The 72,089-nt window shown below is 37.1% G+C and overlaps 6 protein-coding genes across 6 annotated transcripts in view; 3 read left to right on the plus strand and 3 right to left on the minus strand.

The window, feature by feature from the left end:
- Positions 1–3,186: 3,186 nt before the first annotated feature.
- LOC115927188 lies at positions 3,187–4,314 on the plus strand. The gene is made up of 2 exons (XM_030992681.1): positions 3,187–3,587; positions 4,079–4,314. The coding sequence occupies exons 1-2, from the start codon at positions 3,210–3,212 to the stop codon at positions 4,277–4,279; spliced, it is 579 nt and encodes a 192-aa protein (XP_030848541.1). The 5' UTR covers positions 3,187–3,209; the 3' UTR covers positions 4,280–4,314.
- Positions 4,315–5,850: 1,536 nt separating this feature from the next.
- LOC115927186 lies at positions 5,851–7,042 on the minus strand. The gene is made up of 2 exons (XM_030992680.1): positions 6,541–7,042; positions 5,851–6,184 (listed from the first exon to the last, which is right to left on the minus strand). The coding sequence occupies exons 1-2, from the start codon at positions 6,949–6,951 to the stop codon at positions 5,912–5,914; spliced, it is 684 nt and encodes a 227-aa protein (XP_030848540.1). The 5' UTR covers positions 6,952–7,042; the 3' UTR covers positions 5,851–5,911.
- Positions 7,043–12,364: 5,322 nt separating this feature from the next.
- Positions 12,365–18,674, minus strand: LOC105446967 (calcium-binding protein P-like). The gene is made up of 3 exons (XM_030993601.1): positions 18,665–18,674; positions 13,085–13,746; positions 12,365–12,373 (listed from the first exon to the last, which is right to left on the minus strand). The coding sequence occupies exons 1-3, from the start codon at positions 18,672–18,674 to the stop codon at positions 12,365–12,367; spliced, it is 681 nt and encodes a 226-aa protein (XP_030849461.1).
- A 35,172-nt stretch (positions 18,675–53,846) lies between these two features.
- Positions 53,847–57,126, plus strand: LOC115927557. Its single transcript, XM_030993602.1, has 2 exons — positions 53,847–54,148; positions 55,952–57,126. Exon 2 carries the CDS (start codon positions 56,161–56,163, stop codon positions 57,124–57,126), a length of 966 nt encoding a protein of 321 aa, XP_030849462.1. The 5' UTR covers positions 53,847–54,148; positions 55,952–56,160.
- Positions 57,127–57,806: 680 nt separating this feature from the next.
- Positions 57,807–59,359, plus strand: LOC105439664. The gene is made up of 2 exons (XM_011668894.2): positions 57,807–58,923; positions 59,315–59,359. The coding sequence occupies exon 1, from the start codon at positions 58,024–58,026 to the stop codon at positions 58,912–58,914; it is 891 nt and encodes a 296-aa protein (XP_011667196.2). The 5' UTR covers positions 57,807–58,023; the 3' UTR covers positions 58,915–58,923; positions 59,315–59,359.
- A 2,694-nt stretch (positions 59,360–62,053) lies between these two features.
- LOC105442617 overlaps positions 62,054–72,089 on the minus strand; it is a 14,103-nt gene continuing 4,067 nt past the window's right edge. Inside the window, exons 3-4 of the mRNA XM_030993603.1 lie at positions 64,805–65,005; positions 62,054–62,125 (exon numbers count right to left, since the gene is read on the minus strand). Of these exons, the coding sequence (XP_030849463.1) occupies positions 62,054–62,125; positions 64,805–65,005 (273 nt within the window). The remainder of the gene's footprint in view (positions 62,126–64,804; positions 65,006–72,089) is intronic.

Here is a 72,089-nt window from a genome sequence, read left to right on the forward strand (position 1 = left end):
TCCACTCACACTAAACGATGCAATGTGACTATGCGATAGAGATGATTTAAACTTTGTTTGATATACGTCGCACTTGAAACCCGTCTATCTACTTTTGATTCTCGAATAGGGATCTTATTCAGAAGTGTCAATTTGTATACAGTGTACTTGTAATTTATTCCCTTTTCTATATTTCCAGCTTTGTCTTGTAATGTATATCTTATTAAGTAAGCCTGATGACCTTCACAATCAAAACTCTTAAGTGTCATGCCAACAATAATTCCTTGAATGGTTTGGAATTGTATCTTCTTTCAAGTACTTACTCTTAATAGAATGAAGAATATCCTGTTTCCATTTTACAATTGTGAGCTTCATTCAGGATGTGACTTCTGTCTATTACTTTGCTCTATGTTTATAAAATGCACTCATCGCGATCGACTGCTATCAGTCCATTGCCTTGATGTTACTTTTTAGCTTCACTCTTGTGCTTGCGACCCATGGGATCGCTGATCTCCGAAATAGCGAAGGCCCAACCACCTGCGTGTTCCCAAAATCTCCGGTTGGTATCAAAAGAAAAAGGTCTATCCGTATTAACTTTACACGCACGGACTTATGCTGAAAGGATGGGGGGGGGGGTGCTGAAAAGGCTCGTATAACAACAGAAAAAGGTCTACCCATATTGAATTATGAAATACTAGAATTTAACATTGCTCATGCAGAAAGCTTGTGGTTAAAATTGTCTAAGAATAATATTGAAAACTTTGTGATAGTTGTGATTTATAGGAATCCAAATACGAACATTGATGAGTTTCTAAATGGCTTACTTGGTGTATTAGAAAATATAAATATTGGTAGAGCAAATGTAGTTTTAATAGGAGATTACAATATTGATCTTTCACTAACGGGTAAGCCAAAGATATCTGATTTTTTGAGCGCAATAGAATCTACAGGAATGCAGCAGATAATTTCGTCGCCAACCAGGATGACAAATTTGACTTCGTCTCTCATTGATCATGTGTATACTAATGTTCATAATTACGCTATTCATTCAGGCGTTATTGAAACTGATGGTTCGGATCATTTTCCCATTTTTGTAATTTGTAAAGGTCGAAATGGTTCAGGAAAGAGCTCTTTTGTGAGGAAGGTTACTCGATCATATAGAAAGAACAACGTCTGTCTATTTCAAGAAGATCTGTCAAAACTGAATTGGCAGCATATATATAGATATGAAAATGTGAATGTAGCTTATGAGAATGTGTATGATATGTTTGTAATTGTGTGTGATAAACATGCACCTAATTGACTTTTAGCAGTTCAAAGAAAAGATCTACACAAAAAAAAGCCTTGGATATCAACAGGTATTGTAAAATCTATCAGGAAGAAGCATAATCTGTATAACAAATATAGGTCATCAAATTATAATGAAGAGTATAGAAATGAATATAAGAAATATAGAAAAATGTTAGTAACTATCATAAAGAATGCTAAAAGAATGTATTATAGCGAATCCTTTAGCAAAAATAGAAATAATATGAGGAAGACCTGGGGAATTATCAAAGAGTTAATTAGTAGAAATTATACAAATAAGAATACAAAGATTGAACAGTTAGTTATTTGTGATGAGGGAACAAATACAGTTGTGTCTTCAGATGAGGGCATAGCTAATGAACTTAATAATTATTTTGTTTCTATTGGATCAACACTCAGGCGCGGATCCACGGGGGGGGGGGGGGTCCCTGGCTTTTTTTGTTTTTTTAATAAAAGAAAAAGAAAAAAAAAGTTTTCGGGGTCAAATACAAAAAATAAATTATGCATACTACCCCCCCCCCCCCCTCCCCACTGAGCGAAATATTGGTAGGCTCGATTTTTACATTTTCGGGGTCATATACTCCAAAAAAAATGATGCTCACTACACCCCCCCCCCCCCCCCCCCCCCCACCCAGCGAGATATTGGTCGGCACGATTTTCACATTTTCGAGGTCAAATACGAGGGAAAAAAATATGATCACTACCCCGCGTTTTGTTTCGTTCTTCAAATAAAATGTTTATTCAATTTTTCTCAGAGCAAAACAAATATTTAGCAAATGAACAAAATGATGGATACATACATTTGACAAAGAAAGGCACAATGACAAAAAATATTCTAGTATTTAGAAAAGTTAGACCTACCTCCATCTATCAAGAAGTAAACCTATTTCGTTGTGCATAGATTGTTTGTTCAACTTCATAGTGATATTTAAATTTCTTTTAAAACATGAAAATGATAAAGATCCCTTCAAATGTCTAGTTGAAAATAAATAATATTTTACATACAAAATAACTAAATTAAAAACAGAATAATTTTCACATTGGGTGCCAAAAATGAAGTCATTACATGTTAACTTAATTTAATTTTGTAGGATATGTTTTTTTTAATCTTCTAAGAATGGACGAGTTACGGGGCATTTCAAAATAACTGCTTTATAGATTCAATGTCTTCTGAACAAAAAGTACATAAATCAGAATGGGGTGAACTAAAAGTCTTTAAATACTTATTGACACCAAGAATACTATGAGTTATTTTCAACTGAAAATACCTTAAAGTTATCGAAAAGGAACAATTAAACGGAATGATGGACATTTTATTTCAAATTAACAACTGATTTGGAAAGAATACCTTTCCCTTTCCTTTGGGAAACTGGAACTTCAAAAGTTTGTCAACACACATTTTATGAATTAGTTTACATACTTTAGTTAATATTCTCATGCTGCAAATAATTTCTTCTTGGTAATCAATATTTGTCTTAGGTGGGTATTTGCAAATATGCTTCTATTTTAAAGGCAAAGCCAAAATAATTTAATAATAGTCTAGGACATTACAATGAGTGATTTCAAGTTGGGTGTTTAAGGCTGGTGTTAGTGTTTAATAAACACTAACACCAGCCTTAACACCGAAATGGAAATCAGCTGGTGTTAAGACTTTGACCTCTGAATATCGTCAACTTCCGGTAGCTGGTGTTATCGATTTTGCCAAATTGTCGTCTGCTGAACCGACCTTTGTGGCTGGTGTTAGTATTTCACGTACAAATGTCCTATTCACTAACACTAACCCCTAGGGATTAAGCAAATGTTGATTTCCAGTTCGGTGTTAGTGTTAGTGTTGCTAAATTAGAGTAGCCTAGCATATATTCATGCTGATCACATGCAATAACATCATCTTGTGTAGCTTTGCGTTTTCGAACTGTGAAATCATGTTGAATGCTCAAGTTCGGCGTCAGCCGAACAAAATTAGGAAGCCGTGTTCCACCGAAGAATCCACGAAAAGCTATCTGCGCCTTAACGAAGGGCAGATTGAAGAGCTGGGAAGCGAATTCAATGCGTGGAGGGGGGCGGGGCCCCGCGGAATCGTGAAATCGGAGCAAATGGTAATGACATTATTGGATTATCTAGCAGGAGGTGGGTACTACCGGCAAGTTGGGAGAAGTGCCGGATTGTCAACATCAGCAGCATTCCGGCACACCCATCTTGTAGCCGATTTCCTTTTCGACATTGCACGGCACCATATACAGCTACCACAACATGACGAAATGCAACGTTTGTCGTCAGAACTTCGATATCCCGATGGCGAAGTGAGTTTATTCTATGCAAATATTCTACTTCATTATGACGTCTATAAGCCTATTATATAGTTTTGGTGATATCGTCAAGTAAAAGAGAAAGATAGATGGAGAAATGAGGGAGAGAGAGAGAGAGAGAGAGAAAGAGATTGCGTTTGTGTGTGTGTGTTTGTGAATTGGGATAAATCAAATGAATGTACTAGTCTATATTGTTACTTTTTAAAAATATATTTCCATATAAGTCTAGCGCCTATTTACCTTTATGATATAAATCAGCACATTGCGGGAAAAAGAGCACCCTACCATATTTTGATACCGGCTTTATAATTTGGATCGGTTCTTTTCTAAATAATAATATCACCTCTTTCTGCGTGTCTATTATCATAACCATTACCTCCCTCTCCCCCTTTTCCCTTCCTTCTCACCCCTTCTCCTTATCAAGCATATACATTTTTTGTATAGATTTGTTGTATTCTAATATCATTTTCAATTGATTGTTTTAGGTAAAGAATGTTATCCTCTACATTGACGGATACATCGCGCGGATCCAGCGGCCTGACCATGCGGGAAACGCATATTTTTGCGGCAGGCATGGGAAGTCTTGCGACTCTCTCAATACCCAGTATGTAACCGACCAATTCGGCAAAGTTCGTCACATCATTACAGGTAAGTTATGCTTTCAGTACATCCATGACAAATTGTAAACTACTAAACCTAACTCAATTATAAGTTTTGTTATACGTTTGTGAAGTTTCCTGTTAATACTCAAATTTAGGTGGAGAATGTTATTCAACCATGTATTTCTAATCTGAAACATGTCAGTCCATAATTGATTGTAATAAAATAATATAGAGATTAAGCAAAGCCAAAGTAGAAATCAACATCCCATAATTTTGAACACAAATTAAACATAACTCAAACCACGTAAATTATTTTAAACTGCTTCTATATATTCACCACCTAATCTCCATTTGTTTTACTTTTTTAAGGACTCCCCAGGTCAACCCATGATAAGACCGCCACTGAATGGAGCAGGACCTTCATGGACTTTCTGGACAACCTCCCGGATGGATACATAACGATAGGGGACCCTGCCTACAGGAATCTCCACCGCAACGTTGGTCATCGGTTCGTGGGACACGGCCTCACTGATGAGCAGCAACAGTTCAACGATGATATAACAAGACTTCGACAAGTGATAGAGCGCACCATCGGGGCGACACAGCTCAAGTGGCGGATGGCTCAGATGAAAGAGAACAGGCTCGCAGCTAAAGGAGGGATTATCTTTGCGTCAAAACTCATCGTGTCCATGGCAGTTCTACACAACCGATATACAAATTACTTATAAGCTATCATTCTCGTAGTTAAGAAACCGTACAAAAATTTGCAAATGAAAATGTACCTTTTCTTTGTCAGTTCATCTCAATGAATGCCGTCACTTCTTCGCTCTCTCTCTCGCTCCCTCTCTCTCTCTCTCTACTTCTTATGCTCAGTGGCGGTTTCAGGATTTTCCTTTTTTCAAACTTTTTCGGCTAGGGGGGGGGGGGCGTCGGTTCCCATGCCTGCTTACGCTCGCCCCCTCCTCTTAGTTCTTATTCGTCTCCCCTCTCTCTCTCTCTCTCTCTCTCTATCTCTCTCTCCCTCTCTATGTATTTAAATTATGTAAATTATATACATACATAACATCCATTCCGTGGGGGGGGGGAGGGGGAAGGGGGGTGGGTCTATAATATGCATTGCATTTCAGGTATGTGCCGCAGGAGACCACAATATTATTATTGTGAAACCTGTATTTTCGTTCAGGTGTATAATAATACATATCATTCTGTATATCTAGTAATATCTAATAAATTCAAAAGACAATATTCAACTTGCTCTGTTATACTATTAGAATCATTTCAGCCTTCTTCTGTTAAGTGCAAAGGACATGTTTAGTTCTGGGAGTGTTCGAAATCCACGATTCACAAAGATACACAAATCGATGTTATTTTTTGAAAGTTTGGATTAACTGATGAGCAAACAAAAACATAATGTAAAGGTTATGTTATCAGGTTGTCGTTGAACCATAATTCTCCCTCGCGCAGTTTAAGAAAGAACTGTTTTTGAATAGGTAATTTGTCATTGTATCATCAAATATCTCTATGAGATTGTGGCACTTCCTGACCCTCCCAAAACCCACCTTCTCCTTTATGTATAAGTCGCTCTGTTCTGACATAATCAACAACAACTTGTATATAGATCCACACAACACTAAGCATAACTATCGAAATTCAAATAATGTTTCCAAATAATATTTAATGCAAAACGATTTGACGCCCTATGTACATCGTGGATAGTTATTGTTCCTTGTCCTCGGTTTCACCTAGCTGGACGTCGATCCCCAGAGCGGAACCAACCATCATCCGAAGTGCCGTCATCTCGTCCACAAGCCTTCCCAAAAGGACAATTACTTCGTCGTCACGCTTTCTCTTCTGTCTCCGATTTGTTGGGGGAGAAGCGGACGATGTGGATGGGGCTCCCGTCGCCTCCTCATCACCTTCACCTGGGATGACTATCACTTCCCCTGGGATGACCACGCCTCCTTCTGTAATCACTGCTTGAGGTTTGATCTATATAAAAACAAATAGGCGAAATTTGTAATGATTTCCATTTTCCAGTTAGTGAATGCATAATAAAGTTCCCATTGGTTTGCAATCTTAACTTTAAGATCCCAGTTTGCCAATGCAATTTTCCCATTCATGCATGTTTCTAATGCATTATTACTAACCTATGATAAGTAGGCCCAATATATTTATATATTTCTGATAAAGATGTACAAAGCCTTTTCCAAAGATATCTCCCTTGTTGATAAAATACATCATCATTATTTTACACTCTTTTACCAGCATGTAATATATGGTTTGACAAATTAAAAAAAATGAAATAATGAAATAATAATGATAACAAATAATGACAATAGGCATACCTGTCCTCCAGCTGGGAAATACAGCTGCTGGTACTCTTCAAAGAGCAAGTACAGCTCCGTTGATCCCCGGAGTACCGGATCTCGGGTGTCTGTACCAGATACCATAGTGTGCTGCAGTATATCCCGGTACTCCCTGCCCAAGTTCTTCAGGAGGTTCTCGGTTGCGTTCTCCTGGTAGCTGAGCTTGTCAGCTACCGTTTTGTGGAAACCTTTAGTTGTACCATTCCGTTTCATTTGTTTGTACACGTCGTGGCAGCTGAGGTACTCCTGCATTACTGCCATGATGCCCTGAAGATTCCACGCCTTTCTTCTGTTTGCCATTGTTCTATGATGGGAAAAAAAATCATAAATTAAAGCATGGGCGTACAAACAGTCTTGTATAGTTTGAGATTCATGGGTTAGCAAAGTCATCAATGAGTTAATTAGTGTAACAATATATTTTCATTTGACTGCAACGGGTAGTTTGCGTTCTGGTGAGGGGAGAAAGAGAGAGAGAGAGTCGGAGAGAGAAGGAGGAGGGGGAGAAGAGCGGGCGTGTAGAGCAGGCACGTAGTCACGGACGGGGTGGGGGGGGAACACGTGCCCCCCCCCCCCAATTTCCAAATATCAGTTGATCTTGTTTAGGCCCCTCCCCAGGATGTCGATCAATTACATGTTTGTGCTCCCCCCCCCCCCCCCTAACATCAAACTCTGGCTACGGCCCTGATGTGGAGGAATGAGCCATATAGGGGCGTACATGTTGAAACAATTGAGATTGACTTCCGGGGGGGGGGGGGGGGGGTAAGGAGGAATTGATGAAAGGAGGAACCATCATCGTTAGATACAACCAAGCCTAGGCCTACATGTCTGTACACCCCCCCCCCCTCATACTCCTTTCTCTGAAGAACAGCAACAATACAAACACAGTTCGATATAAGTAATCGTGAACATTTTTGACAAAAAACGAGTTAGGCCTCAGTCTATATTGCCGTCCAATACAATTCATATGACTATCATCTTAATGAGAATAGTCTAGCTAATATTGCTTATAAGTCGGACGTGATGGGTAGGCATAATTATGTGCCCTATATGCCTAAGAAACACAGATAACTCAGATTCACCGAATTGTCACTTGCTTCCCAATCTGGGGGGGGGGGGGGGTATGCCTAATCACATATTATGACATACTTTTTCACACAAAAATTTCTAAACGATGGGCCTAGACCTAGTGGTTTCGGCTTGAGCGGCACACCCCCGTCCAAACCAAATCTGAGGATCCCCCTCCCTCCCTCTCCCCCGAATGTCAGATATTAAAGAGGTTGAAAACCACGCCCACTTAGTAAAATTAACGGGATTAGCAGCTTGTTTTGGGAGCTCGGAGAAGAAGAGTAGATCTAGACTATGTCAAAGGAAAGTAAAGTCAGATAGACTCAGAGTTCTAGTCTAGTATATGCCTACAGAGTACAGAGAATCTAATAAAACAAATTAATTCAACATAATAATGTAACACCGATTCACCAAATAATCCAAAAATAGCCTTTGTTTTTCAGCGCCCCTATATAATTATCCTTCCCTTTTTACAATTCACACACTAAAAAAAGCTTGCCCGATGCACTGGTTCGGCACGCGCATTAGAACAGCGCATCTGATCTGACGGGCCCGCCTGGCCTGGCAGGCCGGCGCGAGTGTGAGCTAGAACCTGCTAAATAGCGTTCATGGGAGTGAACACTACTAGTGTGTGTGTGGTCGAGCTTACTACATTTTACACACACAATTAAGATTGTACGTTGCATTCTTCTAGTCTCGTAATGCGCGTAGCGAGCTAACTGTCTACAATTAGAAGTTTTCTAGGAACCATCATCCATCATTTCAATTATTATTTAACATTTTAGCCAAAGAAATAATGCTGACTTACCACTGATTTTTCCGTCGACTATATTTAGACAGCTCCAAGAAGAATAACAAGGTAGGGTCTAAATTTATTGCAAAATATTGTTTGTATATTCGCGCCTTTGCAGTGTTCGTCTGTCTAGCGAAGCACTCAGCAAATCTGCTGCGCCTGCTTCGGGCGCGGCGTCAAGGCTCTGACCGATCGCCTCGTCCCTTCGGATTTCCTTATATTAAAATGGGTCATTCATGTGCTTGTTTGTAAGTAAGCTCACCTAGAAACGAACGGGGATTTCGTTTCAAAGTAGACCTAGAAGGTAAAGCATAAGCCTACCTTTTCTTTGCCTTTCTAGTAGAGTCTATTTATTAGGTTTTAACAACATTTTCAACTTTCATTTTACAATCTAGCCTTCTAATTCTAGGCTAATTAGGTCTAAGATCTAGATCTAGTTATAATACTAGTTCTATGAGCTAGCAGTGAATAACATTTTTTTATTGGTACTACACTACATGAAAAACATTCTCAGAACGAGCATTACTAGTTTAATCTAAGCCCTAGACTAAATCCACATCATGACATGAATCATTTCATATACCTAAAGCCAAGGCTGGGGTCTTTCTTTCAAAATTTCATTTTATGAATGCCGCGCCCCCTCCGATCCACCAAGCTACACACACACGTACCCTAACAACAGTCAACTCACGTACGACGCTAATTTATTGGCTGACGAATTAATAGAATATGTGAAACAACATGTCATTTACTATGTGATCCATACATTTATTGTGTGTAAAATAAGTTATTTCATAACCCCAGAGAAATAAGTGTAAATTTATTCTGTGCTTTTCATGAAATCTTTAGTTTTTATGTAGTATTTTTAAATCATCGTCGTGAAATCAAGTGAAATCAATTGCAGTGCAGTGGTGTTTACTTTTGTTTTGTAATAGTTTACGGTGGTGTTAAGCTATCGATATTGATATCGGTATCGGGCTCTTAATTTCATCAGCACATTTTTAGCTCGATTTAAGAGCTCTTGACTGCTCTAAACACTAACACTAACACTAACACCCAACTTGAAATCACTCAATGAATATTGTATTTTTACAAATACAGAATAATTATGTGAGAACTAGAAATTGTCATCGCGTTGCAGAAAATTATAAAGTATATAGTACTGTCATCTCATTTATATTAAAGTACTTTCTTCCGATTGAAAAAGTGATTAAATGTTAAGTATCGTATTGTAACACGTATTAGTAAGAAGATACTCTCTGACCCACTCTTTCTTTCTCTTTCTTTCTCCCGATTGCAAAATACCTGAAGATAAAAAGGGGTCCGTTGGCGGAGTTTCTAACTCTATATAAGTCAGGGATGTGGTCGTGAAATCAACTGACTGAGATCTAACAATTGGGTTCTAAACTACGCTGCCCTTCTTTCTATCTTATCATGGTCCCCTCTCCTCCTTCTTTTCCTCTTCATGTTTCTATTATCTTACACTATAGATTCTAAACTACGCTGCTCTTCTTCCCGTCTAATCATGGTCCCCTCTCCTCCTTCTTTTCCTCTTCATGTTTCTATTATCTTACACTATAGATTCTAAACTACGCTGCCCTTCTTCCCGTCTAATCATGGTCCCCTCTCCTCCTTTTTTTCCTCTTCATGTTTCTAATAGGATCCAGAGGATGACAAAACGCGAACAAGTACAGAAACAACCACTGAAATACAGCCAAACGAAAATCCGATTTTGCACCAACGTTTCGCTTCAAGAGATGCTTTAGCGGCGCCACGGTAGTCCCCCACTGCTGAACGGTTTTTTACCTTCAGATAAAGCAAGAAAATACAACACTCATGTCACATCATGTAAACGAAAAATAGCAGAAGATTAGTGATGATCAGTACCCAATATAACAAAGAGATTGAATGACCACCCCGATTTTGTTCATGTTTTATTTTTAAACATCAACCCCAACAAACACCACCACCACCAAACCAACACTAACAAGAGCAACAAAAAACAACAAACAGTTTGTATCATTACTATGTGATGTATTTTTCCCATAGGCAATTACAAACCAAAGGAATCATCGGAGAACTGTCCCGTGAAAATTATCCTTTTTAATATATACTCCTGATAGCATACTAAGTCGATCTGAGTGAACATATTCGCGGTCGCATAATTTACCTGACATCACTACTTAGCAATTCACACTGTGGTAAACTGGGGATTTTACCAGGAAGTTGTGTAATATATTATATACCACTACGTGTAAGCTTGCTATTTTTAGCAGGTTTGCGCAACACAAAAAACACCAACATGTAATGGGAATTGTTATGGATTTATCAAAAGCTTTTGATACGCTGAGTTAAAGTATTTTGCTTTAAAAGCTTCAAGTTCATGGAATTCAAGGAGTTGCTCTCACGTGGTTTTGAGATTATTCATCATGCCGGCATCAGTATGCGGTGCAAGTTTTCATCGGAATATCTAACAATTAAATGTGGATTCCCACAAGGATCATTATTAGGTCCCCTTATTTTCTTATTCTATATTAATGATAGAAATAATGCATCATTACATTTATCATGTATACTACATGCGAATTTAGATGCCCTTGTGCATATACTTAATGTATATATAATAACCCGAAGTAGCATACTGGACTAAACATAATAAACTATCCCTTGATATTAATAAAACGAGCTTTATACACTTTAAACATACAACTGCGCTTCACATTTTCGTTATATAAGGAAAATATATTGTAATTGATGATAAACCATCTGAACGTATATAAAAGGAATTTAAATGATGAAAATGTTGGCTTGAATGAACACAAACGGCACACAATTACATGCATTTATAAGAATATTGGTATACTTTATAAAATCAAAATCTAGCTACTTGAAATGCCCCCCCCCCCCTCCCGACCCCGACAACGAACATTTATGATAACAATACATCTTCATAGTTTCATATGGACTTCATATATAAAAATGTTGTTTTCCGGGGGTACTGTCTGATAGGGGAATTGACAGACGTCGCAGGGTTCGTTAAGTCTAGTTTAATAGAAAGTCAATCATACCTCAATTGATTTGATGAGAGCTACAATCCCAAATGGCAAACAGCAGCAGAATGTGACAAAAAGAGCTGAACCAAAGTAGTCTCTCGGCATCGTCTCCATGTTTGCATGAACTATGTTCTGTTGGATCGGTACCTGTTTGAATTCACAATTATAAGGTAAATCATTAGCATAGGATTATAATGCTGTTCTACCGAGATAGGCATCTTTACGTAATAGGTATTTATATGTTTCATACCGGTACAGCTACCAAGTTGTATGTACACTTATCAAACAATGGTAAACGTGGTAATTAAGACAAAATACTTGTCAGAGGTATGTCAGCCATAGCACCATCACATGTATTTAACAAAGATTCCATCTCCTGGCATACAGATTTATTTCTTAAAAGTTGTGGTTTTAGAAGGAAAATAATTAGTATCATTATAATGGGTAGAGTTAATTTGTGTTTTTATAATCATCGTCAAATGCTGTTGAATTCAAACTTTCTCTCTCTCTCTCTCTCTCTCTCTCTCTCTCACTCTTTCTCTCCCGTCTCCTTCCCCCTCAATAACAGAGTGTGAGGGTTTCATTTATAAATACCGTCGTGTAGTATTGTCCCAAGACCGAGATTATTATAAAATACCCTCATATTTATGTCCAGACAGGATGCCCAGTTTGAGATGCACTTAAAAGCGAAGTTCATATCTTTTAATATAATCCTTCCACATAAAAACACCGAGCGCTTTCATAATCCACTTCTCAGGGAAGACCACCTCTACGTTTAAGCCCCTTACATTCTGGCTGGCCCATTTATGCCTTTGTTTTGGCGGCCCTCATTCATGTCAAAATGTTATCTATCCTCATATTACGTGTATCCTTCTGTATAAATATTACATGTTCAGGCTTTCTGGAGGAGGAATTGAATTTTTATCACCATTAGATCAAGACCCCCTTTCTAGCTGGCTCTCTTTCCATCTTGTGTTAATGATGTGACTGATTTAATTATCCAAAGTTTGGAGATGATAAATACTCTCATATGACTCCGGAATAGCAAGTCTCTTCTTGCTGCTTCATTTTATATACCTCTCCTACTGCCAATATCTCATACACCGACCCCAAATACAAAATACATGTACAATTGTAGGGGGCCTTAGTGCTGAAAACTTCGATATTATGGTAGCGTAACGTACAGTGACCCGGTGAATTTTCGCATACCATATTCTATTGAAGGCTGCATGATATTAAAATATTGAAACATAATTGATAACCTATTCGTGTAAAGAAATGGGAAATGTGCACCTCCCCCCTCCCCCCCCCCCCCCCTTCCCCAGCAACGTATTTTTTTTGTTGGGGGGATTTATTATAGCCCATTGTTTGTAACTTTTTTGTCTTTCCCTTTCTTTCTTATATCTTCCTGTCTCCCCTCAGACGATCTATATCTCTCTTACTACTCTTTTCTACTCTTTTCCTCTCTTTCCCTTTCTTGTCATCTTTCCAAGTGTCCCTTCTCTCTATCTCTCCTTCTCTCTCTCTCTCTCTCTATTTTTCTTCTCCTCCTCTCTTTCCCTTTCTCTCTTATCCCTCCCAGCCTCCCTTCTCTCTTCTGCATGTGTTTTACCTGAATCACCTGCTGCTGAGGGACATAGGTGCCTGGCTGCTGCTGAGGGTCATAGGGGCCTGGCTGCTGCTGAGGGTCATAGGTGCCTGGCTGCTGCTGAGGGTCATAGGTGCCTGGCTGCTGCTGAGGGTCATAGGTGCCTGGTTGCTGCTGAGGGTCATAGGTGCCTGGCTGCTGCTGAGGGTCATAGGTGCCTGGCTGCTGCTGAGGGACATAGGTGCCTGGCTGCTGCTGAGGGTCATAGGTGCCTGGCTGCTGCTGAGGGTCATAGGTGCCTGGTTGCTGCTGAGGGTCATAGGTGCCTGGTTGCTGCTGAGGGTCATACGTGTCTGGCTGCTGCTGAGGGACATAGGTGCCTGGCTGCTGCTGAGGGTCATAGGTGCCTGGTTGCTGCTGAGGGTCATAGGTGCCTGGTTGCTGCTGAGGGTCATACGTGTCTGGCTGCTGCTGAGGGACATAGGTGCCTGGCTGCTGCTGAGGGTACTGTGAAGCCTGCTGAAATTGAGAAGGCTGTTGCATAGGATACTCAGAAGAGTTCGGAGGTGGGTAAGGGTTCTGAGGTGGAGCTGAGCCTGAAATCGCATTACTCTCATCGTAGCTAGGAAGGTTATCATAACCACCGCCCTCTACGTCACAACCTTCCTTGGTGAATTGCTTGTGTTCTGTAATGAATATGATAAAGTGTTCAAGAATATTGTTTAGAAATGACGTCAAAAAACAGGCGAGAAAATAGAAGCAGTGTAAGGCAGATTGGAAGCACATGGTCGATTTACATACTCTGTTTGCATGCAAAAGCACGAACTGCTTTTGTGAAGTTTTAAGTTTGTGGAACAATGAAAACACTGGAAACACCAATCTAAAATCAAAGCCCCAAATAGAAGGTATTTGTATTCATATACATTTGAATATACAATATCTATCACACAGTTTTATCACTGTGTAAAGTCACTTTAACCACGATTATAATTATTGTGAAGGCTACCCACCTAGCGTGACCACAATGATAAACTAGGACTACACTTTGACCCCGCGGGCATATGACGTTTTACTTAAGATAGTTATGTTAATGTGGATAAGAGCAATAGCAATAAAATAATATGAATAATTAAACAAATAATAAAGAAAATTATTACGATAATACCTTTTTTTTTTATTAACAACACCGATACAAATTATGACAATAATTATAATGATACTGCTGCTATCACTTCTACTACTACTACTACTACTACTACTACTTCTACTACTATAGTATACTACTACTATAGTATACTACTACTACTACTACTACTATAGTATTTTTTGCAAAATGGAGGCATGACATGGCCATGTAGCCTTTGCAAACTTGCACTTTCTGTCTCCATTCTGCATTTTACTTTAGGTTAATTTTAGGATTTTATTGGATTTACTTTGGAACCATGTAACTGGTGAGTTGTCATTTATATTTAGGTTGCTTTGTATTTACTAGTTTTCGGTAGATATTGAATTACTTTATGAGCTGTGACTTGTGAATTGTATGCATTCAAGATTGCAGTCCCATCTATTAGAGTTAGCGTCATGATACCTATCCTTGCAACCGCCTGCCTTTTGGCAACAGTTATTAAGTTCTCACTACCCCAGTTGCCAGGTGCAGAATGGAATTCTCTGAATACCAGACTCGCGGATCGTCTACGCCTATTGCATAATGACCTAGCAACAGACACGCTCACGCCAGCTGAAGCGGGTTCTAACTTCGAATCTATTCTTCAAGATTTCTTCGCTGAAATACCTGACTTTGTCAACAATCAGAATGAACAGAGATCGTTCGCCCGACGTGAACCAAAGCTTCTGGATGAGGCACGGAAGATAAAGAATCGTCTTCGCCGTCGTGCATTCAGGCAGTCCAGCTCGAAAGAAGATAGAGACATGTTTCATGCAGCTCTCGCAACCTACACTCACCTTAAGAAAAGACGCGATGAGCAAACCTGTGAGCGAAATGCGCAACATGAAGAACGGTGTTTCAGAAGAAACTTTTGGGACTACAGCAAAAAGATCGTGAAAGACTCTCTATACTCTCGTAGTGCCACGCCCACTTGCAGTGCAGATACTGCCAATGACTACTTCAAATCACGTTACGAGTCCCCGTCGAGTGTTGACCCTTCTAGTCTATCTTGGATTCCTCCGCTCAAGAACCCAATTTCGGACTTTAATACAGATCCCATTAGACCAAAGGACGTTAAAAATGTTCTCCAAAGGAAAAGTTCCCATTCTTCCCCAGGTCCTGATGGTATTTATTACGGTATGCTTAAAAAACTGCCATGTACCCATCATTTTCTTGCAACACTTTACAGTAAACTATTAAGCAACCCAGTTCCCCCGCAATCTTGGTCTCGGAGTAGAGTATCGTTAATTCATAAAAAGGGTGATACAAGCCAACCTGAGAATTTTCGAATGATAGCATTGTCAAGTACGACTGGCAAGATATTTCACCAAATACTTGCTAATAGAATTGAAACTTTTGTCACTGATAATGATTTTGTAGATCGCACTGTCCAGAAGGGATTCTTGCATGGTATTTCTGGTTGTCTTGACCACAATACAGTGGTTCATGAAATTATTAAACACACGAAAAAGTCCCGTAGAACGGTACACTTTACTTGGTTTGATCTTGAAGATGCTTTCGGATCAGTACCGCATGATCTAATTGAATACAGTCTTAATCGTAATAATATTCCTAGACCGATTGTTGATTATGTCATGAACCTGTACTCTTCCCTTAATGGTTTTGTTTCGACTAAAGAATGGAACTCACAACAGTTTCGTTTTAAAAAGGGCATATTCCAAGGGGATCCGTTATCGCCGATAATTTTTCTCCTTTGCTTCAATCCAATAATTGAAGTTCTGTCGGAAAACAGCCGATTTGGATACGAGCTAGATGGCCAAAAGCTCATCACTGCACCATTTGCAGATGATTTTTGTTTAATAACAGGCAATAAGAGAACCCATCAACGACTCATGAATACAATCTCTAGTCGAACTTCATCGCTTGGCTTAAAATTGAAACAGAGAAAGTGTAGAACCCTTTCAATATCTGGAGGTTCACCAACTGACTTGAAATTTCACTTAGATAATATCGAACTTAAAACCCTCAAAACGGAAGAGTTCAAATTTCTAGGTTCACTTGTATCGTATGACAACTCATCAGATGATAAATATCAGTATGTAAAATCAATGATTGAAGTCGGGGTTACAAATATTGATAAAGCTCTGGTACGTAATGAATTCAAACTGAAAGTATTTGCTGACTATTTTCTGCCATCACTGAGATTCCACCTCACAGTCAATGAGCTCACTGATACTCATCTAAAACTACTTGATGCTTTATGCAATAGATACTTGAAAAAATGGTCTGGCCTTGCCAGACCGGCCACGTTGGCCTTCCTTCATATGCCAGAATGTCTTAACATACTCAACATTTATGATCTATACTATGAAGCTCACACAATAAACTACACAAGAGTAAGAGCAACTGGTGATGCTAAGGTTAATCATTGCTTAGATGTTGCCCTTCAAAGAGAATCTCAGTGGACCAGAAAAAAATCAACGGTGGTGAATAGTCATAATGTTTTTCAATCGCTTCAAGACCCTAATGCCACTCTTCCAAAATTGAAGAAACAGGTTAAAGACTCTCTAGTACAAAAAAGATCACAGGACTGGCTGAATCATATCCAGTCACTTTCAGTCCAAGGCAAGTTTTTTGAACTTGCAAACTTGGAATCAAAATCAGTAGAATGGAAAAGCCTGATATACAACCTACCCAACAAAGTTGCAAAATTTCTCATGAATTCGCTTTCAGATACACTTAATACGAATGCAAACCTTACTAGATGGGGTAAAAGGGCATCAGCAAACTGTAAAAAATGTGAAAATAGAGAAACAGTACACCATGTATTGAACGCATGCCCTGTGTCACTTGACGAGGGACGCTATACTTGGCGCCATGACAACATACTTTTGTATCTTGCCGAAATTATTCAAGAAGGCATCGCCTCTCTTAGCGACACTATTATGTACACAGACCTGAAAGTAGAGCGATGGACAAAAGAAGGCATCTCCACAATTCCACTAGAGTGTACCCAAACCAACCTCATCCCAGACATTTGTGTTTTTTGGAAGAACTTAAAGAAAATCCTCATACTCGAATTGTCAGTTCCCTTTGAAATGAATGTAGTTAAGGCACATGAATATAAATCGAACAAATATGCCCCGTTAGTTGCCGATATACAGGCTAATGGATATTCTGTGGTGTATCTTCCTTTGGAAATCGGCTCTAGAGGTCATATTTCGCCGGACAATGTGACGAGGCTAAAGCAGCTGTTGAAAGAAATTGGAAAACCTGTCAATGCGAAACAAGTTCGACAGACTCTATCCAAACTATCTATTGTTTCTTCGTTTGTTATCTACTACTCAAAGAATGCCAATAAATGGGAAACCAAAATTCCCCTTCGCATTTCAAGTATGTAATTACTCACACACACAAATTGGTTAATACACCTTGTAACCAGTCTTATATTTTTTTTTTTTCTACTGCTCGTCTCTTTTCATTGCCTGGCACTGATAGAATCCTCTTTGTATTAAACATTAACTCAAATCAAACTTTTATAATACTCATTATGTATGCTTCGTATTTATTAAGTTGATATATCAAATGAAATTTCAATATTTAGCTCCTCTTATTTATAGCTAGGAATATCCATCACTCCTCAGCTTTCACTATGTTGTAAAATTAGTTAATTTTTGTTGATGTTATATAACATTCACTGTATATCTACATGTATGTACTTTTAATGCCCTGCATTTTCCAGTAAAATGGAATTGTCCTGGGCTATTGTTCTCCTTTGTTGTGCAAGTTTGAACAATAAAGTGATGTTTAAAAAAATACTACTAGGAAGAAGCAGATGAAGGTAAATGGGAAGGAGAATGATAATTTCAGTCATATTAGTGACTATTTCCTCTATGATCGAGGCAAACACATGCACATTAATACTCAGTGGTAAGAAGGAGGTAAGTAAGGGGAATGGAAGGCAATGACAAAAGGGACAGAGAGTACGGAAAACTCGGGTTCAAATAGAATTGTAGAGACGATGAACAAATAAGACTAATAATAAAAGGCCGTCAGTCATGGTAATGTTCACTTCTATCTCTCTCTGCTAAATAATCCGAACAATAGAATCAAGCGAGTGCAATCATCTGTTAGACGAATTTATCATGACTCCTGAATCACTGTCACTGCTTGTCATAGTAGTATCAAAAGGAAGTAATTGCGAACGTTTTTCGCTAAAATTCATAAATATAAACTTCTACAAGGTCGATATAAACCTTCAAACGGTCGGTATGTGTAATTCAGTGCCTAAACTCCACGAGGTTGGTATAGAACAATCGATAACTCCCTTCAGTTTTCACAGTCATTGATAATGAGGTAATGGATAGAAGAATGGACGAATCTACGCATACCTGTCCGAACATCCTGTCGACAACATGAATAATACAAAATATTATAACCTCAAATCAAATAGATCAAATACAAAGTCTGTGTCTTACCAGACGCCATCCTGAAGATTGTTCTCCACTCACATTAAACGATGCACTATGACTATTCGATAGAGATGATTTAAACTTTGTTTGATATACGTCGCACTTGAAACCCGTCTATCTACTTTTGATTCTTGAATAGGGATCTTATTCAGAAGTGCCAATTTTCATGCACTGTACTTGTAATTTATTTCCTGTTCTATATTTCCAACTCTGTGTTTTAATGTATATCTGATTAGATTAGCCTGATGACTTTCACAATCAAAAGCTATTACGTGACATGCCAACGATAATTGTATGGAATTGTATCTTCTTTCAAGTACTTCCTCTAAATAGAATGAAGAGTGTCCTGTTTTCTCTTTACAATTTATTGTGAGCTTCATTCAGAATGTGACTTCTGTCTATTACTTTGCTCTTTGTTTATAAAATGCACTTATCGCGATCTACTGCTACCAGTCCATTGCCTTGATCTTACTCTTTAGTTTCACTATTGTCTCTTGTCGCTTCACTCTTCTCCGGCTCGTAACAAAAGGAAAAAGTCTATTCGTATTGACTTTACACACACGGAGTTATGCTGAAAGGGGAGGGGGGGTGGTGAAAAGGCTCGTATAACAAAAGAAAAAGGTCTACCCGTATTGACTTATACACGGGACTTATGCTGAGAAGGGGGGATGCTGGGCACACGCATTTCCGTACCCTAAATAACACTGATTTGAGGGGGGGGGGGGCGGATGAAGAATAAGATGAAGATGATGTAGATTTCATTCTGTTCTAAAAAAAAACATTTAAGTAACAGCAGCTTTACTTAAACATAAAAGGATGTGTGTGCGTGTGTGTGTGTGTGTGCTTGTGGTGTTGTGTGTGTGTGTGTGTGTGTATGTGCGGGTGTGTGTGCGCGTGTGTATGTGTGGGTGTGTGTGTGTCTGTGTGTCTGTGTAGGGGGGGTTAACTGATACAACTTTAAAAACTGTCTCCGCTGAAATCTAACCCGGTGGCTTACATCGTATCATCAGGTCAACGCGTCCGGTCCGTTAATCGCGTAACACGACCTTCGTGGAACGAAAGCCGATGATGACACGACCTTTCGTAGATTTGCCGTAGGGTTTTCACAAAGTGTCGGGTAAATTGGACCAGATCATTTTTAGATGAGGGGGTGGGTATTTTACATACATTACCCTCGAAATTTCGTGATTGAAGGGCCATGATTGCTCGAAAGGTCGGGTAACACGACCACCGACCTAGCGCGATGACCCGATGATTCGTAGTAAGCCGAACCCGGTGGTTCTTTTGGCCGTATAACCCTACATGTTGTATTATAATATTATATATAACCCTAATGGTACATTAACTGGACATCATACAGACTGATATTTTACCATAACCCTAACCCTAAATTCAAAACAATATAACTAATTAGACTAATGACTAATGAGTAAACCTATTGTTTCTTGGAAGGCTTTTAAGGTTTCTCTGCCTGCAAACGTACGTAGAGGGCAGTAATTATATTGTCCAATCGTTTAACAGGACACAAAAATGTCCAGCTAGGGACCATGTCTATTTAATGACTCATTTTGTCACTACATATTTCCGTCTAATGAGCCTCATGACGCGGTAAGCTATATATTCTTATACACACTTGAACGTGTGCCTTATTTGCGGGGGGGGGGGCGTGGATTCATATTTGTTCTGTAAGGGAAAGGCCTTTGTTTCCCAAAATTCCCCGTCTTGATCTGCTGCTGAACTTTTCCACTCCACCTTTTACATTTTTGTTTACAGAAATATGTTTAAGTGAAAATGAATTGACCATTTTGTGGACAGTGCTTGGATTTACTGATTCTATCAAATCTGGATGGGACGGTACGATGCGTTGTGATGGCATCGGTAACAATAACTACTGGCTAGACTTCAAGGACAATTTCTACCAGATGGGCCGCATTAGTGAACCAACCCCTCTTCTTCAGTGGCAGGATGACCTATAATTTGACATCCGATATACTTTAGTGTTTCCTATTTTCTATAAGACAATGCCCACATACGTGTATTTTGATAGTCCCTGTAAAGACTAGGAAGCAGGGCAAGGACAAAGACAAAGATTTGTAAAAGGGAAAAGATAAAACGAGGACTGGGGCAGAAATAAAAATGGGAGAGAGACGTAAGGTTAGGAGAGGGGTGAGAGTAGAGAGAACAAAAGAACACGATGGATGAAAACTCCACGGTTAGTCCGAGCGATTATGTACTATAATGTATATAAATGAAAACTAGCATCAGCTGTGGTATTATTCATAAGTAAAGAGATGTAATTAGGCTTTGAAATGAAGAGTTTAATTCTAAAAGGAGCTGAATCCATTTTTGTAACTTCGGAGAAAAAAGAAATTGTTTACCAGATTTTGTACAGGCGTCTATAAAAAAACGACATTAGAAGGTGCATTTATTTATAATTGCTCCCAAACTTTAGGTAAATACAGATGTTCAAAGACGGGTACTTAAGTGAACAATGTTCTGATATAAATAATTTAGCCCCTTTTTGGAATTAAGCTCTTCATATGATGATAATATGAACGGTTTGAGTTTTGATTTGAAGAAAGGGAGGCTTGGAGAATTTATAGTGGGATCATTGAGGGTATTCCCAAATTTCGGGCCGGTGGAAGCAACAGTATGCTGGGCTAAAAAAGTTTTCATTAATGATACATTGTTCCTGACTGTGCTGCAACGGATAACTGAGCAGCAGGCTTTTCGAAAAGTGGTGTCAAAATCCTCTGGTACCATGCTTGGGCTGAAGCAATGAATGTGAATGTTATCTCATTCCAAAAACAATTAGTTGTATTCCTTGTTAGGTAGTTGAAATAGAACAATTAGTTGTATTCACTGTTAGGTAGTTGAAAAGAAAAGGTGTTAATATATCGTCAAACTCAAGCAAAATTCAATGATATTTTCTTTGTTATGATGATTACAATCTTGGCTTTGTTCGCATCCCTTGTTTAAAGATGAAGTTGAGTTCTGGTCATGCGATTGCATTGTGAAAGAAACGGTGTGGAACCGACCAGAAAAGGTTGATCATCTAGCATATAAGAATTTGTGTGTATTGCAAGGTTCTGGAATCATCAAAATGATAAGAAATGTGGCCAAGTCTTGGTAAAGTTACAAACACTTGCACAGATAGATGTATATGGGACTACACGAACACGTGGCGTAAAAAGCCGGCCCCCGATTTTTACGATGTTACATGCATATTTAGAATATGAAGGCATTTGAAGAGCCATGCTTTTCTGGGAACATGTCTTAACTGATGTTCTTTCATACTTGCATAAGAATGAGTAATGTTCACAAATTATTTTTCACCTCTTCCCAGAACTCAACCTTCTCTTTAAGGTAACCCTTCTCATTGAATAATACAAAATAATTGCATTTTAATTGGAATGTTATCTTTTTCGTGAAAATTCTACTGTCAATTTATTTGATACTTATCATCATATGTATACCTTCTTTCATTTGGATTGAGTAACCTATGAGTTTTCATTTGCTATCTGAGATATTAAACGACGAATGCTCCTTACGCATGTGAAATGGTGCAGCGGACATGTTGGCTGAGAGAACTTAAATATAATGAGACAAAAAGTTAGAAGGCTGTTCAAAATAATTAAAGATTGTCCTGTATGGATTGAAATAAGGGTTTGTGAGAGCCTAAATACATTACATCATTATAAACAATAAAGCACTAAAGCACGAAGCATTATTTAGCTTTCACATGGATTTAAGACAAAAGAAGCACATGCATATGGCCTGACCCACATTTGTTCAATCGGCCTGAACTTGGTACAGGGCGATTTTGACAACATCATTTGGTGCTCAGACGCCCGTATCAGGATTACTATGAATATGATATCATTTGAAAGTAGAAAGTTTACCTTTCATTGTAAAATAGATTTCAAAGTCATATTGTTTTTCAATGTTCACTTATAGGAGCTACCAAAGGTGGTTACACATTTATTGATATGCACTTTGTGTGGGTATATATACCCATGTATATATATTTATATGTACAGATATATTGCTTCAAAAGGCTAGATGAAATACATAAGAAGCATGGATTGTGTATTTCATTAAACGTTGTGAATTAGTATATTTTCTACTATTTTCAATTTGAATCACGTTGGACATCGTTCCGTTTAGCATTTTCAATTTAATTTAAAAAGTTTAGATAAATATTATTATTGATATATGATTGTTATTCTCGTTTATATCATAATATCAGATCCTGTGTGGCTTTCTTCAGCTTTATTTTATATAAACATGATAAAACTGTGTATAAAATCGTAACTACGATATCTCTTATGTTAATAATGATTATGACAATATTTACGATAATAATTCAATTCAATTCAATTCAATTTATTCAGCCAATCATTAAAAACAATTTACAATGACACTGGTACTGGAACAATAATTATAACATGATGACAGGCTATGGACCCCTGAGAAGCAGAGCTTGTAAATGGGGCCCATTAACATAGAGTTAAATACAAATATAATAAAAACATGCAATAACAAGCAAAACAAAAAAGAGATACATGTATATTCCTACTTATTACAAAACAATTACAAATATCTTGCAAACACAATCAGCCATACTCACTCACACACACACACATACACACACACAATGCAATGTACTTCAAAGCATATTATAAGAGAGAGAGAGAGAGAGAGAGAGAGAGAAGAAGAAGAAGAAGAGAGTAGAATATTTTTTTTTAAAGGAAGAAGAGGAAACACATGAAAAATGCGAAATATGAGATTAAAACTTATACTCCTCCTACCCAGTTTTACAAATTAATAAATAGTTCCCTTTTGCACAAAACTTTAAACCTAGACAAAGTTGAACTTGATCTTGATCAAATAGTAATAATATTAATGATAGTAATAATATTAATGATAGTAATAATGATGATGATGATGATAATAATACTACACATACTAATGAGAGATACTTATGATTTAAAAAAAGAAGGTAATATACGAGTGTTTTAAATTTAATCATTTTGTCCAGTATGTATAAGACACATAACATTCTTAATGTTGTAGCAAACAAGTGGTTTTATTGATTTAGTATATTAAAGTATATAAGCAGCACTTCAACACTTGTTTTCATTTAATAATCAGAAGCATTAATACTCACTGAAATTCACTCACATACACTCTAAATGTAGTTGCGCTGTAGTATTTTTCTAGGAATCATTGTCTGATATTTTTGTGATCTTTAAAGATGAAGTTGAGTTATGGTCATGCGATTGCATTGTGAAAGAAATGGTGTGGAATCGATCAGAAAAGGTTGATCATCTGCCGTATAAGTATTCGTGTGTATTACCACGTTCTGGAATCATCAAAATGATAAGAAATTTGGCCAAGTCTTGGAAAGTTACAAGCACTGTACACAGAAGGATGTATATGGGACTACACAAACATGTGGCTTAAAAATCCGTCCCGATGTTTTCGATGTTACATGCCTCATTTAGAATATGAAGGCATTTGATGAGCCATGCTTTTCAAGGAAGATGTTTTATCTGATGTTCTTCCCCCCTCAGGGGCGTAGACAACGGGGGGGGGGGGGGGGGATGAGGGGGATGCATCCCCCACCTCACAAGATGGGGGGGGGGGATGGCATGTACAATCATCCCCCCCCCCCAGGTTTTCGGGGATGATATTTGCTTACTTAATAAGTCATAATGATGATAATAATAGTAATAATAATAATGATAACAATTATAATATTAATAATAATGATAATTATGATGATGATAATAATAATCCTCATCATTATTGTAATTGTGTTTATTGTTAGCCGCATTCACACGGTGAAAGCCAATTCTAAAACAGAATAGAAAATGAATGTGATACAACAGTATACATAATAATTCGTGACAGAGAGTACCATACTACTATCTTTATAACAAGTATTATTCAAACAAACATATATAATTATGTATAATCATGCATTGTTCAACTTCATGCTCCCACTATATGACTATTGTTACACTAATACTGATATCAGGACTGACTGGTATACATTAGTTTGTTGTTAAGCTTGCAGCAGCTACATCTTTTCTGTATTGTTAACTATTTATTTATTTTTGTTTTATTTAAGATGCACTTTGTTTTATATTCATTTAAAGTATGTTGATTGATGCATGAAGACATAAGTTTAAAATGTTTAAAGAAGTTTGTTTCATGTAAAGCGCAGTGTGAATTTACCCTGTCTTGAAATGCGAGATAAAAGGAACCTATTAGTATTAGCATTATTATTTGTATTAGTATTATTTTTTATTTGTATTATTATTATTATTATTATTATTATTATTATTATTATTATTATTATTATTATTATTATTATTACTATTACTATTATAAGACTGAGATCAAATAGAAGTAAATAATGCCCTAATTTGAAACGATGCAATGCCGTTATGGTTCCGATTTCTTCACAAACTTACAAAGCAGTATTGTTACTCCATTGATCATAGTGATACTGTTTATGTTTTTTGTATCTGTATGTTAATGAGCCGCCAGCCAATATCCATCTATGGATACTATGCCTGTTTCTTTGAGGAAAAAAAAACATAGTATGTACGTATTCATTATGCTTTATAATGAACAGACATATTGTTCAAAGTTTAATCGTTATTTGTTTGTTGTTTATGTGTTCTATTCACAAATGGCCACAGAGGCTGTTTTCATTCATAACCACATACCCCTATCAAGACAACAAAGACTATACCTGCGTGTACACAGTTGACATTTTTTTTTTTTTTTTGAAGAGGTGTAACAGCAAAATTCACAGAGATAAATAAATACAATATGCAATACTATGTGTCAGTCCATTCTGTATTCGTATTCGTATTCTGTATTCGTATGCCACGGTGTGTAGATCTTGTCGATGTATGTCTGTCCATTCAAGGCGTAGTATGTGTGTGTGTGTGTGTGTGAGTGTGTGTGTGTGTGTGTGTGAGTATGCGTGTGTGTGCGTGCACGCTTGTGTGTGTTATCTTACCTCATTAAGTATGCATCAGATTGCACGATTTCAAGTTCAAAATTGCAAAAGCTCCCTACCGTGGGAGGGGGGACACCCCCCTCCCACACCCTCCCCCCACTCGGTGGCTTCGCTCCCTCGCTCGGGCGCTTCGCGCCCTCACTAGCGTTGGCAGCCCAGTCATCCCCCCAGGTGTACGAACCTGTCTACGCCACTGTCCCCCCTTGCATAAATACGATGATAACGCTCACAAATTATTGTTCACCTCTTCCCAGAACACAACCTTCTCTTTAAGTCGTTATGCAACACGATAGCAACTACTTTCGAAATATCAGCCCAAGGAAATTAAAATAGCCTTGTGTGTCACCGATTGAAATGTGCAAACAAGACAATGACGTACTACGAACATAATTTATACGAGGAATTGAAATTACCCTTGAACTACTCTTGTTAACAGTTGCGATCGCGTTATTCATTGTCGATATGTTTAATATTCCGATTGTAAAATTGTCAATAAATTCATTTCTTCACTCCAAAGAACGAAAATGCAGTATTTGCATATGAGAGGTGTCCGTCTGATGACGCTGTAAGATGTATAAACCTATACATATCGTTTTTCCAATCCGCAAACATTGTCCCCCAATTTCACCCCCTCTTTCTATAATGTCTTACGAAGTCATTATGAAGAGATATCACCGTAAGGTAAAATCACCACTGGAACAAGCGTTTTATTTAATCTTCGTGTATGATGTGTTACACATCGGTTTGTACTTGCCTAATGCTTTTGTGGGAACTCTTCTTAAAAGAGAACGCGTGTGAAAATAAAAGCACCTTCAAGCTCGAATTCTTTGCAGTTTGTATTTCTTTAAACAGTGATTATTTTAGTGTTGTTGTTTACAACCCTGGCGAGATATTCAACCACACTAGTGTATTTTATGACATTATACTAGAGGTATAAGATATATACCCGACCAAATTATGATAATAATGTTAATGAAATATGATCTGTCAAGTAACACAAGTATAATGAATTGTTGTTGTGTCTTCTCTCGCCATTTCGAATATCTTCATTTGCATCTCTTTTTCAATATTTTGTTTAGCTTTCTTTTATGAAAATGGCTACCCTTATGGCTACCCAGGCCGGTGACCCCAAGATCACCATGACACAAACAAATATTGTTATTATTATCAGGCCACATGAAAGACACGTGGTCTCGTCATGCTACACACCCTTTAACACAGACGAGACGGAAAGTTCTTCCAGTATATTATAGGCATATGCCTTCTCTCTCTCTCTCTCTCTCTCTATCCCTTCCACAAACTCTCGTCTCTATTCTTTTGTTTACCTCTCTCTCTGTCTCTCTATCCCTTCCACAAACTCTTGTCTCTATTCTTTTGTTTACCTCTCTCTCTCTCTCTCTCTCTCTCTATCTCTTCCACAAACTCTTGTCTCTATTCTTTTGTTTACCTCTCTCTCTCTCTCTCTCTCTCTATCCCTTCCACAAACTCTCGTCTCTATTCTTTTGTTTACCTCTCTCTCTGTCTCTCTATCCCTTCCACAAACTCTCGTCTCTATTCTTTTGTTTACCTCTCTCTCTCTCTCTCTCTATCTCTTCCACAAACTCTTGTCTCTATTCTTTTGTTTACAGGAGTCGGTCTCCCAGTCATTATCGGAGCGTCTGTAGGAGGTTCGGTACTTCTCATCATAATATTGATCATCATATACATCAGAACAAAGGGTACAATTTATCATTTTATCACCATTCGCTTTTATGCTCCACTGTCGCTAGTCGGCGGCTCATTTGTTGGCGCTTAATAATAACGTCGAGAGACAGACGATAGAGCCTGACAACTGTATCGTACTCATTTATTGTCGTAAACTTTATCGTAAATTCTAATTTAGTAATAAATAAGTTTTATTATCTCATTAAGATTTTTTATTAAGTCTTTAAGATATTTTTTATTTCTTTTAATTCAACATGGAATAGGTTGTTTTCTTTAGAACACGTCCTGTTCAGGATAAGCGTAGTTTTGTATAAGTTGAGGTTAAAACTATTATACACTTCTTCACACCCTTACAGTGTTCAAAGTAATCCAAGTAGTGACTTATTTTTTCTTTCCTATTTTTTTTTCCTTCTATTTTTTCTGTTTCCCCTTAACAATTATCCTTCTTTTATTTCTTCCTATTCCTCGCTTTCCTTTTTTCCTTCTCCTTTTTTTAGAGGGGAGGGGGGTATATTCTTTTCCCCCATTTTCCTTTCTTCTTCTTCTATTCTTTTTCTCCTTCTCCCTACTCTCCTTCTTACCACGATTTAATTTTGACTTTGTAGCGTGTGGGAGGGGGGAAGAGGGGTTCAGCCCCTCTCTTCTATCTAGTACCACCACCGATCATAGTATTATTATATGCTCATTTCAGTTCTTAAAGGGATCCGGTAACTTTGTCTCAAATTCTGAAACAAAATTCTGGATTTAGCTCAGGCTGCAATGATAATTATAAACCTTTAGGTGAGTCAGGAACCCAATGACTCTTATAAGCCGATCGCCTGTCTTCTTATCAAGATATTTATGATTGGAATTACAAATTTTGAAAACCGTTAGCCAAACGGTTTTCATAACACTACAGTCTATTGGGGAAAACGAGTATGGTAAAACCGGTCATTCAAAGATTGTTTTACTTTTTTTAGGGCCTCAATATTACACCATATCACAGACACTAATAACACGTAGGGCTGTGTATCTCCGATTTTGCATTGTTAAACAATCCCTTTAAGGGATGTTCAATAGGTTTGTCCACTCCCTTTCATAGAATATTATTGGCAGATTGTGATATCTGTTTAAATATTCGTTGAATCGGATTAATTTTTCCATCAATTTTTAGGTCGCTCTTCACGAAATGCTAGGGCAAATCTACGACTTTCGGCTCAACCACAGCAGACCCGCCGGCAGCCTGGGCGTGGCCAAAACGTACCCAACGATGAACCACCACCACCGGTAAATTTATACAATGTACTACTTGTCGGATCAAGGAAGGGGGAGGAGTTCCCCTTATTGAGAAATAGAGAGAGAGAGAGAGAAATCCAGATGTATATATACTTTATAGAGAAAAAAATCCCTCCTGAGACTAATGGGAAAGTTATCAGCCACTGCATCACAGAGACATTACCGATTCAGCAAATTTGAAGAGCCAATGTAATGATTACAACTTTCGAAAATTCATAACTTTCTCATCCTTTGTCCGATTTCATTCAATATTTCACCAGTGTACTTCTCTGATTATTTTGCTTTTCTCTAGAGCAGTTTGCAATCAAAGTAGGATTTACCTTAAATGATTAATGAAAATTAAAGGGTATATTTAAGGGTCTAGAACATATCAAAAGAGTATTCAATGGTTCTTGAACAATGCTACTGCACTACATGGCCCTCAAGGCCTTCAACATTATTTTGTTTAATGCTGACAAAAAGCATAATATAATGAACTCTTTTTCATCTTTATCAGAATCTACCTCCGTCACTGTTCATTGAAAATGTAAACAACAAATACCCTTTGCACAGGTACAGGTAATTTGGTAATTTACAATAAGGATGCGCTAATACACAAGGTACATCGTTTTATTAAATTTGTCTTTTTTGACATTTTGCATGCGGGGGTGTACATAATAATATCCAAGTTCACGCATACTTCTGTGTTTACGATACAAACTTTGGCGGCAAGGCGCCACGATAAGTGCTATTTATAATTTTGATATTCCCAAATTATATCCGAATGCTATTAATTTTAGTATCCCTAAAATACAAGTTTGTATACAGAGTATTAAAAACACTCATTGCTGTTTTCTCCACTAATGGTAGTCAGTGGCGTAATAAGCAAAAATGATTTATTTTTTTTTTTTTTTTTTTTTAGGGGGGGGGAGAAAAATAAGAATCCGCATCCCCACCACTCTTACATGTTACATGCAGGCCCCGCGGAGGGGGGGGGGGGGGGGGAGGGGGAGGGTGCTCAAATATTAAGTAGAGCGTAAATGGCGTAGGGTCCCGGCGGGTGTCAAGGTGTGGAACCCCTAATAGTTTGTCGGCATTTAATTACGGTCAGAGGAGCATATTTGATACCTCATGTGTGACACTGGCAGGTCACTATTCCTTTTTTCTGTCTTTTTTCTATATCTCTTTAACATACTTTTTCAACAAAAAAGGGGGCTAGAGCCTCCTGAGCCCCGACGTTCCTTAGGGTCTGATGTATAGGCTTCTAAATAAGCATATCTGTTGCCTGACTGTAAATTTGGGATTAGTAAACAAGTGAGACAAAATCTCGAAAAATCATGTCATTTCAGCACTAATTGCGAATCACTGGTATCGAATTCGAAATAAACCCCGTTTGAATTTTTTTGAAGACTGAGTGGGAGGTGGGGGGGGGGGGGACTGCCCCCAACCCCTCCTATCAGTACGCTAGGGGGTGGTAGTGCTAGACATGGGGCAACTTAACCAAAGCAAGGTTTCCCTTTGTCTTCATTTCATCTCTTCGTCGCTACTTTGTCTAAATAAACGTTTCTAAGCAAGTAAAAGAATACTCCTTTACGACGCTGATCATAACACTTCGTTGTACTTACTAAGCGCATTTTGAATTATTAAGGACCTATCTATGATCATTAGCTCCGTGCAGGTTGAGGGTTGTTTGTTTGATATTGCAGTTCTTCTTCTACATATTTGCATCAAGCCTGTATGATTAAGTTCCCAGTCATGATGGATCGTACATCTCTTGTTTTCCAAACGGCTTGGCTTCTTGTCCTCTGTTGTCTTCACGGTAATGTATCTATTCGAATATGTTTGAAGGTTCTTTCTGCTTAAGAAAAAAAATAGTGGAAAATATGAAAGGCAATGATAACTTCATAGTTTTCTGAAAGGTAGAGAGAGAGAGAGAGATAGATATTAGCGATAGTAAATTACACTTTGGTTCGAGTATGATCATAAGAAAACATCAATTGTCAATGTTTAATTCAATGTAAATACAATGTAATAGTTCGGAAGTGTTATGAGTAAGATTTTTGTTTTGTGTAAATTTTTGTTTCACTGGTGTTTAATGCTAATAATTTATTAAATGAATACAAAATGGCTGGTATGTAGGTTATCCACATGAATGTCATAATTAGACAATCTCCATATTAAGAGGAAAAAGGAAAGAAAAGGAAGCAATTATTATTTCCAACTTCTTCGGGTGATTAGAAAATAATATGTAGAACGCTTTTGTTTGGATATGTAATGAGAAAACTTTTGTACTTCTTATCGCATTTCTTTAAAGCAATATATCAGATTATAACAGTTTTGAGATGTTGTAAAATTCGTATATAAAAGTACAAACTTTGAAAATATTTTCCAAAATTAAAATATTATGAATACAAAATATCAGTCTTTCACATTTGTAATAGGAATTTGCTATAACTGTCACCGACTTATTCCACTCATTTTTCTGCTCCTATTAAGACGTCCTTGATATCAGGATGGACTTTTCCTTTAGAGGATAAAATGTTTACACGTTGTTCTTCAAATCGGTTAAAAAAAATTGTTTCGTCTATTGCTACATTGTTGTAATGAAATGTAATATCTCTGATACCAATTCAAATGTGTATGAGCTAATTTATCAGAAATTGCACAAAATTCCGAAACCAATAATTAGGACCTTTAAACGAGTTACCTGTTACAGGATTTTATAGCTTTTTATAAAGTTCTCTGCATCAAATGCAATATGCACGGTCATGCAACTTAAATTAACGTATTGTGTGAATAATTGGTTTGCCAATTCTATCCATGCATCATGTATTTCTTTTTAAGATTCTGAATCAAAATCTATTTAACCAAAGTACAGAATGTGGACTAATTGTCTCCATCAGGCTTATGTTAGAATTCACGATGGTGGAATGTTTACTATACAGAAACGGGAGGAACCGGTGAAGCCGTGCGTGTAATCTGCCCATCGTCGGGAAAATCCAACCAAATTGAAGTCAGCCCGTCCTCTACGATGGCCAGACTTCTGGCTGGATTAAATGCTGGTGCCTCTTCAAAGGCGGTAGCTTGCAGCGAACAAGGTAAAAATACTACGTTTGATATTTGATCAAATTAATGTGGATGTTAGAATCAGAATGCCATTGTAACTTTCCATCCTTTTATGGACGAATCATGGTGTACTCTTGCACAGGTAGAGAAATGAAGGTCATGAATGGGTCTACTGAGGAAAAAGAAGAAGACTAGAACTGAAGTCGTATTAAAAACGATATGCATGCATTAGACTATCTAGGATTATCTAGAAGAATTTGTTAGAGGTCTGTAGCATCCAGCAAAGTGTAGATAAGAAGATAAAAAGGTAGATGAAAACGGACCCGACAAAAAAAAAACGGTACCTAGACGGTCACATAATAATAAGCAATATATGAACACGAAGGATTCAATCTGACGATAGGATGCTAAAGACTATGCCTACGAAGTTTGAAAGGACAGGGGTAGAAGAGTGGACCATGGAGTAGGAATTAGTGGACCTTGGAAGGGCCCACAAGCACTGCGTGCAAAACGAATGAAATTCGATGGGAAGAAGAAGAAGAATTCCGAACGCGCACGAAAACAAGACATTGTCCCCGTTTACATTGAGCAAAAGGCCGGGCCAGGCCGCGGCCAGGCCTAGCACTGTTAACGCGCAAAAGGCCAAATGCGAGGCCAAACTGGCCGCGCATTTGACCTTGCTCTGGAGGTAGTCTCTTTTAACTTCTTTCAAAAAAAGATACCAAAATTTGTTTTAACTTTCATCTTTTCCCATTTCGTTTCTCAAAATTATCATTTAAGGCCTAAGCTCCAAAAGTCAATTGAAACAATATCATCATTTTTTTTCTTCCAAATTGGTTTTATCAAAAGACCAATATAATCAATATCTACATTATAGACATGCTTTATCATTTCCTTTAATTTTTTTCAAAAAGAGGGAATGTTCCTTTAACATTAACAAAAAAGCATGAAATAAATCTCCTCTACAGTTACACCTTTCACATATATCGGAATTAATAAATCCCCATAAAAACAACATTCTCTTTACAGGAATCAAATTATAAATTGTCTTAAAATTAAATGGTATCAATTTCTTTTCCTTTACATTCATCAGATGTGCCTTGTATAGATACTGTATACTACTGTGAACAATTATTAAACATTTCAGTTATTACTGTGAAGAATTCTAATGCCCTATTAGGCTATGTGACTGAATATTACAGTGAATAAATTTGTTGATATGAGTCTGCATTATTATTTTTATAGTGAGCTTAATTTGTTTAAAGCTGTTTAACAATGTTATAATTTGGTTGTAGCACATTGTTATACGTATATAATGTATCAGACTCGACAGTTTCTATGACTTCATGGACATTTAGTCTATCATTGTTATCTATCTGTTTGTATTTTCCTTTTTATTTGAAATACAGCTTCAAGTTTTGGTTGAAATAAAGGTATAATGATAATAATAACAATAATAATTATTGTTATCTTTATTTGTCAGGGCCGTGTCAGAATGGAGGAACGGAGGTTGTTCATCAGGGATACATTTCAGGTTGCGATTGCCCCTATGGTTTCAGTACACGTTACTGCGAATGTAAGTTTATCTCAACGATGCGTAAACGGTTCTTGTAATACCCCGGTTAACACTATCGAGACCGGCAACAGACAGGCAACAGGCGGGCAAGAGGACGAAAGAGAATAAACATTACTTGCAATTGCCCCAAACTGGTCGATTTTGAGTGTGTTTGGAGTCGCATTGGGAAGATATGTAACCGGGTAAAATATGTTTGAATGTGAAGGCCTTACGTAAAAGACCCTTATCATTTCATCTTGTGTAAAATAACGTTTGCCATCGAAATATTTATGTAGTGAACCTGCTGTGAAATAATAATCGGAAAATGATTACAAAGGTTTCTAAAATTGAATATAAATGTGAACACCCCTTCTGTGTAATTATTACATATTTCTATTGGTCAAACAATAGACTGTTAAAAGTGCCATTGGTTGATATGTTGGTCTTCGCAAACATTTTCGCAGACGATATTTTCTGCACTCGCTAACATAAGCATCCAATAACTTTACGGGATACAGAGATGTAAGATTTATTAGACTTTTTATTGATTTTTTTAATGAAAAGTGTGTAAACACAAATATGACTACAATTTTGGGATAATGAGATTTTGGTGCATTGGGATTTCGAGGCAGCGAGATTTAGGGGCAATTATATTTTACCACGATGAGATCTCGTCGTAGTGAGATTCTATTACAAGTGTTGTAATCGACTGGTTTAATCCCTTGACTTGAAATTCAAAGGTCGTGGTTTGATCACGATGCGGCACTAAATGTCCTTTGGTCAGGCATTAATCTTCATTTGCCACACTCAACCCAGGTGAGGTAAATGGGTACCTGGCAGGAATTCATTCCTTGAAATGCTAGAGCGCTGTAATGGATCTAGGATAAAGCCAGGGAAATAATTAATGCGCCTCGGAATAGAATTTCTAGATAGACGGCACTATAGAAATGCCTATAATTATTAATATTATTTCAGAGACAGCTGGTGCCAAATAGAAAGTACGCAGCAAATTCAAACGGGAGAATGATAACTCTACACTAAAGCTAACCATTGGCCCTTCTATGTCTGAACGGATATAATGTCCATTTTTATAGTTGTTGACTCCATTACATTAAAACAAAATATTGTATTCTTTTAACATCTTTTATTTTAAAAATCGGAAAGTTGGCAAAAACACCATTCTAGTCATCCGGACACCTTCAAGATATGAATGTACCATGTGAATGAAGCTATGTAATAAATACAAATAAAATGTTTTTCCTAAGATAGTTCAAACCTTATCTATCACTAATGAATCTTTAGTTGTTGACCTCGTTAGCAATAGGCTAACTTTTTTAGAAATAAATTTTACATTCTTCTAAAACTTGCACAGATCAATGCAGTCATTTCTATAGCAAGAAAGTACCCGCAACCGTTGAACAGAAAGAATTCGAAAGTTCCAGATCTCGTATTGCCATCAAACACAGAGGACAACCCGTTTTCATTATTCTAGCCTCTGACAATCGAATTACGAGGGATAATACAATGGTGGCATTCGGTGAGTCAAGACAAGTCACCGTCACCAATAACATGTAAAACCTTCAAGCTAGTAGACACTGTTTGAAGGTGTGCGTGTGTGTGTGTGTGTGTGTATGTGCGTGTGTGCGTGTGCCTGTGTGCGTGTGTGTGTGTCTGTGTCTGTGTCTGTGTGGGGGGGGGGGTTAACTGATACAACTTTAAAAACTGTCTCCGCTGAAATCTAACCCGGTGGCTTGCATCGTATCATCAGGTCAACGCGTCCGGTCCGTTGATCGCGTAACATGATGACACGACCTTTCGTAGATTTGCCGTAGGGTTTTCACAAAGTGTCGGGTAAATTGGACCAGATCATTTGTAGATGAGGGGGGGGGGGGTATTTAACATACATTACCCTCGAAATTTCGTGATTGAAGGGCCATGATTGCTCGAAAGGTCGGGTAACACGACTACCGACCTAGCGCGATGACCCGATGATTCATAGTAAGCCGAACCCGGTGGTTCTTTTGGCCGAGAAAAAAAATTTAATATATAACCCTACATGTTGTATTAACATAACATCTATATATATATAACCCTAAATGGTACATTAACCGGACATCATACAGACTGATATATTACCCTAACCCTTAATTCAAAACAATATAACTCATTAATCTAATGACAAATGAGTAAACCTTTTGTTTCTTCGGAGGCTTTTAAGTTTTTTTTCTGCCTGCAAACGTACGTAGAGGGCAGTAATTATATTGTTCAATCGTTAACAGGACACGAAAAAGTCCTGCTAGGGACCATGTCTACTTAATGACTCATTTTGTCACTATATGATTCCGTCTAATGAGCCTCATGACGCCGTAAGCTTTATTGCGCATTATTTGCGGGGGAGGGGGGGGGGGGGGGGTCGTGGATTCATATTTGTTCTGTGAGGGAAAGGTCTTTGTTTCCCAAAATTCCCCGTCTTGATCTGCTGCTGAACTTTTCCACTCCACCTTTTACATTTTTGTTTACAGGAATATGTTTAAGTGAAAATGAATTGACCATTTTTAGGTCAGTGTTGGGACTTCATGATGCTATCGAATCTTCGTGGGACGCTACGATGCTTTGTGATGGCACCGGTAACAATAACTACTGGCTAGACTTCAAGGACAATTTCTACCAGATGGGCCACATTGGTGAAACAACCCCTCTTCTTCAGTGGCAGGATAACCTACAATTTGACATCCGATATACTTTAGTGTTTCCTATTTTCTATAAGACAATGCCCACATACGTGTATTTTGATAGTCCCTGTAAAGACTAGGAAGCAGGGCAAGGACAAAGACAAAGATTTGTAAAAGGGAAAAGATAAAACGAGGACTGGGGCAGAAATAAAAATGGGAGAGAGACGTAAGGTTAGGAGAGGGGTTAGAGTAGAGAGAACAAAAGAACACGATGGATGAAAACTCCACGGTTAGTTCGAGCGATTATGTACTATAATGTACATAAATGAAAACTAGCATCAGCTGTGGTATTATTCATAAGTAAAGAGATGTAATTAGGCTTTGAAATGAAGAGTTAAATTCCAAAAGGAGCTAAATCCATTTTTGTAACTTCGGAGAAAAAAGAAATTATTTACCAGATTTTGTACAGACGTCTATGAAAAAATGATATTAAAAAGTGCATTTATTTATAATTGCCCTCAAAATTGAGGTAAATAATTTTGTTGAAAGACGGATACTTAAAGTGAACAATGTTCTGATATAACTAATTTATCCCCATTTTGGAATTAAGCTCTTCATATAATGATAATAGGAATGGTTTGAGTTTTAATTTGAAGAAAGGGAGGCTTAGAGAATTTATAATGGGATCATTGAGGGTATTCCCAAATTTCAGGCCGGTGAAAGCAACAGTATGCTGGTCTAGAAAGGTTTTCATTAATGATACTTTCTACCTAACTGTGCTGTCACGGATAACTGAGCAGCAGGCTTTTCGCAAAGTAGTTTCAAAATCGCCTAGTACCATGTTTGGGCTGAAGCAATAAATGTGAGTGTTATCTCATTCCCCCAAAAATTGCTTAATCAGTTGTTTTCACTGTTAGGTAGTTGAAAAAAAGGTGTTAATATATCGTCAAACTCAGACCAAATTCAATGACAATTTCTTTGTTATGATAATGACAATCTTGAATTGGTTCGCATCCCTTGTTTAAGGTAACACTTCTCATTGAATAATACAAAATGATTACATTTTAATCGGAATGTTATCCTTTTCATGAAAATTCTACTGTTCAATTTATTTGATACTTATCATCATATGTATACCTGTGACTTTGAATAAAAACCGTTATCCCACATTTCAGTTACCATTTACCTGAAGAATAAGTAGCCGACATATTGGACATTCCTTCTTTCAACACACCGTATTTGAATATTTAATTTACATAATCCCTAACTGGGTATTAAGTAAATCAATGAGATGTTCAACTAATCTTACAATAATTGAAATGTAGGGTGAAGATATTTATTCTGCAGCCATTTCAAAAGTGTATAGTTTTTTGGGGAACGCACTGTATATTATAGTATTAATGACTGCTTTGAGAGAAATAGTTGTTTTTATACGCTCAAGGGAAGGTTAGAATTGTGCTATTACCCGAGGCGTGCCGAGGGTGATAGCCCGATTGTAACCTTCCCGAGAGCGTATAAAAACAACTATTTCTCGAATATTAAAGCAGTCATTAATACTTTTATAGGCCGAAAAAAAAAATTAAAAAAAGAAAAAAGATTTAAAAAAAAAGTTTTTTCGAAGATGGGATTCGATCTCTTGCGTCCAAAAGGCGATTTAACTAAAATCAGCGCCTTAAACCGCTCGGCTATCGCGCTATGTTACCATTCATAGCAGTTTTTTCTTATATATACATTAAAATGGATTGAAACGGCTTCGCGTGGTGGATGCTTCGCGGCTGCTCCATTAAACAGGCCCTTCTTTTACTTTTGCAATGCATATTGGCACGAATTTAGATCAAGATCTATCGGCAGATGTTGTTTTTTGTTTTTGGAAGTTTATTTTCGTCTTCATGTCAACAATGCAAGATAAAATTGTCGGTAAGATCGATCGAGATTCAATTGTATTGAAATTACCGATCAATTCTTCGCACACGTACGGTATCCTCGATCGCTCAGACCATTTTTTTAACATGTAAACCTATGGGGTTACCATGGAGACTGACCTATTTTCCCAATAACCATGGTTATTGGGATTTTGAACTGTTTTTTAACCATGGTTACCGGGAATTTTCGGGAACAGGTAAAGTTTATGAATGCAATTTCGACCAATCAGATTGCTGGATTACTTAAGTGAGGTATATAAATATTTATATGTAAAGATATATTGCTTCAAAGGGCTAGAAGACAAGAAATACATGAGAAGCATGGATTATGTGTTCCATCAAATGTTGTGAATAAGTATATTTTCTACTATTTTCAATTTGAATCACGTTGGACAATTTTTACTTTAGCATGTTCAATTTAATGTTCAAAGTAAAGATATATTGATATATATATATATATATATATAGGATTGTAATATTGTAGTTGATATCATAATATCAGATCCTGTGTGGCTTTCTTCAGCTTTATTTTATATAAACATGATAAAGCCGTATATGAACTCGTAATTACGATAACACTAATGTTAATAATGATTATGACAATATTTACAAAAATAATAGTAATAATAATAATGATAATAATGATGATGATGATGATGATGATGATGGTAATAATAATAGTACAAATACTAATGATAGATACTTATGATTAAAAAAAGAAGGTAATATACGAATGTTTTAAATTTAATCATTTTCTCCAGTATTGTAAGACACATAACATTTTTAATGTTGTAGCAAACAAGTGGTTTTATTGATTTAGTATATTAAAGTATATAAGCAGCATTTAAGCACTTGTTTTCATTTAATAATCAGAAGCATTAATACTCACTAAAATTCACTCACAAACACTTTACATGTAGTTGCGCTGTAGTATTTTTCTAGGAATCATTGTCTGATATTTTTGTGATTTTAAAAGATGAAGTTGAGTGATGGTCATGCGATTGCATTGTGAAAGAAACGGTGTGGAATCGATCAGAAAAGGTTGATCATCTACCATATAAGTATTCGTGTGTATTACAAGGTTCTGGAATCATCAAAATGATAAGAAATTTGGCCAAGTCTTGGAAAGTTACAAGCACTGTACACAGAAGGAAATATATGGGACTACACGAACATGTGGCGTAAAAATCCGTCCCGATGTTTACGATGTTACATGCCTCATTTAGAATATGAAGGCATTTGAAGAGCCATGCTTTTCAGGGAACATGTTTTATCTGATGTTCTTCCACCCTTGCATAATAACGATGATAACGCTCACAAAGTATTGTTCACCTCTTTCCAGAACACAACCTTCTCTTTAAGTCGTTATGCAACACGATAGCAACTACTTTCGAACAATCAGCCAAAGGAAATTAAAATAGCCTTGTGTGTCACCGATTGAAATGTGCAAACAAGACAATGGCGTACTACGAACATAATGTATACGGGGAATTGAAATTACCCTTGAGCTACTTTTGTTAACAGTTGCGATCGCGTTATTCATTGTCAATATGTTTAATATTCCGATTGTAAATTTGTCAATAAATTCATTTCTTCACTCCAAGAACAAAAATGTATTCCGACGTATGTGCATATGAGAGGTGTACATGTGTCTTATCTGCTAGAAATTACTTTATTACCAGCCTACATATACTTTGCTGATCTCTGAGAAGTGTCTAACTTTTGTTTTTAAGTGGCCCAAACATTGTCGAGCATGTGTGCAGTGCTTTGTAACTGCAAGGAAAAGGCGCTATATCAAATATCTTTTGGATTGGATTGGATTGGATTGTCTTCACTGTATAATTATGTCCGTCTAACGACGCTGTAAGATATATAGACCTATACAGGGTGAGTCAAAAAAATTACACCTAGAAAATTGCTGATTAGTTTAAAAATCATCTATGAACAGTAAATTATTATACATTTCATGAAAGAGTGTTTTATCCCAAATCATTTGATATAATTTCTGTGTGGTATGTGTTCACGCCTGGATAAACAGATGGCATTGTTTGCGAGAGTGCAAAAATAGACTTGCGCCAAAGTGATGCCTACAGCATGTATTATGTTCGGATTAGCGGAGTGAGAGAATGAATTGAATGTATCAAATGAAATGCATTGCATTTGCTTTTTGCAGAAGCAAAGTCACACACGCACAGACACATGCGCACAAATGTCCGTTGGTATTTGATATTCGATATTTGATAGGTGTGGCATGGTTAATTTTGTTAGGGATGTTATAGGATTTCCCGGCCAAATTCGCGTGTTTGTCATTCGAATTCATTTACTTTGCATTTAAGTTAGCGCAGATCGGTTTTGCCATGCCAATTATCATTCAATTTTCCAGTTTTTGTATTTAATTTAGGATTTTGGTCAAAGGGTTTCATAGATCTGTCATTCAATTTAGAAACTGCTCAACTAGCATTCAAATTAATATTCACTTGTCGAAGCGTAATTGTTATCATTCAAATTAACACCTGTCATTCGTATTCGTAATATTTTTTATTCAAGTTAGAAATGTTAGGGGGGAAGAACTGCAACAAAGTTGTTACAGTTTTTAAATAATGCAGTTAAAATTCATGATTTGCCATTGGGGTCTAAGCTGTTATTCCATTTATTCATTTCCATGACAATGCAGATGGGTGTAGTCAGACATAAAGTAAAGAAGGGGCGAAATCAAGGGATATGGCATTTCTGCACGGACATGTTCATATACCCGGGAAAGGTGGGGTACCCTCAATCGCCCCTTTTTACTACAGACTCGGAATTTTACAAAAGTAATTCACATCGTCTCTTTTACCCAGCACACCCCTCTGTTTTTCTTAAAGAGTTTCATAGATTACTTGCCCGCCAGCAGATCGATGGCTAAATACATGGCTAAATAATGAATCATGTTCAAATTGTTGACTCTAGTCCCTACCCCAGTCACAATATTGTATCCTTCTTCCATTATGAAATTATAATGAAATTATGATAAATTTATGATGAAACATAAAACAAACAACTTCCTTACATTTACAAATATACTGAGACCATCAGGTCCGTAGATGCAAGTCGCTGTTTTCTTCTTAACAATCAAACTTAAATGCTGATGAATATCAGATAAATCTAATAAGTATAAGTGTATAAATGCAAGAAAATGAAATATGATGAAATGCACATTAAAAAAAAAACAATCTTGAAAGAAAAAGAATGAGCTATAAAAAGTGTGTAATAAACGAGAAATGTATATTGACCATCAATTTAAGTGCACAAAGTGCTAATTTGAATTCAACAAATGAATTAGGATGCTAAAAGTACACCGTCGCGTTGTCAGAAAATCGTGTTGCGCCAAATCGAATGACTAAATAGCGAAAGAAGCAGATTGTTCATTAATTTGAATGAAACATACGTAGATTCTAACGAAAATTCCATAGATTTGAAAACTAGAAATGGGAATATAAACCCGAGATATACCTGACTGCACTAAAACCGTCGAATTTGAACGAAAGACAAATTAATTTGAATGACAAACTCGCGAATTTGGCAGGGAAATCCTATATTTGGATCTGCAAAAACCGATTTAATACCCAAAACCAAATTGTTTTATTCAAACATCACATAAGCAACTTTGGCGCAAGTCGATTATTGCACTCTCGCAAACAATGCATTCTGTTCATTCAAGCGTGAACATATACCACACAAAAATCATACCACATGATTTGGGATAAAACACTCTTTCATAAGATGTATAGATGATTTTTAAAAAAATTGCAATTTTCTAGGTGTTAACCTTCTTTTTTTTTACTCACACTGTATATTTCGTGTTTCCAATCCGCGAAACATTGTCCCCCAATTTCACACCCTTTTTCTATCATGTCTTACGAAGTCATTATGAAGAGATATCACCGTAAGGTAAAATCACCACTGGAACAAGCGTTTATTTAATCTTCGTGTATGATGTGTTACACGTCAGTTTGTACTTGCCCAATGCTTTTGTGGGAACTCTTCTTAAAAGAGAACGCGTGTGAAAATAAATGCACCTTCAAGCTCGAATTCTTTGCATTTTGTATTTCTTTAAACAGTGATTATTTTAGTGTTGTTCTTTACACCTCTGGCGAGATATTGAAACACACTGCTGTATTTTATGACATTATACTAGATGTATGGATATATACCCACACAAGAATGGAGATGAAATATATTCTCCTGACCTGTGAGTAAAACAAGTATATTGATGTGTTGTTGTGCGTAACCGGACAGCTACCCCTAGGAAAACCAATCCCAGACAACTACCCCCAGACAACTACCCCCGGACATCTACCCACGGACAATTATCCTAGAGGAATTTGTCCGGGGGTAGTTGTCCTATACGATGGGTGGTTGTCGTAAGGGGTAGTTTTTGGGGTAGTTGTTCGGGGGTAGTTGTCCTATGGGGTAATTGTAAGGGATTAGTTTTCCGGAGGTAGCTGTCCTAGGGGTGGTTGTATGGGGGTAGTTGTCCAGGGGGTAGGTGTCCTAGAAGGTGGTTATCCTAGGGGTTGTTATTCGAGGGGTAGTTGTCCTAGGGGGTAGCAGTCCTAGAGGGTGGTTATCCTAGGGGTTGTTATTCGAGGGGTGGTTGTCCAGGGGGTAGGTGTCCTAGAGGGTGGTTATCCTAGGGGTTGATATTCGAGGGGTAGTTGTCCTAGGGGGTAGCAGTCCTAGAGGGTGGTTATCCTAGGGGTTGTTATTCGAGGGGTGGTTGTCCTAGGGGGTAGCAGTCCTAGAAGGTGGTTATCCTAGGGGTTGTTATTCGAGGGGTGGTTGTCCAGGGGGTAGGTGTCCTAGAGGATGGTTATCCTAGGGGTTGTTTTTCGAGGGGTGGTTGTCCAGGGGGTAGGTGTCCTAGAGGGTGGTTTTCCTAGGGGTTGTTATTCGAGGGGTGGTTGTCCAGCGGGTAGGTGTCCAAGAACCGATGCTATGTCAACTTCCTTGTTCTTCATCCTGATCTATCTCACTCTATATCTTCTCTTTTCTTCATCCTGATCTATCTCACTCTATCTCTTCTCTTTTCTTCATCCTGATCTATCTCGCTCTATCTCTTCTCTTTTCTTCTCTATCCCTCTCGTATCTATTAAACTAACAAATCACATTAGTTTGAAGTGAATGTATGATACACATATTTTTTGTGCATTATGCATATGTCACAATTCTTATTATTGATGCTTAAAGCGATTAAATATAATATTCCAAGTATTTTGTATGATTAGAATAGTAGAGTCAAAGTGTGTAGACCCCGCTGATATTTTTCGGGGACAAAGGTTTTTAAGTGTTTTTGAGTTGTTTGGAGGTCAATGATTAAAATTAGCTTGGGTAGTCCCCTCCTAACTCCCGGCAACTCTCGTAGGGGTCAAAATAAGGTCAAAATGGGGTCAATAGGGGGTCAATTTTTTTAAATGCCCTGATTATGTTAAAAGACATGTCAAATTGTTTGTCTCGTCATACTGAACAAAAAAGTGTACATGATCATATACCCCTGACCTCCCGTTAAGGGAAAAGGTCAAAAGGTCAACGAACTTTCATTTGAGGGCAAAATACACTAAAAGTGTTAGGATCGATCAATTTTCATGTTTTTTGTGTCTATTTATATGTATTTTGATTTAGAAATTTGAATGAGACAATTTCTACTTAAGAAGACCGTATTCAAAAGATATAAGGGGTCAAAATAAGGTCATTTGGGGTCAAATGAGCTCCTTTGGGATCAAAATACACTAACAGACTTAGGAGTTATTTGTGTCAAATTATGTGTAAATTGATGAATAATAGTGAATGATTTTTTTTTTTTTTTAATTTAGAAAACCATATTCAATTGATGTAAGGAGTCATTATAAGGCCAAAATGGGGTCATTTGGGGTCAAAAATGTTTTAATTGACCTAAATTGGGTTAGGGATTCATTTGGAGACTTAGTACTCCATCAGCAGAGGATAGAGAGAAGCAGGATGGTACAGATTACACGTGGGGCGATTATGCAAACAAGATTTACAACATAGTTGCAGGTCGTCACAGAAAGGCGACCACAATTTTCTTTGTGAATGATCCCTATGACCTAGATGAGAGTATCAAGGATAGTGAACATCAGAGGCGTACAGGCGTTACTTATGTAGGAGGTAGCCGAAATGTATTTATGAGAAGAGATGATCCACTGCCAACATCCAGGCTGTTCAATGATATGTTCAAAAATCCAGGCAACAAAGTTTGGCTCCAACAGTTTCTGAATGCAGAGTTCAAGATCATGTCATTAGAACACCCATAGACGACTTATATATACTTAGTGAGAGATCGTTGCTCAGATCTGCAGAAGGGCACAGAATTAGAGCAATTCACATGCCAACACACAGAAGCGGACACCATCCTTCTCTATGTGTATTACCAACTAAGACAGTCAGGTGTGGAAGACACTGTTGTTATCGATGCAGAAGACACAGATGTTATGGTTCTAGCAGCATACGCAGCCCATCAGATTGAAGGACCATTAGGCATCAAGAGGAAGGGCTTCGTCTATGACTGTAAGAAGCTTTGCAGTCCTGAAGTGGCAGATGTCATTGTCCCCTTTCATGTTCATACTGGTGCAGACGCTGTCTCTGGCTTCTATGGCCATGGCAAACCATCCATCTTTGAATCGGCAATGAAGTCAGAGGAAGGAAGGAGTTTGCTCCAAGGACTTGGGAAACAGTTGCCTGTATCAGAAGACACCCAAATTGACATGGAGCAATTCACAATTAAGTTCATCTACAAAGACAAAACTAGTACAAGTTTAGCAGAGGCAAGAGCAAAGAAGTGGGAGAGTATGAAGAAAAAAGCAACACAGAGAATGCCACCTGATTGCGACTCACATCAGATGAAGGTCAGACGAGCCAACTATCAGGCATACATCTTCCTGAACTTCAGGAGTCCAGATGCTCCTCCATCACCTCTCCACCATGGATGGCACATGAAAGATGGCAACTGCATCCCACTTCGATACACCAAGCCTGCATTGCCTACACGTTTGACCAACCTAATACCAGCAGATGACCAATCTCCACAGTCTGACTCCGATTCGGATATCGATAATGATCAAGACTCTGTCTCTGAAGATTCCGACTATGCGTAGAACCTCTGATTTGTCACATCTATCCGTCCTTAAAGGTATGTTGCAACACATTAAGACATTCACCATACCTAGTAAGAGAGCGCAGGGTTGTGTATGTAACTGATGGGCAGATAAAAACAATCAAGCTAATTTGACATTGTGGCCACCAGTTAAATTACATGTAAACTGCATTGTGACACTTTAAAAAAATGAACATGGCTTTGTTGTCACTCCTATCGTATTTTAACCCTAGAATGAAACTGCTCTTTCTCATTCAGTGTGAGAGTGCATTACAGCACAATTTAGGTCAATTAAACATTTTTGACCCCAAATGACCCCATTTTGGCCTTATAATGACTCCTTACATCAATTGAATATGGTTTTCTAAATTAAAAAAAAAAAAATTCATTCACTATTATTCATCAATTTACACATAATTTGACACAAATAACTCCTAAGTCTGTTAGTGTATTTTGGTCCAAAATGAGCCCATTTGACCCCAAATGACCTTATTTTGACCCCTTATATCTTTTGAATACGGTCTTCTTAAGTAGAAATTGTCTCATTCAAATTTCTAAATCAAAATACATATAAATAGACACAAAAAACATGAAAATTGATCGATCCTAACACTTTTGGTGTATTTTGCCCTCAAATGAAAGTTCGTTGACCTTTTGACTTTTCCGGCCATAACTTCTTAACGGGAGGTCAGGGGTATATGATCATGTACACTTTTTGTTCAGTATGACGAGACAAATAATTTGACATGTCTTTTAACATATTCAGGGCATTTAAATTGACCCCCTATTGACCCCATTTTGACCTTATTGTGACCCCTACAAGAGTTGCCGGGGGTTAGGAGGGGACTACCCAAGCTAATTTTAATCATTGACCTCCAAACAAGTCAAAAACACTTAAAAACCTTTGTCCCCGAAAAATATCAGCGGGGTCTACACACTTTGACTCTACTACATAGGCCTATTGGATATTCAAATACCATTGCATACTATAATTAACCTGAACCGATTGAGGAAAGCATTTCCTCGTGCAACACAATGGTTTTTCAAAGTTACCCATTTTCCAGTCTTGAACAGTTCCATGATGACAATCCTTCTAACACCTGTAGAGATTCCATAGAATAATAATAATAATGTTGCACTGGTGGCAGTTACAAAATCTTAAGGAAGTATAACTTGGAACATGGAGAGTTTTGGTCTAAAACGAGTTAACTAGACTATTTGTCGTAAAGATCCCGCCTATACCACGCCCGATAGGTGCGTCCATAGCATTTTGAAAGTGAGTTGTGACATGGGCAAATACGCGAACGCGGTCAAAACCACTGACTCGATTGAGCTCCTAATAGTCCACGTATAGTCTATAACGGGAGGAAAAACATTTTCCCAACACCCCTCGATATTTTGTTGTGTTTCGTTAGTCTGTTGAGAGTGTGAACATGAAGTTGTGCGTCTGTATTACCGTGTAGATATAGGATACATAAATAAAACATACAAAGGAGATTAAGTGAAAGAAAGAAAATATAAAGAGATTCATGCAATTTAAGCCTATCGGGTTTAACAAAATATATGATTCAGAGATGCTTTATTGAACAAGAGAGTCAATGTATGCATAGAAGAAAAGAAGGGGTGGACATTTGAAACAAACATAAAGAATACAAACAAATGATTAAACGTATCGTTTAACAATGTTCCAGTTTTATAAATCTGCGATGAATGTCCCTACGTGTTCTCAGTGTTTGTGATATGAAAGCCCTAAAGGAAAAATCTTGAGTGAACGGTTTTGCCATACTCATTTGTCCACTAGACTGTAGTGTTATAAAAAACAGTTTTAAAAAAAATTCCAAAAGATTTCGTATTATAAATATCTTGATAATGAGACAGGCGATCGGCTTGTAAAAGTCATGGGATTCCTGACTGACCTAAAGGTTTATAATTATGATTGCAGCATGAGCTAACCCAAGGCTTTTGTTTAGAATCCGAGGCAAAGATACCCAATCCCTTTAAGACAACTTTAATAAAAATCCAATGATTTAATTTTCATTGTCGGTCACATAGTTCACGTCATGCACGATTTTCTTAAATCCCCTTCAAATATTCATATCATATTCAGTCAGGTGTAATAGTAGTGGACCTTCTAGATCCGCAGCTACAAAGTATGAAGATTAAGAATAACACGACATACCACCCTTGCCTCTGACTACAGTGCCAACAATGGAGATCACTAAGTCTATGCGAATCTCAAATTGGCAATTTGGTCACTGGATTATGACATTGTCGCTGATAACTCTCCCGTTTGTTGTGTACAAAAATATAATTACTTTATCTTTTTCGCCTTAGTGCGTTCTTCCCTTGGGCACTACTTAAAGTATATTATGGAAGGCATATTATTATGGGTCCTCTAAATAAAAAATGCTCTCCTGAGACTAATGGGAAAGTTATCAGCCACTACATCACAGAGACATTACCGATTCAGCAAATTTGAAGAGCCAATATGGTGGTTTGAACTTTCGAAAATTCATAACTTTCTCATCCTTTGTCCGATTTTATTCAATGTTTCACCAGTGTACTCCTCTGATTATTTTGCTTTCCTCTAGTCAGAGCAGTTTGCAATCAAGGTAGGATTTACCGTAAATGATTAATGAAAATTAAAGGGTATATTTAAGAGACTAGAACATATTAAAAGAGTATTCAATTGTTCTTGAACAATGCTACTGCACATCATGGCCCTCAAGCCCTTCAAAAGTCAGATTTTTAATGCTGACAGAAAGCATAATGTAATGAAACTTTTTTCTTCTTCTTCAGAATATACCTCCGGCACTATTCATTGAAAATACAAACAACAAAAAGCCTTAGCACAGGTACAGGTAATTTTTATAATTTACACAAAGGATGCTGTAATACACAAGGCACAGCGTTTTATTAAATTTGTCTTCTTTTTTTTTTTTTTTTTTTTGGGGGGGGGGGCATTTTGCATGGGGGGTGTACATAATAAAATCCAAGTTCACGCATACTTTTTTTTAACGATACAAACTGTGGCGGTAAAGGCGCCGCGATAAGTCCTATTTATAACTTTGATATTCCCAAATTATATCAAATGCTATTAATGTTAGTATCTCCAAATCACAAGTTTGTATACAGAGCATTAAAAACAATCATTGCTGGTGTCTCCCCTAATGATAGTCAGTGGCGTAATAAGCAAAAATTGTTTTTGATTTTTTAGGGGGAGGTGGGAAACAAATATAAAATCACCACGCTAACATGTTACATGCAGGACCCGCGGGGGCGGGGGTGGGGGTGCTCAAGTATTAAGTAGAGCGTACATTGGCGTAGGATCCAGGGGCAAAGCCCCGGCGGGGGGTCAAGGTGTGGAGCCCCTTAAAGCTCAGGTTTATTCGGCATTTAATTATGATCAGATGAACATCAAGAGGCCAGCCTCAGGGCTCTTGGTGGTTTCCAGGGGACGGAGCCCCAGGAGGCTCAGGGATTTTGGCATTTAATTACGGTCAGATGAACATCCAGTGGCCAGCCTCGGGGCTCTTGGTGGTTTCCAGGGGACGGAGCTCCAGGAGGCTCAGGGATTTCGGCATTTAATTACGGTCAGATGAACATCCAGGGGCCCGCCTCAGGGCTCTTGGTGGTTTCCAGGGGACGGAGCCCCAGGAGGCTCAGGGATTTCGGCATTTAATTACGGTCAGATGAACATCAAGGGGCCCGCCTCAGGGCTCTTGGTGGTTTCCAGGGGACGGAGCCCTAGGAGGCTCAGGGTACATGTCATTGTACTTCCTAAGCGCTTTGGATCGGATATGATTATAAAAAAACATTGTTTTTCAATGTTTAATTCAATGTAAATACAATGTAAATATCACCATAGTTCTGAAGTGTTATGAGTGAGTTTTTTGGGGGTGAGTTTTTTATATTTTTGTTTACTGTTGTTTAATGCTTATAATGTATTACATGAATACACAATAGCTGATGTGTAGGTTATCCACATGAATGCGTCCTATTTAGACAACCTCCATACTAAGAGGAAAAAAGAAAGAAAAGGAAGCAATTATTATTTCCAACTTCTTCGGGTGATTAGAAAATGATATGTAGACTACTTGTGCTTGGATATGTATTTAATAAGAACACTTTTGTACTTCTTATCGCATTTCTTTAAAGCAATATATCAGATTATAAAAAGGTCTATTTAGTTTTGAGATGTTGTACAAATCCTATATAAGAGTACACACGTTGAAAATATTTTCCAAAATTAAAATATTATGATTTTGATTGATAACAACTTCAAAAATAAAAAATGTCAGCCTTTCAGATTTGTAATCGGAATTCGCTAAAACTTTCACCAACCTATTCCGCTCATTTTCTGTTCCTATTAAGACGACCATGATATCAGGAGGGACTTTCACTTTAAAGGATAAAATGTTTACACGTTGTTCTTCAAATTGGCAAAATAATTTCATTTCGTCTATTGCTACATTGTTGTAATGAAATGTAATATCTCTGATACCAATTCAAATGTTTATGAGCTAATTTGTCAGAAATTGCACAAAATTACAATTTTGTTCGAAAACAAAAAAGTTGGGACATTTTAATAAACGAGTTACCAGTTACAGGATTTGATAGCTTTTTAAAAATTCTTTGCATCAAATGCAATACGCACGGTCATGCAACTTAAATAGACGTAGTGTGTGAATAATTTCTTGCCCATTCTATCCATGCATCACGTTTTTTTTTTTTTTTTTTTTTTTTTTGGAGGGGGGGGGGGGGGGGTGGGATTTTGGATCAAAATCTATTTAACCAAAGACCAGAATGTGGATTAATTGTATCCATTAGGTTTATATTGGAATTCATGTTGGTAGAATTTTTACTATACAGAAACGGGAGAAACTCGTGAAGCCGTGCGTGTTAGTTGCCCATCGTCTAGAAAATCCCACCAAATTGAAGTCAGCCCGTCCTCTACGATGGCCAGACTTCTGGCTGGATTAAATGCTGGTGCTTTTTCAAAGGCGGTAGCTTGCACCGAACAAGGTAAAAATATTACGTTCGATATTTGATCAAATTAACATGGATGTTAGAATCAGAATGCCATTGTAACTTTCCATCCTTTTATGGACGAATCATGGTGTACTCTTGCACAGGTAGAGAAATGAAGGTAAAAAATGGGTCTACTGAGGAAGAAGAAGAAGACTAGAACTGAAGTCGTATTAAAAACGATATGCATGCATTGGACTATCTAGGACTATCTTGAAGAATTTGTCAGAGGTCTGTTACTAGCATCCAGCGAAGTGTAGATAAGAAGACATAAAGTTAGGCATGAAAACGGACCCGAAAATAACCGGTACCTAGACGGTCACATATAAGCAATATATGAACACGAAGGATTCAATCTGACGATAGGATGCTAAAGACTATGCCTACGAAGTTTGAAAGGACAGGGGTAGAAGAGTGGACCATGGAGTAGGAATGAGTGGACCTTGGAATGGCCCACAAGCACTGCGTGCAAAACGAATGAAATTCGAAGGAAAGAAGAAGAAGAATTCCAAACGCGCACGAAAACAAGACATTGGCGGAAACGTCAATGCAAAGAAGTATCTAGCCTCTTGTCGATGGCCCTTGCGCTGTTGGAGTCACGGACTCCAACAACGCGAGGGCCATCGACAAGAGGCCCCACAAGAGGCTAAGAAGTATCAGACTGTAACGCTAATATGCGGTATCGGGTGCTGGAGAATATGATTTCATATGTTATATTATCAGCACCTTAGGTGCATGCCGTCCTTCATCTCTTCACTGTAGGTGCCTTGTATATATTTTTTTCTTTCACCCTTAACAGCTGTCTTTATTACAACAAAATAATCAAACTCACATACATTTTTATTTAATATTACCGCTATAATGGTTTTAACATACATTTCATAGAATTCAGGTCAATTAAACATTTTCGTTTTCCTTCTTCGACAGAGCTTCGTTAATGTCCAAACGTATCTTAACTTCTTTCAAAAAAATATACCACAATTTGTTTAATACTTTCATCTTTTCCCTTTTCGTTTCTCAAAATCATCATTTTATATAGGCCTAAGCTCAAAAAGGTACTTGAAACGATATCATCAATATTTTTTCCAAATTGTTTTTTAACAAATGACCAATATAATCAATATCTACATTAAAGACATGCTTTATCATTTCCTTTAATTTTTTTCAAAAAAAGGGAATGTTCCTTTCACATTTCAAAAAAGCATGAAATAAATCTCCTCTACAGTTACATCTTTCACATTATATCAGAATTACTAAATCACCATAAAAAAAACATTCTTTTTACAGGAATCAAATTATAAATTGTCTTAAAATTAAATTGTTTCAATTGCTAATGCCCTATTAAGCTATGTGACTGAATATTACAGTGATGAAATTTGCTGATATGATTCTGCCTTGTTATTGTTATAGTGAACTTAATTTGTTTAAAGCTTTTTATAATGTTATAATTTAATTGTAGCACATTGTTATTCATATATATATATATGTATCAGACTCGACAGTTTTTTGACTGCATGGATATTTTTTTCTAACATAGTTTATTTATGTTGGTATTTTCCGATGTGTTTGAAATACAGCTTCAATTTTTGGTTGAAATAAAGGTAAAACGATAATACTAACAATATTACCTATTATTGTTATCTCTATTCGTCAGGGCCGTGTCAGAATGAAGGAACGAAGGTTGTTCATCAGGGATACATTTCAGGTTGTGATTGCCCCTATGGTTTCAATACACGTTACTGCGAATGTAAGTTTATCTCAACGATGCGTAAACGGTTCTTGTAATACCCCGGTTAACACTATCGAGACCGGCAACAGACAGGCAACAGACCGGCAAGAGGACGAAAGAGAATATACATTACTTGCAATTGCCCCAAACTGGTCGATTTTGAGTGTGTTTGGAGTCGCATTGGGAAGATATGTAACCGGGTAAAATATGTTTGAATGTGAAGGCCTTACGTAAAAGATCCTTATCATTTCATCTTGTGTAAAATAACGTTTGCCATCGAAATATTTATGTAGTGAACCTGCTGTGAAATAATAATCGGAAAATGATTACAAAGGTTTCTAAAATTGAATATAAATGTGAACACCCCTTCTGTGTAATTATTACATATTTCTATTGGTCAAACTATAAACTTTCAAAAGTGCCATTAGTTGATATGTCGGTCTTCGCAAACATTTTCGCAGACGATATTTTCTGCACTCGCTAACATAAGCATCCAATAACTTTACGGGATACAGAGATGTAAGATTTATTAGACTTTTTATTGATTTTTTTAATGAAAAGTGTGTAAACACAAATATGACTACAATTTTGGGATAATGAGATTTTGGTGCACTGGGAGGCAGCCAGATTTAGGGGCAATTATATTTTACCACGATGAGATCTCGTCGTAGTGAGATTCTATTACAAGTGTTGTAATCGACTGGTTTAATCCCTTGACTTGAAATTCAAAGGTCGTGGTTTGATCACGATGCGGCACTAAATGTCCTTTGGTCAGGCATTAATCTTCATTTGCCACACTCAACCCAGGTGAGGTAAATGGGTACCTGGCAGGAATTAATTCCTTGAAATGCTGGAGCGCTGTAATGGATCTAGGCTAAAGCCAGGGAAATAATTAATGCACCTCGGAATAGAATTTCTAGATAGACGGCACTATATAAATGCCTATGATTATTATTATTATTTCAGAAACAGCTGGTGCCAAAAAGAAAGTACGCAGCTAATTCAAACGGGAGAATGATAACTCTACACTAACAGCTAATCATTGGCCCTTCTATGTCTGAACGGATATAATGCAAGGCCCATTTTTATAGTTGTTGACTCCATTACATTAAAACAAAATATTGTATTCTTTTAACATCTTTTATTTTAAAAATCGGAAAGTTGGCAAAAACACCATTCTAGTCATCCGGACACCTTCAAGATATGAATGTACCATGTGAATGAAGCTATGTAATAAATACAAATACAAAGGTTTTATTAAGATAGTTCAAACCTTATCTATCACTAATGAATCTTTAGTTGTTGATCTCGTTAGCAATAGGCTAACTTTTTTAGAAATAAATTTTACATTTTTCTAAAACTTGCACAGATCAATGCAGTGGTTTCTATGACAAGAAAGCACCCGCAACCGTTGAACAAAAAGAATTCGAAAGTTCGCAATCTCGTATTGCCATTAAACACAGAGGACAACCCGTTTTCATTGTTCTGGTCTCTGACAATCGAATTACGAGGGATAATACGATGGTGGCATTCGGTGAGTCAAGACAAGTCACCGTCACCAATAACATGTAAAACCTTCAAGCTAGTAGACACTGTTTGAAGGTGTGTGTGTGTGTATATGGTTGTGTGAGAGGGATAGGGAAGAATGATATAGACCATAGGGCGAGCCGATTTTAACGCTTGTCTTGTACTCCACATGTTGTGACTACCTGAAACTTATCTAAGAAATAAGCATTATATTTTTAGGAAATAAATTTGTTAGTTCCCACACTGGGAGTTGGGTCATTGTTTAATATTTTGATGAAAAAGGGTTAATATTATTGCAATAAAATCGTCCAATTAAATCGCGTAATTAATCCACTTACGTTGCTAAGACTATAAACTCATCTGATTGGCCCATCAGATTGACAAAATGACAGATTATCGCTAGTCCGCCAATCAGAAAAGTTGTATTAACCGGCTTTGGTACTGCGTTTTTGCGAGTCACGTGTACATACAGGCGCTTTGTTTGCCGTAATCATGTCTGTCGGTACAAAATCTTATCGAAATTCGTCAAAAAATAGATGTTTTGCTCATTGCTCTAGTGTTTCCGAAGATCTCAAACCTTTCACGACTACACGGTGGAACACATTTGTAAGCAGTGTGAATATTTGGAAAGATTTAGTGGGGTATCAGGCTGATATAGCGAGAGCCTTTTTACGCGAAGTTGGACCTGATGCACTGGTCGATACTGCTGTAGGCTTACCAGTACCAGAAAGTGGTGGATATCACCCGACGTGCTATCGCTATTTCACAGATTCATCCAAGCAAGAGAGAGGGTAACTCAACAAAGACAAACAAAAAACAGACGCTGCATCATGTCAAACTTTAGGTAAGCCATACATTTAACTTAACTTGCGCGAATTCTTTTCATTCAAAATTTTGTTCACAACTGTAAGTGTGAGTGTGACCATTTTTGACCCGTGACTCCGGCGTGGAGAAACCCTAGATCTACTCTACAGACTAACACATCAAAATTCATCTAAAACTTCCACAGTTGCTCAAATAACGGTCATGATTTAAAAGTCGTTATCTTTCTTATCTGTTTCGTGTCAATTTTAAATCTTTTTTTTTTAATAGTAGACTATATTTCCGAGGCTCAGGCCTAGGCTAGACCTCTACACTTTTTCACAGTCACTGCCACTGGTTTGAACAAGAAGACGGTCTAGATTTTAGAGTATCTCCACGCCGGAGTTACGGGTCAAAAATGTTCACAGTTGTAAACAAGCACAGAGCTAGGTCTAATTTAGTCTTGCACTTAATTTGCAGCTAAAAATAAATCGATTCTAGACCGAGGCCTATAACAAAAAGTGTTCAATAGCCTAGAAATCTAGACTTAGTTTTCAGCTATAACTGGGCTTGGCCATTTTTTTTTTTTTTTTTTTTTTTTTTTTTTGGGGGGGGGGGCAATTTTAACTTTCGATTGATTTGTTATTAGTCTAGGTCTGTAGCACTGAATACTTTGAACACCTTAACATTTTATTTGTGATTAAATTTAAATGGGATGTTCACATGCAAATGCATTATAAATATAATTTCTTATTTTTCTGACGGCTTTTGTCTAAAAAGCCGTCAGTCAGCGAAGCTATGGCAAATTTTTTTGGGGGGCAATTTTTAACCTTTGATTGCTTTGTATTTGAATAGACCCCTACATTAAAATTTTATTTGTGCTTAAATTTAAATGGGATGTTCACATACAAATGCATTATAATACAATGTCTTAGTTTTCTGACGGCTTTTGTCTAAAAAGCCGTCAGACAGCGAAGCTATGGCCATTTTTTTTTTAATTTTTTTTTTTTTTTTTTTTTTGGGGGGGGGGGGGCAATTTTAACCTTCAATTTAACCTTTGATTGCTTCGTAGCACTACTTCGAACACCTTAACATTTTATTTGTGCTTAAATTTAAATGGGATGTTCAAATACAAATGATTATAATATAATGTCTTAGTTTTCTGACGGCTTTTGTGTAAAAAGCCGTCAGACGGCGAAGCTATGGCCATTTTTTTTTTAATTTTTTTTTTTTTTTTTTTTTTTGGGGGGGGGGGGGCAATTTTAACCTTCAATTTAACCTTTGATTGCTTCGTAGCACTACTTCGAACACCTTAACCCGTTGACTACTGAATTATCTAATTCCCATAGACTTAACACAGGGACCACCAGGTTCCAGTAAGCAATGGGTTAACATTTTATTTGTGCTTAAATTTAAATGGGATGTTCAAATACAAATGATTATAATATAATGTCTTAGTTTTCTGACGGCTTTTGTCTAAAAAGCCGTCAGACAGCGAAGCTATGGCCAATTTTTTTTTGTGGCAATTTTAACCTTTGATTACTTTGAACACATTACAATTTTAATTGTGCTTAAATTTAAATGGGATGTTCACATACAAATGCATTATAATATAATGTCTTAGTGTCTAATTTCTTTCTCCTTGTGCTTAACTCTGTCCAATACAGCCTGTTTTTTTTAACTTTATAAGTACAGTTTTGAATACAGCTGATATTTGTTAAATCAATAAATTATATTTTTACTGTTATGACTATGAATTTTTATTTAACCTGCTTGCATAATTGTTCAAACATTATTTGAATTGTGAAAATCACCCATTTCTCTCAATTTTCATTTATTTGTACAGAATTGGAGCCTTCTACGTCAAGTGCAGGCGGTCAAGCTCCAGGTCCGTCCTCAGCCTCAGCAATAAGACGCTTACGGTCAAACTCCAGTGTTGCTGGTGCTTCAAAGCAGCCCTCTGTCTCTGCCCACATTCTACCAAAGATTTGCATCATCTGTCGACAAAATAAAACTCATAAGGACTCTGAGGGGAAGAAAAAGAAGGAACCATTAATGCTGTGTCAACAGCCAGATGGTGGAAAAGTAGCAACAGCTGCTAAAGACAAGAAGGACGACCACATTCTTCTTCAGATCCAGGACAGAGACTGTGTAGCAATAGAGGTCAGGTATCATCGCAGTTGTTTCAGGAGCTATACTGTCTACCAATCAAGGAAAAGTGTTGAGCCCATCAAGGAGCAGAAGTATGGAAAGGCATTCCTTACATTTTGCAGTTATGTTGTAGACAAGAAGATCATACAAGAGAAGCAAATATATAGAATGACAGCACTGAGAAGATTGTTTGTAAAAGCTGTTAAAGATGTTGAGTCTAAAGATGCATCAAATTACAAGACCTACAGCCTAAAACAACGCCTGAAACGAAAGTATCCACAACTCTGCTTTCTTCAGCCTAAGAAGAGGTATGCAAGTGAAATGGTGTATGTCGAGACGCTATCAACTGAAGACCTTGTGCCAGGAGCAGTTGGTTCTGAAGGAGAAGAAACAGACACCACCACTGATACAGACGCCCTATCTGATACTGACACAGACATCACAGACGTTGGTGAAAGCATAGAACCTCCAACGAAGCGACAAAAGGGCGGGAATGGTAGACGATCCAAACCTCCAATGGCCTCACTTCGAGATCGCTACGCCTCTGCACTGGACCTAAAGGACGATGTCATGCAGACCAGGACCAGTCTACCATGGCCTCCAACATCATCTGATTTAACATTGGATTCTGCACGCACAATAGTATCCACCAAGCTGTACAATTTTCTAGCATGGGTTTTAGGTGCTTCTGAGGATCCAGAAGAAGAGGAGAAAGTCAAGATAGGAGCAGCAGAAGATCGTCGTATCCTTACAATCTGTCAAGATATTATCTACATGAATGACAAGGGACCAGCAGGATGTAGCCAATATCATGAGTACCATCAACAGCATGACAAATCCCTTTGTGGTCGATCGAGAGACAGATGCTGATGATCTTGTGCATCTCTCATCAGGCATTGTTGCGTCAGTCAGTGTGTGCTCAGATCTTCTGAAAGCAGGCGAGAAGGGGGACAAAGCATTCATCAACTTTGCCAAAACCAGACTACAAGGAGATACCGATCTTAACAAGACCATCACCAAGATGAAACTTAAGACATTTGCCGATTCTGACAAGGCAAAAGTCAACATTAAAGGGAGAGAAGTTGTGCTTAAGAGCGCCCGGGAGTTACTGGCAAGGCTCATCATCATAGGCCGTGTACGCAAAGTTGACCAACGCAAGATGCTCAGTTACTCCTTAAGCACATACCCACCAGCCATTTGTAAAGAAGATGGATGTTTGGTCAAGAACAACAAGGCTGCCCTCCTTCACCAGTTGGAAAATTTGCCAGAGTCATCCCCAACAGTGGATCGACTGCTGGAGTCAGTATGGATTGTTGATGGTATGGCATTGCTTCAAGGCCTAATACCAAGTCGGATGCCTGCTACCATGGGACAGTTGGCCAAGAAAATCCTGAAGGATGTAGTCTACCTAGCCAGAAGCTCCAGTTCTGATCAAGTCCACTTTGTCACGGACACCCACCTGTCAGCATCAAAGGTGCAGAGAGAAAAAGGCGTGCTGCAAGTGGGTCGCAGCGTATAAAGATTACAAACCAAGACCAACCCGTTCCAAAGCAATGGAAGAAATTATTAGCAAATGGCTTCAATAAGCAACACTTTGCCAAGTTTTTATATGAGTCGTGGAGTGCTTGTGGTGAGGATGAATTCAAGGGAGTTGATGTATATCTGGCTCATTCTGAAGAATGCCACAAGTTATCTTGTCGTAGTGGTACCACGGTCAGTGAAGCGATTCCAGAGCTATACACTACTTAAGAGGAAGCCGACACGAGGATGATGCTACACGCAAAGTACATCAGCAACATGGGTAGGAAGGACATCATCATTAAGAGCCCGGACACCGACGTATTCGTCATTGGCATTGGCATAGCTGCCCAACTTGAGGGTTCCAAGTTGTATTTCCATACTGGCAAGCAAGATAAGGAACGGACAATCAATTTGAACGCCATTCAATGTCATCTTGGAGATCAAATCAGCGAAGCAATCGTAGGCCTGCACCCATTCACAGGTTGTGATTCCGTCAGTGCTTTGTATGGACGGGGGAAGACTAAGCCCTTTACGCTGATGTCGCAGACTACAAAGTTTATCAAGGCATTTCAGGAGCTTGGGAAAGCATTCACCCTTTCTGATGACCTGGTTTCTACTCTGGAGGAGTTTGTTTGCAAGTTGTATGGGATGAAGGAAATCAGTAAGGTGAATGAAGCAAGATATGCTTTTTTTTCCATGGCGACGAGACAAGAAGACATTATGCCACCAAACAAGGATGCCCTCATGAAGCACATCCAAAGGGCCAACTATCAAACTGCTATTTGGAGGCGCTGCCTTGAGAGCCAGCCAGATGTTCCGTCACCAGTTGGGCGAGGTTGGCAATCGGTCGATGGAGGGCTTCGAATAGACTGGATGGATATGCAACCTGCTCAACAGAGCATCCTTGAACTTACTTCATGCAAGTGCAAAAAGTCCAAATGTAAAGTCACAGGAGTAGATGCCCAGTGTTGTGCGCCTTTGGGCCTTCCCTGCACAGAACTGTGTGAGTGCAAGAACTGCGACAACATGGCTGTGCCAGGTGAGGAACCAATCATTGGAGAAGAAGAAGAAGCAGAAGCTGATGAAGGTGACAACTGTGACGATGAGGAGAACTTTGAAGAAGAGGAGTTATTTTAACATGTTCAGGTAGGTAGCAAAAACTCATATATCCCATAAATAATAAATAATTATCATCTAGTAAGAACAGTCAGGCTTTGTGCTAAGCAACCAACTTGAAGTTGAAAAACATTGTTTTAAGTTTAACTCTATTAGCCAGCGAAATGTTTATGCAAGTCCATAGTAACTAAACCATGCACATCCAGCAGGCACAAGAGTATCGGAAGTGTACTTACCTGTAAGTGTAGTGCTTGTTTCGATTGTGATTCAGGATTCAAAGCCTGATCCAGTTAAAGGTTTGAACGTAACACGTAACACGAAGGCGAATAATGCAGCATGTTAAAACTATAAATAATAAATGTTTTAAGTTGGCCCAATATCTTACATTCTTATCATTTCCTTTACTATTTTGTCTTTATAGCCTAAGATGATGACATGAGAACCAGGTCCCAACATCTCCCAGCACTTCAACATGCGCTACCAAGTCCCAACAGCTCCCAGCACTACAACATGTGCTATGAGAACCAGTCCCCAGCATTATAACATATGCTATGAGAACCCGGTCCCAACAGCTCCCAGCACTTCAACATGCGCTGTGAGAACCAAGTCCCAACAGCTCCCAGCAGCATGGATCGGCCGTAATTACCACCGGTGACATGAAAGAAGTATGTATTGTTTTTGTACTGTAATATTCATTGTTTGTAAATGAACTTCGTAATTCAGAATAATTGTTAAATCAATACAGGCTTTGTTGCAGAAAAATGACAAATTTACATATTTTTAGCTTAAAATGTCATTTTCATTCGAATTTCATCAACTATACAGTGTATTGTGAAATGCCGCACAGTTCACCTTCACATTAAAATACAGCAGCATGATAAAACTATTAATAATTCTTTTAAAGTTAGCTAAATATCTAATAAGCTTTTCATTTTTTGTCTTTGTAGCCTAAAGATGAGGAGAACCAGGTCATAACACCAGTAACATGCAGCTCCCAGCAGACTACAACATGCGCTATGAGAACCAGGTCCTAACAGCTCCCAGCAGCATGGCTCTGCCTTAAGTTAAATGAATGCTGTATGTATTGTTCATCAAACTAAAGAAGCAGCACAAAGCAAAGTAGTTTGTTTTTATTGTAATATTTATTGCTTGTAAATGAACTTCCTCATTCAGAATAATTAAATTTGTACAGGCTTTGTTGCAGAAAAATGTCAAACTTACGTATTTTGGCTTAAAATGTCATTTTCATGCAAATTTCCTCAACTATACAGTGTTTTGTGAAATATTAAATCTTCCCTATAGATATTTTGTACAATAAATATGAACTTAGACCGCAAAAGCGGTATCACATTCACTGATTAAAACCAATTACCACCTGTATTAGTGAAAATCACTTGCACCGGATGCAGTCCTTTTATGAAGGAATGCTTGTTTTTAGATCTTTTGTTTTGGGCGCCATTTTTTCGGAAGTGCTCCACTTCTGGAAGTGGGAACTATCAGAATATTGATAAGACACACAATACCAACATTTTAAGCCATAGTTTAGGTAGTCACAAGGAGGAGACTACAAAAATCATTTTAGGAAGCTCTTTTGACCCCATGCCCTATAGTCTACATGTGACTAGACACGGATGCCCATGTACGTACATCATTTTAATATGACGTCACAGTCATCCTTATAAACAAGAAGACAACAAAGAAGTACCCTGTAGATTAAATATGCAAATATTTCAGTGTATCTTTACACTAGTATTACTACCTGCTAATATATATATTTTCTAAGAATTAGTTGAATTGAAATAAACTTGGTTTTCCTTAAAACACTCTACGGTATGAAATGCAATTGTAAATATCGGCCTCTAATGTTGAATCATAGACCCCGTTCTCACTCATCTCCTAGACTGATCTAGGCTAAACCGATCCACTGGATCGCTCCAGAAGTATACTTCGTTTATGTTCACACTCAGAAACTAGACCGCTCGTGTTGCTTTGGTATAGTGCGAACGAGTTAGACCGCTCCTGTTGATGGGGTTGTAAAGGCCAGCGGGTCAAATATTTCGCGCGGAATTCAAAACTGAGTAGAGTGCCTCATCTTCTGCTATGTTATTTTTTATCATTCTATCACTTTCTTTTTCTATTTTTCTTATGTTCTATTCTTTGTTTTACTATCTTACATCTTCTTTTCTATCGTTGAATTTTCTATTAGTTATCATTCTCTATTTCTGTCTTCCTGATGTTAGTCATTGTTTTTCCTTGTTTCACTTCTTATGTTATTCTTCGTTTATTTTTCTATCCCTTATTTTTTTCTATCTTTCGTCATGTTATTCTTTGTTTTCCTTCTATCATTGTCTCATTCTGTTTTGTATGATTGTGTTTTTGTTGCATCTTTCATCTTCTCTTCTATCTTTCCATTAGCTATTCTTTATCACTTTTTCTTTCTGTCTTTCCTTATGTTATTCTTCGTTTGTTCCTTTTATCATCTTCTCTTATGTTATTCTATGTTTTTAATCATTCTATCTCCGTTTTTTCCTCTTTATCTTTCATTATACTATTTTATTATGTTATTCTTGTACTGTAATATCTTTCTCTCTTTCATTACTTTCCCGCCAAAACACACTCACTTCCGGTTGAAGATCGCTTCCTGGCACGGTTTATGTTCCCACTTGCACGCTAGATCAGTCTGGGGCAGGAGCGTACGCAGGATTTTTCCAAGGGGGGGGGGGGGGGGGGAGGTTTTAACATTCATAAATCGGGCCGAAAATTTCGCAACGACTCAGCCAGGCGCTGAATAAGCAGGGGGGGGGGGGGGGGGTAAGAGGACACTTTTTTTTTTGTCTCGAAATTTAGAAATTTGACATTTTGCTCCGTTGGGGGGTGGGGTAAGGTCAGCTTTTATAGGTCAGCCATGGGAATTTTTTTTTTTAATTAAAAAAAACAACCCAAAACCAAAGTGGGGTTGGGGGTTGGGGGGTTATAGGGGGTTTACACACACAAAAATACCAAAGGGGGGGGAGGGGTTAAACCCCCCCCCCCCCCCCCCCCCCCCCCCCCCCCCCCCCCCCCTGTGTACGCGGCTGGTCTGGGGCGATCTAGGAAGCGAACCGGTCCAGAAGATCGCTTCCTGGATCATGGACCGCTTGTCTGTTCACACTCATAGAGGTTATGCTCGGGTTTTACCCAAGGCAATGAACATTCTCCTCATTGGACGTTCACTGACATGCATATTCATGATCTGATATAAGGACCGCATATACATAGTATCTTTAATGAATATGATCAAACAAGTGGATGTACAGAAGTCAAGTTGCATCAGCCAATATCGTGTTTCTTGTATCGTGTTAGAAGACATTGGTCCGTGTTTTATTTTGTTCTTCAAATAAAGAATTTATTCAATTTTTCTAATAGCAAAACAAAATATTAAGCAAATGAATATGATGGATACATACATATGACAAAGAAAGGCACAAAGCAAAACAAGATTCTAGTATTTAGATAAGTTAGACATACCTCCATCTATCAGGAATTAAACCTATCGTGTTGTGCATAGATTGTTTGTTCAACTTCATAATGATATTTCAATTTCTCTTGAAAACATGGAAATGATAAAGATCCCTTCAAATGTCTAGTTGAAAATAAATAATATTTTACATACAAAATAACGAAATTAAATACGGAATAATTTTCACATGGGATGCCAAAATGAAGTCATTACATGTTAACTTAATTTTAATAATTTTGTAAGATATGTTTTGTTTAAATCTTTTAAGAATGGACGAGCTACGTGGCATTTCAAAATAAGTGTTTCATAGATTCAATGTCTTCTGAACAAAAAGTACATAAATCAGAATGGAGTATACTAATAGTATTTAAATACTTATTGACACCAAGAATATTTTGAGCTATTTTCAACTGAAAATACCTTAATGATATCGAAAAAAGAACAATTAAAAGGAATGATGGAAATTTTATTCCAATTAATAACTGATTTGAAAAGGATATCTTTCCCTTTCCTTTGGGAAACTGGAACTTCAAAAGTTTGTCAACACACAATTTATGAATTAGTTTACACACCTTAGTTAATATTCTCATGTTGCTAATAATTTCTTCTGGGTAATCAATATTTTTCTCAGATGGGTATTTGCAAATATGCTTCTATTTTAAAGGCAAAGCCAAAATAATTCATTAATAATAGTCTAGCACATTACAATGAATATTGTATTGTTTACAAATTCAGAATAATTATGTGAGAACTAGAAATTGCCATCCCGTTGAAGAAAATGACAGAATATGTAGTACTGACATCTTATTTATATTAAAGTATTTTCTCCCGTTTAAAAAAAGTGATTCAAGATTAAGTATCGTATTGTAACAGATATCAGTAAACATTTAAAAATGATCCTTTCTGAGCCGCCCTCTCTCTCTCTCTCTCTTGCCCTTTCTACCGTTTGGAGACTACTTGGAGATGAAAAGAAAAGAAAGTGGTCCTTTGCCAGATTCTTGCGAGACTCTATATCATCGAGGGTTGTGGTCGTGAATAAAAACTAATTGAGATAAAAACAATAAGGTTCTCAACTATGCTGCCCTTCTTCCTGTCTTATCATGGTCCCCTCTCCTTCTTCTTTTCCTCTTTATGTTTCTAATAGGATCCAGAGGATGACCCTAATGTGGAAGACAAAACGCTAACAAGTACAGAAACAACCACTAAAATACAGCCAAACGAAAATCCGATTTTGCACCAACGTTCCGCTTCAAGAGATGCTTTAGCGGCGCCATGGTAGTCCCCCACTGCTGAACGGTTTTTTACCTTCAGATAAAGCAAGAAAATACAACACTCATGTCATGTCATGTATACGAAAAATAGCAGAAGATTAGTGAGGATCAGTACCCAATATAACAAAGAGATTGAATGACTACCCCGATTTTGTTCATGCTTTTTTTTAAACATCAACGCCAACAGCCACCACCACCAAACCAACACCAACAAGAGCAACAAACATTTTGTATCAAATACTATGTGTTTTTTTCCCCATAGGCAATTACAAACCAAAGGAATCATCGGAGAACTGTCCCTTGGAAATTATCCTGTAAAAAAAATCCTAATAGCATACTTCGTCAATCTGACATCACTACTTGACAATTTACACTGTGGTAAACTGGGGAATTTACCAGGAAGTTGTGTAATATAATATATACCAGCACGTGTGAGCTTGCTATTTTAGCAGGTTTTCGCAACACAAAAAACACCAACATGTAATGGGAGTTGTCCTGTATTTATCAAAAGCTTTTGATATGCTAAGTTTAAATATTTTGCTTTAAAAGCTTCAAGTTTATGGAATTCAAGGAGTTGCTCTCACATGGTTTAGAGATTATTCATCATGCCGGAAACGCATTCAGTATGCGGTGCAACTTTTCATCGGAATATCTAACAATTAAATGTGGAGTCCCACAAGGATCATTTTATTAGGTCCCCTTATTTTCTTATTCTATATTAATGATAGAACTAATGCATCATCCCTTTTATCGTGTATTTAACTGCCCTTATTCATACTCTTAATTTATATATAATAACTCAAAGTAGCATACTGGATTAGAAATAATAAATGCGCTCCACATTTTCGTTATATTATAAGGAAAATATATTGTAATTGATGATATACCATCTGAACGTAAATAAGAGGAATTCAAATGTTGTAAGGTCCTTAAATGATGAAACATTTGGCTGGAATGAACACATACGACACACAATTACATGCATTTATAAGAATATTGGTATACTTTACGAAATATAAATCTACCTACTTAAAATCCCCCCCCCCCTCCCCGGGACCCCGACAACGAATATCTATGATAACATTACATCTTCGTAGTTTTCAATGGACTGCAAATGTAAAAATGTTTTTTCCCAGGGTACTGTCTGATAGGGGAATTGACCGAGGTCACAGGGTTTGTTTAGTCTGGTTAGATAGTCCATCATATATACCTCAGTAGATTTGATGAGAGCTACAATCCCAAACGGCAAACAGCAGCACATTGTGACAAAGAGAGCTGAACCAAAGTAGTCATTCGGCATTGTCTCCATGTTTGCATGAACTATGTTCTGTTCCATCGGTACCTGTTTGAATTCACAATTATAAGGTAAATCGTTAGCCTAAGATTATAATGCTGTTCTACCGAGCCTTGGGTGACAAGATGGCAGCTTTACGTAATAGGTATTATCGGCTTACGTGATTAATATGTGTAATACCGGTACATCTACCAAGTTTTATGCACACTTATTAACCAATAGTAACCGTGTTAATTAAGACAAAATACTTGTCAGAGGTATGGCACCCATAGCACCATCACATGTATTTAACAAAGATTCCATCTCCTGGCCTACATAATTATTTATTAAAAATTAAAATGATTTTAGAAGGAATACAGTAATTATCATAGTGGATTGAGGTTAATTTTATATTTTATAATCATCGTCAATTGCTGTTGAATTTTCTCTCTCTCTCTCTCTCTCTCTCTCTCACTCTCTTTCTCTCTCCTCTTTCCCCTTCCCCCCTCAATAACAGAGTTTGAGGGTTTAATTTATTTTCTCTAATGATATTCTCCAAGTAATTCTAAATACATGCAACAGAGCAATATAGAGCAACATAATTTCGTAGGTATAGATCATAGAAACCAAGCGTAAATGTTTGGAGAATAAAAAAATGTCTCTTGCCTTCATGTAGCTGACACGAATGAAGCAATTATTAACTAATAATCCCAACAATTAAAATAATACGAGGACTCATTCCTTTCTCACGCTCTCCCGTCTCTCTCCCAATCTCTTCAATCTCTTCAAACACTCATCTATCGAAAAATATACCACTTAAAAGTAGTTTCGATTGGATCAAGGAGCGATAGCCAGTAGCACTAAATAAAACCATTCATCAATCTAAAGAAATACCAACTCCCAATGACAATGGCGGAATAAATACCTACGTCATGCTACATGTATATAATAGTTATTCATATTTCCCTGCTGAGGCTATTATCATGATTGTATATAATAGTTATTCATATTTCCTTGCTGAGGCTGTTATCATGATTGTATATAATAGTTATTCATATTTCCTTGCTGAGGCTATTATCATGATTGTATATAATAGTTATTCATATTCCCCTGTGAGGCTATTATCATGATTGTATATAATAGTTATTCATATTTCCCTGCTGAGGCTATTATCATAATTGTATATAATATATATTCATATTCCCCTGTGAGGCTATTATCATGATTGTATATAATAGTATAGTATTAATGACTGCTTTGAGAGAAATAGTTGTTTTTATACGCTCAAGGGAAGGTTAGAATTGTGCTATTACCCGAGGCGTGCCGAGGGGAATAGCCAAATTGTAACCTTCCCGAGAGCGTATAAAAACAACTATTTCTCGAATATTAAAGCAGTCATTAATACTTTGATATGCCGAAAAAAAAAAAAAAAAAAAAAAAAAGAAAAGAAAAAAACTTTTGTCGAAGATGGGATTCGAACTCTTGCGTACAAAAGGTGATGTAACTAAGTCAGCGCCTCAAACCGCTCGCCCAGCGCGCTCTGTCACCATGTAAGGTAGTTTTCTTTAATATATACATTAAAATAAATTGAAAACGGCTTCGCGTGGTCGATGCTTCGCCGCTGCTCCATTAAACGGGCCCTTCTTTTACTTTTGCAATGCATATTGGCACAAACTTAGATCAAGATCTATCGGCAGATGTTGTTTTTTTGTTTTTGGAAGTTTATTTTCGTCTTCATGTCAACAATGCAAGATAAAATTGTCGGTAAGATCGAACGAGATTCAATTGTATTGAAATTACCGACCAATTCTTCGCACACGTCTGGTATCCTCCATCGCTCAGACCATTTTTTAGCATGTAAACCTATGGGGTAACCATGGAGACTGACCTATTTTCCAAATAACCATGATTATTGGGATTTTGAACTGTTTTTTAACCATGGTTACCGGAAATTTTCGGGAACAGTTAAAGTTTATGAATGCAATTTCGACCAATCAGATTGCTGGATTACTTAAGGCACTGGTTTTTTTTAACTATGACCAAATACCTAAATGGCCCTTTGAGAGCCTGAAACTTTCCAAAGATAAAGAACTAGAAATCAGTAACAACTTTTTCAAATAGCATGGACCTAGGTTAGCCTCCCATAGCTCAACGAAAAATTTTCATCGTTGCTTTATGCGCATGAGGTATCCCTGAACAGCAAATTGTTTACGGAATTTTGTAACAAAATTGACATGCCATTTTGGTCGGAGCTGAAAAAATATATAGCCACAAACAATATGTTTTGTTTTCTATTGATGATTAATGAGCATGAGTGGATCTTAAAGAAACTTAACAGTAATCTGAATCAACTCCCCTATTTTAATGGAAAAGTGCAATTGAAAATGGCGTTTCGGACGTTACATTTTCCGTAAACAATGTAGACCCTCATTTAACCCACTAGAACAACAAATTAATGAGATTGTATATGGTTTGAGTAAGTTTATTAGTTGCTCCAAGTGATTATATTAAAAGAAAATATAATTTAATTATAGTAGCGCTTATGTTAGAAATATACTTAAAATTTGAAAAAGTCGTCTCATTTTCCGTAAACAGTTTTGTAACGTCCGAAACAATTTTCAAGTTGAAGTAGCAGAAAATATATGAACAGCAGGATATATCTATCATAACATTTTGTTAACTTCTCATGGCAGCTACCCACCAAAACAAAGAAATCTGCAATACATTACTACAATACTATTTTATAGTTAAAACCAATTTTCCGTTAACAGTTGTAACGTCCGAAACAAATGTAACGCCCGAAACAAAAAATACCAATAAAATGATAATAATCCATATTTTAAGGTATCTAGAGTGAATAAATCATTATGAAATAAGTTATTATAAGTCTTTACACAAGTCAAAACACAAATCAGGTCTTTCAAATCCAATAATTTTGTGTAAACTCAAGAAGGGTTTTTTAACACATAGTTTGCAAATTTCAACTAATTTTCTATCATATGTGCAAGTTACGATTTCACAATGCAGACTCCTGTTAAAAACACTATTTTGATAATTTCATTTAGATCTAAATATAAAAATATGAAGAAATATGATGCAAAAAATCAAATTTTCTGCAAAATTGACTTATAAAACATAAATATTGAAGCCACACTTTGTGGTGCAAGGCATTCCTGGCTGCTTTAGTATATCCTTAATTGTAATTTGTCAGAAACAATCTCAATATAAGTGACTCATAAAAATTATTCAGCCATTTTAACAGCACTCTCTTTTATGCAGTAGCACGTTTCGGATGTTACACTAAAATGTTAACAGACATTTTCATACTTTAACTAGTTCAAATGAGGGGCAAAGATAGATGTGAGAATAGCAAATGTTATGTGTTCAACCTCTCCTTTTGCTATTTACATTGCTGTGTCTTTGCAAATCATCACGTTTTCATTTTTACAGAGGTTGTTCCAAATTATGTCATATAACCAAAGATTGTATGGTCAATCTAAACTATCTGGTAGGTTACACAAATCAAAATCACCCACTAAAGCAATACCCAGTGTGCATGGTCATGACATGGATATGATACAGGTATATGAAGTTGATAAAATCAAGCAAATTAAAATGTTTTTCTAAACATTTATGGGAAATATGGATTTTCATTTAAAAATACCTTTTAAAAAGGTCACTCAGTACACGTAACTAATCTGTGTAGAAAGTACATACATGTATAAAAGAAAAGGGCATTACCAGTAATACCTTATTTAATGATCCTAAACATATACATGTAGTATCTTCCTCAAATGTATGCATACATACAAAATGTATAAGCTAGTGTAGGGATTTATTTTGAACTTCTGAAACTCCCCTTCATATATCCATGATTCATCCCTTTCATATTAATAGGTCATCCCTCATTCACATTCACCCTTTTCATCCACCATCCTTTCATCTGTCTATCTCTCTCTCTCATTGGTTTCAATGTTTACCTGATGCAGTCAAGCTTATGTTGTATAATTTACATATACTATGAATATTCAATATATACCCTTTGTTTATGTTTGAATATTCAGGAATACTTTGTGATGTTGATTTATATTTGTATGGGACTATATGAATATTTATTGATTTATTCTACTTTGCATGGAATGTATGTGGAATGCTACATAGAATGCTGTAATGCTTTTACACATTAAAACCTGGTCAGTTAGCTAGTAGTTATCAATCCTACAACATGTCTGCTGGACTGCCTCTGTGTTAAGAGTGCTAGTAATTATCTGTTAGAACCGCAACCCTACACTAGTGTGAAATATAAATGGGCTGTCCGTTTTTTTTTTCCTCTACGAAATGTCAAAGTTGGGGGTGCGGCGCTGCGGCCTTATCGCCGGCAAATACGATACATGTTTAACGTACACTGTATATTGTTTGTCACCTGTAATATAGGCACAGCAAGAGTTAAGATTTATCAACCAACCAACCGACCAACCAATCAATCCATCCATTCATCAATTGGTCGTCAATTAAATAAATAAATGAATACTTATTTAAGAGCATTAAAACATATTGTCGTTTGAAACAGCCTCCTAATACAAATAGTGGTAAAGGATGATTGTTACTACAGTAGTATTATAACCTAAAACATACACAATTTTAAAATACATCAAAAATGTCTCATTCTCGAGATGTACATACATTAGGATTCACTTATTTCGTATTACCGTAAAAATACCGTACATGACTGGGGGTACTTTTTTATAGTTTTATTTTTTTAAAGATTTGTCAATGTTTCAGTGCTTACATACATGTATGTGTTAGTGATATTATTGAATGAAACACTATATAGTTGAAGGCAAAGAACATTAGCAAGCTGATTAAACATCTATATTGTAGAGTTTGTAGAAATTGATGATCTCATTGAAATGTTAACATCGTGTAACATCCGAAACAAACCATAGCATACATTTCACACTGTTGTTCATAACATGCAATAAAGAATATGTTTCTAAGTGAATTTTCTAAGGAGTTTTGATGACTACAATTGCTATTAGCTTCATATTTCACTCTGTTAGATCACATAAGCATTTTTAACTACCGGTACACATTCTTGAAATGAATAATATACCTTACATAAATTGAGTGGTCGATTAAGACAAACTTGGTATACATGTATGTGCTAAACTAATTAAAACTGCACAATTTTTTTCCATAAATGTTACAGAAGTATTTTTCTGCAAACAATTAATGTAACTGAGGTCAATAATACCTAAAGAAAAGCAATTAACTTGAATAAAGTTATAATGTTAACAGTGTGTAACGTCCGAAACATCAGTGGTGTGCCATATGAAAATTATTAGGCAATGCACTGGTTCCCAATTTTTTTGCATGTATTTACCTTATATCATCAGTTGTTATAATAAAATAAGTTTGACCTAAGAAAAAAACATTTTACCTATTGAAATAAAAACTTGTTATTGTCAAAACCCTAATTTAGAGCTATTTTTCACTTTCAAGGGATACAAAATCTGTATTTTTCAAGATAGAAACTCAACAATTTGCATGAATAATCTCTGAAACATATTCTTAAAGACCCAACATATTTAAAGGTGTAGTTAATAGCAAATGAGTTTTATATCACAGTTATTAGATATGCTATAGTTCACAATAAAATAGTAAAAACTCAAAGTATTCATATCTGGTGAATAAATAAGGAAATAGATTAAGGTCCAGAATTTGCATTTCTCAAAAATATGATTAGTCCTGATCCTAAAAATACAAGTTTGAAGTGAGTAAACATAATTTCATTTTGGACCCATTTGTGGACACATTTGGTATAAGTTAAAAAAAACCAGTGCCTTAAGTGAGGTATATAATTATTCATATTTCCCTGCTGAGGCTATTATCATGATTGTATATAATAGTTATTCATATTTCCTTGCTGAGGCTATTATCATGATTGTATATAATAGTTATTCATATTTCCTTGCTGAGGCTATTATCATGATTGTATATAATAGTTATTCATATTTCCCTGCTGAGGCTATTATCATGATTGTATATAATAGTTATTCATATTTCCCTGCTGAGGCTATTATCATGATTGTATATAATAGTTATTCATATTTCCCTGCTGAGGCTATTATCATGATTGTATATAATAGTTATTAATATTTCCCTACTGAGGCTATTATCATGATTGTATATAATAGTTATTCATATTTCCCTGCTGAGGCTATTATCATGATTGTATATAATAGTATAGTATTAATGACTGCTTTGAGAGAAATAGTTGTTTTATTACGCTCAAGGGAAGGTTAGAATTGTGCTATTCCCCGAGGCTTGCCGAGGGGAATAGCCCAATTGTAACCTTCCCGAGAGCGTATGAAAACAACTATTTCTCGAATATTAAAGCAGTCATTAATACTTTTATATGCCGAAAAAAAAAAGACTAAAAAATAAAAATAATTTTTTTTTTATTTTTTTCGACGACGGGACTCGAACTCTTGCGTACCAATAAGTGATGCATCTATAACCAGCGCCTCATACCACTCGGCCATCGCGTTATGTTACAATGCTTGGCAGTTTTGTACAATATATACATTAAAATGGATTGAAACCGGCTCTGCGTGATGAATGCTTCGCAAAAGCTTCATTAAACGGACCCTTCTTTTACTTTTGCAATGCATATTGGCACGAAATTATATCAAGATCTATCGGCAGATAATGTTTTTTTGTTTTTGGAAGTTTATTTTCGTCTTCATGTCAACAATGCAAGATAAAATTGTCGGTAAGATCGATCGAGATTCAATTGTATTGAAATTACCGACCGATTCTTCGCACACATACGGTCCTCCATCGCTCAAACCATTTTTTAACATGTAAACCTATGGGGTAACCATGGACGCTGACCAACTATTTTTAATAACCATGGTTATTAAAAATAGTGAAATGTTTTATGCATGGTTACCGAGAATTTTACAGGAACAGTTGAAGTTTATGAATGCAATTCGACCAATCAGATGGCTGGATTTCTTAAGTGAGGTATATAATTATTAATATTTCCCTAGTGAGGCTATTATCATGATTGTATATAATAGATATTCATATTTCCCTGCTGAGGCTATTATCATGATTGTATATGATAGTAATTCATATTTCCCTGCTG

The sequence above is a fragment of the Strongylocentrotus purpuratus genome, unplaced genomic scaffold, assembly GCF_000002235.5.
Source record: "Strongylocentrotus purpuratus isolate Spur 01 unplaced genomic scaffold, Spur_5.0 spur5_scaffold_20, whole genome shotgun sequence".
NCBI lineage: Eukaryota > Metazoa > Echinodermata > Echinoidea > Camarodonta > Strongylocentrotidae > Strongylocentrotus > Strongylocentrotus purpuratus.

Coding starts and splice junctions, on each gene's coding strand:
- LOC115927188 (XM_030992681.1), top strand. CDS start 3,210: ATGTTGAATGCTCAAGTTCGGCGTCAGCCGAACAAAATTAGGAAGCCG. Junction 3,588..4,078: donor TTCGATATCCCGATGGCGAA/GTGAGTTTATTC, acceptor TGATTGTTTTAG/GTAAAGAATGTTATCCTCTA.
- LOC115927186 (XM_030992680.1), bottom strand. CDS start 6,951: ATGACTTTGCTAACCCATGAATCTCAAACTATACAAGACTGTTTGTAC. Junction 6,185..6,540: donor ATTTCCCAGCTGGAGGACAG/GTATGCCTATTG, acceptor GTTTTTATATAG/ATCAAACCTCAAGCAGTGAT.
- LOC115927557 (XM_030993602.1), top strand. CDS start 56,161: ATGCTGTGTCAACAGCCAGATGGTGGAAAAGTAGCAACAGCTGCTAAA.
- LOC105439664 (XM_011668894.2), top strand. CDS start 58,024: ATGATGCTACACGCAAAGTACATCAGCAACATGGGTAGGAAGGACATC.